Below are 72,089 nucleotides of genomic sequence, written 5' to 3'. Positions count from 1 at the left end.
ACCCCAATCGTTACAATACCCCAAAAATAATATTTAAAATAAATAATTTACATATTATTTTTTTAAATATTAATTTTCTCATACCTTATTAAATTTAATAAATCAAATTTTTTTTTTTTATTTAAAATGTGTTAAATACATCCCTGTTCGCTGTCTATGTCAAAACAGAGAATAACGGAGAACAGTTCGTCTATTCTATGGTCAAACTGTCATGTCAAATGGAGAATGGATTTTATCAGAGAATAAAATATAACCTTAATTAAAAATATAATCGATATGGTGTTCTGTTTATTTATAGACAATATTTCCATTCACAAGGCTTTCATCTATATAAATCGTAAGTTTTACACTTTCCATATTATTTTTAGAAAGACATTTATAGTATTAATTCTGTATCTAACCCCAAATTATGATTTTTTGAGGGTACAAATTAATTTCCATATATACAAAATTCAACAAGTATGATGTCAAATTGATTCAAAATAATGAAATCTACCATCTATCTATGAAATTGGATCTATCAGTAAGTTTTTTTTTAAATTCTTTTCTTTGTTTAGTTGACATATTGGGCATTGGTTAGTAATTTCTTTTGCTATACTTATGTCATTCTTTGCAAAATAATTGTCCCTAAATAGCATCCATAGCTTTCTTGAACCAATATGCATATAATTGTTATGTAAATTTTTCAATATTTTCTTTGCTAAAGTTCTAGTTATTACATATACTTCTATGCCATTTATTATTTTATAATATACCCCATCTTTCCTAAGGACTTTTTGTTTTTCACTCAAATTGATCTGATCTCTTATAATTTCTTCTTTAGAATATAATCCAGTACTTTCTACTAATTGATTTAATCCAATTTTTATTGTGCGCTGCCCTTTTTGTGGTGTATTTTCTAACCTTGATAAAGCATCTGCCACTATATTGGATTTTCCAGAAATGTATTTGATTTCAAAGCAGTATTCACTAAGTATTAGACTCCACCGATGTATTCTACTGTTTCCATATTTGTTATTTAATATAGACGTTAAAGCTTGGTGATCTGTTTCTATTGTAAATTCATTACCCAACAAATAAAATCTTAATTTTGTGACACAGTGTATTATACTTGCTAGTTCTAATTCTGAAACTGAGTAACCCTTTTCATGTGGCTTTGTGATTCTTGAAATGAATTGTATTGGGTATTCGACCCCATCATGTATTTGTAATAATACCCCTGATAATCTCTCTATTGATACATCTGTTCTTAGTATGAATGGCTGTGTATAGTCAGGATAGTAAATTTTCAAATTTGACAGAAAAATGTTTTTAATTTCTTGGAATGCTAGTTCTCTTCTCTGATCCCATCTCCATTTTACACCTTTTCTCAGTAGTTCAAGTAATGGAATTTCTTTTATACTTAGATCTGGTATCATCCTTTTATAATAATTAATTATTCCAATAAATCCTCTTAAAGTTCTTAAATTGTGTGGTGTTTTATATTCCTAAATGACTTGTGTCCGTTCTGGATCCATTTCGATTCCCTTAGTGTTAAGTTTATAACCTAGATATATGACTTCTTTTTGAAAAAATGTACATTTTTCTTGATTTATTTTTAGTCCAACTTTGTCTAATCTATTTATTATAGTTTTTAGGTGTTTCTCATGATCTTCAGCCGTTTTAGAAAAAATTAATATATCATCAATGTAGTGAATTACAAAATGTTCATATTGATCCAAAATATCATGAAGACATCTACATAGAGCACTGCAAGATGATTGAAGTCCAAATGGTACTACTTTGAATTGATATACTACTCCATCTATCTGAAATCCTGTATACTGTCTACTTTTTCTTTCTAGAGGTATTAACCAGAAACTATGCTGTAAATCGATTTTAGTGAAAAATGACATTCCTGTAATTCTTCCTAATATTCCATCTATACTCATTGGTGCTTCAAATTGCTTTTCAGTAATCTTGTTAATATTCCTTGCATCCAAACATAACCTGATTTCACCTGATCTTTTTCGTACTACTACTATGGGGTTAATAAAACGTGTGTCTGCCTTCTCAATGAACCCATCTTCTAACATATTATTAATTGTTTTGTTTACTTCTTCTCTGTATTTATATGGTATTGGGTATGATTTTGTTTTAAAATCTTTTTCTTCTTTAACTTTTATACTATGGATATAATTTTGTGCAATTCTATTTTCTTTATTGACAAGTCCCTTGTGTTGCTGCAATATGGAAATGACTATTGATTTATATTCTTCAGGGCAATTTAAAACTTTCATTATATCTTCTTCTTTACAAATAAAATTATTCTTCATTATGTACTCATTATTCCTTGCTTCCAATTTTACGCACTCCGCCTCGTAGGCATCCATCTGCTTAAAATTTCCATTCCTTAAATATTCACTACAATAATTATTCTTTACATTCTTTTGGGACATTTCCCTATCATCAAAATACATTTCTTCTTCATAAACATCATTATTTTCTTTTAATAATATCCTATCAATTCTTATTCCTTCTTCTACCTCATCTTTCTGCATAAATTTAATTATTTGCCCTTCCAAAGTTACCATTTTTTCTTCAAAATCTATCTTTACTTTCTTCTTTTCCAATTCATCATTTCCCATTAATATATCAACACATAAATCCTTGACAATAAATCCTTGCATATTAATTTCTTTATTAAGAATATTAATTTTAAAATTGGCTAGTTTATCAATTTCACCCAACTTCTTATTATTTGCACCAATAATTTTAATTTTTGGAATCTTTATTATATCTGATAGTTTTAATGTATTAAAAATAAAATTCTCCGAGACTAAAGTACTTTCTGAACCAGTATCTATCATAATTTTAATCATTTTATTTTTGGCCAAAGCATTTATATAAATTAAATTAATAGATTCAATAATTTTCTCTTCATCTAAAGAAATAAATTCAGAAGGTTTTTCATAATAGCAATGGCCTAACTTGTAATTCAGAAAGTTTACTGCACAAAATTTTGATTATTAGAATTGTCAGATTGTATCTGACCACTTGGATCTGATGTCCTATGTCTTTCCCTACTATGACTTCTACTCACATTTTCCTGACTTGTACTACTTCGTTCCCTGTCTTCGCAGCTTCTATTCCTTCGAACACAATTTACCTGTCTGTTATAGTTAGGTCGCTCTGTATTTCTTCTATTGTTAAAATCTTGTCTATTATTATTAGTACTGTTATTAAAATGTTGTCTATTATAACTAGTATTATTATTAAAATTTTGTCTTTTATAACTAGTATTATTATTAAAGTTCTGTCTATTTGGATTACTGTTATTATTATTAAAATTTTGTAAATTATTACCATACCTAGTATTAATGTTATATGATTGTCTATATTGTTGAATATCATTTTTATTATATTGAAAGTTATTATTGTTTTTTCTGTTGTTATTATTACTTGTCATATTGCCTCTTTGTATTCTTTGAATAAAATTAATAAAACTATCTATTGTTTGAATATTTTGTACAGTTACTGTTTGGACAACATCAGCATCAAAATGTCTAGATACATTTAAGACTGTTTCATCCTCTCTAAGTGGTGGTTCTAAATATTTTGCAACTGTTATCAATTTCAATGCATAATCTACCATATTTGATTTTAAATTTTGATTATACTTTCCAAAATATAGAATTTCTCTAAACTTGGCTTGCTCTAATTCACCCCAATAATAATTTAAAAATTTATTTTCAAATGTTTGAAAATTATCTAAATCATTCTCAATACTAGCAAACCAAGTTGCTGCATTGTCATTTAATGTCACTCTAATATAATCTTTAATATCATTAATATTATTCACAAATCTTAATTTATGTTTTAAACTATTTATGTATACTCTAGGATGCAAATTTTTTATATTACCAGAGAATTTAATCCCAGTCTCATTTGTTAAATTTAAGTAAGGTCTCCCTATGTCTCTCATTTGTGAAATATCATCTATTCTCTGTTCCACATTTCTTATTTGATTACTATTTATTTGGATATTTTGTTGTATATCGTCTAATTTTTCTTCTGTGTTTCTCCTGTCTTCGTTGATTTTTACTTCTAAGTTACATTTCTGTAACTCTATTTTCTGTTCTATATCTATCTTATTATCTTGAATAATCCTCTTTACTTCTGTCCTCTCATTGTCTATCCTTTTCTTGTAGTCATTCCGTATACTTTTTATTTCATTTGCTACTTTTTTCTCTGCAGCTTCAAGTTTTTTATCCATTTGTTTTACAATTTTATTATTATTATCTTCTATTTTCTTTTCTAATTTTCTATAATTCTCTTCCAATTTCTGTTCCATTTTTTTCATGTCTTCTTTGACTTCTTTTGAATTCTCTTCCAATTTTTTTATGTCTTCTTTGATTTCTTTTGAATTCTCTTCCATTTTTTTCATATTCTCTTCCATTTTCTGTTCCATTTTTTTCATGTCTTCTTTGATTTCTTTTGAATTCTCTTCCATTGTCTTGTTCATCTGCATCATTAATGACATCAAAGCTGCCATATTGACATTTTCCTCTCTTTCTGGATTCATTTCTGCAGTATCTTGTGGAACTTGAACTAAACTCTCCTCTTGTATAGGTTGTGTTTCTACTTCCACATCTTCTTCATTCTTTTTGCTTCTTGTACTTTTCTTTCCTTGAGACATTTTGAGACTTTACTTGTTCAAATATAATTAAAATTAAAATCTATACTTTTTTCTTTCTACTGATAATTAATTTAATTATATGAGAGCACTTATCTTCCCAAACTAATTCTTTTAAATAGAGAGCCCCACGTTGGGCGCCAAATTGTTATGATGTGTTTTTTGTTTGAATGATGAGCAATGAGTATTTTTAATAATATAGGGTTTTTATCGCGGTTCTCAAAGAATTAGTTTGTAAGTACTTTTTTAAATTATCTTTATTGTAACTATTATGAAACACACATATATATATCTAACCTAGCCAATGTAAATTTAAAATAAACTATCTTTAAATTGATATTCTTACAAAACTAATTAAATTCTATAGACAATCTAAAATTTAAACAAACTATCTTCAAAATTGAAAGTGTTATGACACTAACTAAATTATATTAACAAAATTTTGTACCTTTCTTTCACTGAATGCCTAAATGAACTATTTTCCACTAAGTATATAGATTCTAATCACCACTGAATGTCTTCGTACTTCAGTTATCCTTGTTTTTTGTGAAATTACTTTTTCCAATTATCAGCTTCTACTAATTTAAGATATATTTTTCTTCACCAGCATTTATATACCACCAATCAAACCAGCAAACAGCATTTATATTTATTCTTCTTTTCAATATACCAATATCCAATTATTATAAGTTGATTTATATTAATCTCCAACCATAATATAATTTAATTTCTTCCAATATACTTTTATAATCTCCAATAATTATTTGTGTATAATTATAAATGTGCATTAATTATATGCATAATTTTTAATCTTCATTTAACTCACTATATTAAACAATTCGACTATTTGTACCTGATTCACTGACTCCAACTAACTTTCATATTTCTTACTAAACTTTTCTGACTGACTTCTTGAAAATTCTGAACAATTTACTTCAATATTCACTAACTAATTGTATCTTTCTACTAACTTTCATAATAAACTGGCCTGACTTCTGACTAAAAACTTAAAAACTGCCTGACTTTAGACTAAAAACTTCTAAAACTGCCTGACTTTAGACTAAAAACTTAAAAACTGCCCTAAACTGCCCTCTTGAATCCAAATCACGGGTATTTATATGTTTTTGGATTTCTAGAACCATCTCGTAAGAGATCATGTTCCAATTTGTTCTATTTCATACTTGTATGAATTTTCTGGAACAAACCATTTCGCCAACATGGCCATCTCCGGAGATCCAGAGAATTCCATTCTTTTCTATTAATAATTTTGTTGACATTTAGGCTTTTCAGATCAGAATATATAATTAAATTAGTAACTTACACTCTAATTTAATAAAATACACATTTCAAATAATATAACCCCACTTATATCCGTAATTATGATTCTTAATTTGACACTTGGAGTATGTATAGTTGGTTGCCTAGGCACATGGCTCACTTAAATCTATTTACAACATAAAAATTACTAAAATACAACTTTTTACAATTATTATATGCTAATTTATTAAAAATGCCCTCACATAAATATTTTTTATAAAATTCTCTAGTATATAACTTATTTAAAACAACCAAATATCTAATATTATGTAGTATATAACTTATAAATTATTTTCTATAAACCCCAATCGTTACAATACCCCAAAAATAATATTTAAAATAAATAATTTACATATTATTTTTTTAAATATTAATTTTCTCATACCTTATTAAATTTAATAAATCAAATTTTTTTTTTTTTATTTAAAATGTGTTAAATACATCCCTGTTCGCTGTCTATGTCAAAACAGAGAATAACGGAGAACAGTTCGTCTATTCTATGGTCAAACTGTCATGTCAAATGGAGAATGGATTTTATCAGAGAATAAAATATAACCTTAATTAAAAATATAATCGATATGGTGTTCTGTTTATTTATAGACAATATTTCCATTCACAAGGCTTTCATCTATATAAATCGTAAGTTTTACACTTTCCATATTATTTTTAGAAAGACATTTATAGTATTAATTCTGTATCTAACCCCAAATTATGATTTTTTGAGGGTACAAATTAATTTCCATATATACAAAATTCAACAAGTATGATGTCAAATTGATTCAAAATAATGAAATCTACCATCTATCTATGAAATTGGATCTATCAGTAAGTTTTTTTTTAAATTCTTTTCTTTGTTTAGTTGACATATTGGGCATTGGTTAGTAATTTCTTTTGCTATACTTATGTCATTCTTTGCAAAATAATTGTCCCTAAATAGCATCCATAGCTTTCTTGAACCAATATGCATATAATTGTTATGTAAATTTTTCAATATTTTCTTTGCTAAAGTTCTAGTTATTACATATACTTCTATGCCATTTATTATTTTATAATATACCCCATCTTTCCTAAGGACTTTTTGTTTTTCACTCAAATTGATCTGATCTCTTATAATTTCTTCTTTAGAATATAATCCAGTACTTTCTACTAATTGATTTAATCCAATTTTTATTGTGCGCTGCCCTTTTTGTGGTGTATTTTCTAACCTTGATAAAGCATCTGCCACTATATTGGATTTTCCAGAAATGTATTTGATTTCAAAGCAGTATTCACTAAGTATTAGACTCCACCGATGTATTCTACTGTTTCCATATTTGTTATTTATAAATTATATTCTATAAACCCCAATCATCGTTACAATATATATATATATATATATATATATATATATATATATATATATATATATATATATATATATTTATATATGTTTTGGATGGGTTGGAGTCAAGAAAAGGGGCTATTAGGTAACTACTTTTTATTTCGAGCTTTCAATTGTGTTTACAATCATTTTCAAGAGATGCTAAAAAATATAAAATATCTTACAAAGTGAAACTAGAAAAAAAAAAATTATATTAACTCACCACAAAAATTAGTTTTATTAATAAATTTATTCTGCTAAAAATATTTCAAAAAACTTTTCTAAAAATTTGCCTATCTAATAAATGTTTCTCTTAAATATTGTAATATGATTTTGAAAATTTTTTTTTAACACAAAAACAATTGAACATGCTCTGGAAACTTATACGCATGACCTTGGAACATTCCCCCATCACTTTGACTTCAGCCAGTTAATAAAGGGAAATGACAGCCTATCTCTCTCACGAAGTCTTTAACCAATCATTTATTTTAACACAATCTCGGTGTGTCACAAATAAAATAATCAAATGAAGCTTAATTCCGCAATGTTAAATCTGTCAAAAGTAATGACAGATCTTCCGTTCGTTTACAAGCTTTCAATTTTATTTTATTATCTTTAACTTTCGTTTGCATTTGTTCTTAGTAATTTTAATTTAAGTTGGTTACTTAGTTTTTAAAGTTTAGTTTTAGTTACCTATTGAATCAAAGAATTTTTGTGTTAGTAAAAAAACCAAACTTGGTAAATTATTGTATTGTTCCGTTGGGTACAAATCATGGAAAAATTACAAAAAGGATGATGATAGAAAGTTGTCATATTAATATATATATTTCACAGAATATATTTCATAGAAAGAATATTTCATCAGAAAATAATAGAATATTTTCCAGTAAATTTTAATTAGTAACGAAATAGCCCGCAAGAGGCGCTAAAGGGTATGTATGTAAGGGATGTCCATTTGAATTTCCCGCCAAAAGATGATTAGTAATGACCCCAGTCGCAAGTGGTGCTAATGAACGAAATTTATCCATTGACTTGCCTATCTATTTTTATATACTATAGTATTTATCTGTGCAATTGAATTTATAAATAAGTTAGAATAGCGACCAACCACAAATAAGCCTCAATGTCATGAATGCCAACTTAAAATTTTCATTTTTGACAATTATATTGCCAAAAACTAAAATTTTGTCTAAAAATTCTTTTTTATTTAGTAATAAAAAATAAGATTTATTCATCATTGATAGATCCCTAAAAAAATGTAACAAGTATATGGAAAATTAAATTAAAATGTGATATCTCGTTTTCATCGTTCTTGGCATGTGCCTGAAATAAGCTACTACGGAATTTTTAATATTCGTCTCTCTCTGATACACAGATGCGTAATTCAATTGTGCGAGTCACGTTCGTCATGGTAAAGTGCGATGAGAAGGGAATGAAGAGACCACTCACGTCTCCCAGTATTGCAGCAATAACACCGATGCGTTTGGCCGATACGGTGTCGGTGATAAGTTCGGCCTCTTTACGAATACAGATAGCTAGCAGTGACGTGTTTGTTTTATAAGTAAACAGTTTTTAATTAATTAATAGTTTGAGCTCTTACTGTGTGGAATTCCATTACATAAAATAATACTCTCGACACCTTAAAAATTCCAGTTTATTATAAATTAACTCTCTCTCTCTCTCTTCCGATACCCATTGCAATAATGACTTGTGGCATTGTTCTTGAATGAGCTGGCTAATAGGTTTATAATTGTAGCAATTACCATTGATATTTTATGTTGTTTTAGTCGATTTTAGTCAGTCATTGTTGGAATTTGTTCCGAACAGTTTTACTTATTATTTTTAGTTGTGAATAACTAATTGTTCTATTTAATAAAACAAATGCCGGGAAAAAACGATAACAGGAGAAATGCGACAATGTGTAGTTCATTTATTGGAGTAATTTAAAAAAGAAAAAAAAAACAACGGACCTTTGCTTTCGTTATCATCGGTACATGAACGAGTAGCGGACGCTTTGAAAATCAGTCTTTGCACAGTGACAAGAATAAAGAGTGAATACAAGCCAGGGGCAGCTCTTACTACACCAGGAGAGTCACGTAATGTACAAAAAAAAGAATAATGATGTCAGCGATACTATAAAAGGAGAGATTAGAAATGTACTGTATGGCATGAAAGCAAAAGGAGAGCACGTTACAATTATTAAAGTTCTAAATACACAATTAAGAAACAAGCATATCTATGATGGTTCTGATACAAGTTTGTGGCGTCTTATGAAAAATTGTGGGATTTCATACAAACTAGAAAATAGTAGACGAGTGCTATGTGAGAAACCATGTATTTTCTCCAAACGACTGTATTTTTTGAGTCATTATATGAGAAAGTTTTTAAGTCCAAGCCCACTTCAGTTCGTTTTTAGACGAAATATGGATATTCCTAAAAGGGGCAAATAAACGTACTTGGCAAGATGACTGTGTGAAAAGTATCAGAAAAGGACACGAAAATACAGGTAAACGCTTTGTTGTTTTACATGCCGGAAGTAGGCAAGGATTTGTTAAAGATGCTGGATTACTGTTTTCTACGAAATCGAAGAGTGCAGACTATCATGATTCTATGGATAAAGAGTCTTTTAAAAAGTGGGTCTCCGAAAAGCTGATACCAATGTTGGAGGAACCATCTCTAATTATTATGGATAATGCCTCATACCATAGCTCTTTAATAGAAAAGTTACCGTATGCCAGTTGGAAAAAATTGGACTTACAAGAATGGTTACGAGCGAAAAAAATAATTTTTGACGACGATTCGGGCAAGACAGAGCTATTGAGTCTTTGTCGCCAGAATAAACCACAAAATACCAGGTACGTTATAGACGAGCTACTCCAAGAACATGGGCATCAGGTTTTGAGATTACCTCCATATCACTGTCAATATAATCCGATTGAGTTGGTCTGGGGCATTTCTAAACAATACTATGATCGTCATATTGGAGAACATGGACGTGGAGATGAAACAGTGAAAAAAGTTTGGGGTGATGCATTAGCTGAGGCAACACCTGCAGTGTGGGCGAGTTGTGTTAACCATACTGAAAAATTAATTCAGGACGACTGGGCAAAAATGGTCAAATATGATGAAAATGAAAGTAGGATTATCATCGATTTGGCGAAAGATTCCAATGATGAAGACTGTTCCAGTGGAGACGCTGACTGATTAGCTAATTAATCAAGGTCAGTACGTTGTAACAGTTCAGAATTCGCTACAGTGCTTAAAACTTAAAAAATCTGTATCATTTTTTAATTAAAGTGGGTTAAATAATTAACACTTTTTTAGGTATATTTCAAAATCCTTTTAAAATGTACTTTTCGTTATATCCTGTCCTATTGTACTGCAAGCTAGAAAAATACTTCTTCGCAATTTATACGTATATTCCGTTATTAGAAATTTAATGAAAAATAATTTATAATTTTCTTTTCTAACTATTATTTCGTTTGACATGCTACATTTTGCTCCGCCACTGGAGGAGGTAAACGAATCGAGCTTAGACAAGGAAAGACAGATGAAACAACTTATTGCAAGTGTTTTTACACGCACACGCCAAGAACGATGAAAACGATTATATATAATAATAATAATAATATAACATATTAATATATTTTTTCCAAACGAGTAACAAGTACCTCTTTTTTCTTACTCTTTATATATATATATATATATATATATATATATATATATATATATATATATATATATATATATTTATGTGTGTATGTATAATATATAGGTTGGTTTGGAGGTAATAAACCAATTTAACCAATAAGTGGATATATAGATAAAAAAAACCTGTATCGCTATTATTAAGTTACTAATATATTCATATATACTTAGGTCACAATAGACATATTTTATTTAGTATGATCTTATGATATTTAATGTAGCTAGAAATTATAGCTCTCATCAGATATCATTAATTAATTATTATAATTGTTACGTTGTAAAGTTTAAACAAGTTAAACCTTATTATTAAGGAATGTTTTTTAAATATAAATCATCGTATTGGTTTTCCTGCTAACATTTTATATTCCGCCGACGTTTTTCCTCTTATCCATGTTTCTATTGATAATCAACTATGTCACTTTATTTGATATTACCAATGTTGTCGATATCCAATCCACTTTAATTTAATATTCGCTGTGGCGTCTCGGAAATGCCGAGGTGAATTCGTTAGCGGACTGCCGCTGTCAAATGAAAATCAAACAGGCCTCTTTCTATAAAAGTTAATATATATTTCTTTGCAGAGCTTCTTGACATTTGTATAAATTAATGTAATTTTTTTTTGGGTAGAAATGATTTGGAAATAATTGCAAATCAATTCAATAAAATATTACAACTACATTAAAATGTCATTTTTTAAACCTTAACGTGCATTTCTTACAGGACGCAATTTTATTTTTTTGATGTATTGGGAGGGTAAGTATTAGCTTAAGTTTGAGTTCGTGGAGCCATCGCTCTTGTCCCACGGCCGCCATCTTTTATAAAGGGGTAGGGTCAGGTGATGTAAATGTAAACGATTTTTGCACTTTTCAACTAAAAATTTACATATTTTGTGTTTAACAAAGAAAATTTTATATCTTTGGCAATATCTACTTAGTTTCAGTTGTTTTACCCATTTTATCGAAATTTCGTGTTCATATTGGTTATTATAAGGGCTTCAAGGGCTGTTTACAATTACTCGAACCAAATACTCAAACTACAAAAATATAGGGGTAAATGGAAACATGCAATTTGTTGTCCTATTAATTTTATATTGAATTTTTACTGGGAAATTGTGAACGACAATGCAAGTGAACATTTTAAAAACATGTAATGTACTTTACAATTATGTTCACAATTATCCCTCTATACAGTTAGTGCACACAAATGCCGACAAAAACAAGCTGAATCAAAGTTTATTTTTCGAAAACACTGACAGTGCCCGGAAAAATGTGAATTGTTTTTCTACCTTTCGTTGAAATTGTGGGCTCAGGTAGCAAAGTCTCGATCATTTCAATTTCAATTGACGAAATATCGGTTTCCTTTTCGATGAATTCAGTTCCAAATTTATCGTTGCGCCTAAATCCAATGACTGCAATGTCACCATGTTCTTCATCTACGTCGCGTACACGGCAGATATATTTATAACATGTGTTTTTTCTGGTTCCTGCAAGGAATTTCGCTAACACATATATGTTTGGCTTAATTAGGTGCCATTCTGGCAGTTTATATTCAATATCCGGAAGATTTTCTGCTGCATCGTCTTGGGCCCATTCCATTTCATTTAGCTCTTCAACCGAGTCGTCATCATAGGGAACTTCAGTTTCTTCTTCGCTTGAACTGCACTCCTTATGTTTTCCTGTTAGTGCAGTTTTCTCCACTTTTTTACGTTCTGCTTCTTTAAGTCGTTCGACAACTTCAATAGTCGTTAGCACCTCTCCATACTGGGCTTGTTTTAATCTTGGTGTAACTTTTTTGGCTTCTACAGAATTTCTGTTTGGGTCCACATTTAGTATTTTACCAATTGCTGATGAGAATGTAGCAACAATATCTGAAGCAGCAGTAATACACTTGACATCTAAAGTGACAACATCTAAAGTGGCAGATCCGGACGGACCCTGCTGTGCTCGTAGTGGTTCTGCCTTTGTGGGAATTCCGTCACTATTGTTTGTTTCTAGTTCGACTTCACCATGTTCGCCCTGTTGAATGTTCTTATCTTGAATGGCTCTCCGCTGGTAGTCTTTAAACCTTTTAAAATCAATAGGATTAAATTCATCCTCTGGAAACTTCTTAGGGTTGACTGGAAATACCCCTGTGGTTACAAATCCGCTTTTAATATTATTCTCAGTGAGAAAGCTTTATTCCACACTTGTCCTAAAAGCTCAATAAATTCTTTCTTCTGTAGGCGTCTTGCTCCGTACCGCATATGTTTCTTTTCATAAGCAATAAGCTTATTCTCCCAGCAAGTTTTTACCGGGCCGAAAACACACTTATTCAGCGGCTACAGCCTGTCTGTTAAATGGCTGAAAAACTTTAGCAACACTATTTTATTTTCAAGTGCGCACTCAATAATCCTCAAACTTATGTGACTCTTATGTCCGTCATATAACAATAACGCTTTCTGGTCAGGTAGATGTTTTATCGCTCGCATATTCTTCACCCACTTTACTTACGAAAACAAAGTGGAACCAATTGTAGAACTGGGGTTCCTCCACCCATCCATTTGCTGACCCAAAATAAACTATTCCTGGGAAAGCTCCTTCCGAGGTCCACCTTGCCTGCACTGCACATCCTTTAAAAACAATGAAGGGTGACAGAAAAGAACCATCAGCCGCAACGCAAGTCAGAACACTTGTGGACTCTCTCCCCGAACCACCAGAGACTCTTGAGAGAGTTTTTCCTCGTTCTCCAATCGCCTTTATTCTCGATGGATCGTTCCCAAAGCCACTTTCATCCGCATTGAAAACAAACGCAGCATTATCAATCTTTTCATCGATAGCCACCTTTTCCAAAGTTGTATAGAAACTATAGATGACTTCTGGTTTTCTCTAATCTTTTCTGGCCTTTTGGAGATGTTCAGGCTTTTTAAAGGTCAACGTTTTATGTCGATTCAGAAAGCTGTAATACCAGTCTAAGCCAGGACGGCCATCCTTAAATGGTGTTTGTAAATTACTTTCTTTGGCAAAAGTTGCAATTACGTCTCGAAGTTCTTCTTTATTACAGGGGTATCCCATTCGTGCTCGAGCCTTTAAACATTCTACTGTTTGTTCTTCTACTTCGTCACTTAACACAGTAGGACGTCCACCTCCCATTTTGTTTTCTGGTACTTTTCTGCCCTTGATTATATGGAAGATAACTGCCAGAGGAACATTATGTCTCTGTGAAGCCTGACGATAAGTGCAATTTTTGTTTTTTACATCACTAACTTTGCTCTTAACAAATCCTCTTGAGAGTATCTCTCCACAGTTTTCTTTTTAATATATTTTCTGGGCATTTTTACTCAACCCTGAAATATAATTAATACGATAAGTTGTTGTTTACAATTACCCCGTATTAGTGTTTACATTTTCCCCACAGACAAATTTTAAAGGGGTAAATGTAAACACTGATATATCAATGAAGCTTTTATATTTATTATATTTGATGACATTCTTTGGCTTTATAACATCAACGCATGCCTTCTCCATTGTCACTATTTCGTCAGCGAATTTAGTAATAATCATTAGCACATCTCGTTTATCCTTACACTTCTGAACAACAGTTCGTTCGTGATCATTGAATCGACCAGTCGATTTATCGAGTGCGAAGCAATTAACAACAGTGTTTAATTGTGAATAATTTTGTTAAAATTTCTAGTGTAGTAGTTCTTATAAGAAACTTAATTATTAGTGATTGTATAATATGAGTGCCAACCAGGGGGGTGGTGAAACCCCCTCAAATTGGAACTCAACCCTCATCCAAAGGTGACATAGATGTCCCAAATATTTGGGATATGGACGTAGAATCAAATCGTAATGTATTAGACAAAACAACAATAGAAAATATCAATAATCCAAATGTAAGTACAATAATTAATAATTCTAACGTAAAACATACGGAGACAACAACAGATATAAACGAAAAACCAGTACGTATTCCAAGTTTTTATAATAATGTAGATATCGCTCCTTTTTACGTGTATGTTGAAAATAGTCTAGATAAATTTGATGGTAAATTAAACGCAATTAGAATAGGAGATATTTTTTTCAAAGAACATCCAGAATTGGATTCCAAAATTAATTGCATAGATTCGATAGGGCGTAATAGGTTAAGAATTAAATTAAAAGACTATAAATCGGCAAATAATTTATTAAAATCGGTTAATTTAAAGAAATATAATTTGTTGGCATATATTCCTAAATTCATTACACATAAATTTGGCATAATACGAAATATAGATTATGAGTTTGATGAAGGGTATGTTAAAGGGAAAATAAATACAGTTGATATGCATTGTAAATTTAGTGTTGAGGCAGTTAAACGAATGAATCGCAAAGTAATTAAACCGGACGGTACTAAAGATAACAAGCCTACAAAAACCTTTTTTGTTACTTTTAAAGCATCTAAGTTACCACAATATATATGCATTAATCATGTAAGAATTCCGGTAGAACCCTACGAGCAAAAGGTCCTACTATGCTTTCATTGTTATAGATACGGTCATTTAATAAAACAATGTAAAAGTAACGTTCGCTGTTTAAAGTGTAAAGAGGGACATGAGACAAAAGACTGACTGTAAAAAAAATTTGGTAGAAAAATCATGTTTCTATTGTAGTGGAAAACATTACACAAATGAAATAAAAGAGTGTCCAGAATTCAATAGACAAAAAGCAATTAAGAAATTACTGACTGAGCAAAATTTATCTTATGCCGAAGCTAACAAAAAAACCCCTAAATTTACTTATGCACAAGTGGTTAATAAATATCCGGGACCGACCGAAATCTTAAACAATAATTATTTAGCCGACAGTAATCACAATTTAAACAGTAATTCTAATGCTTTTCAGTCACAATCTAATATATTTCCTTCTTCCCAAATGCAGCCAAGCGGGCAAAAGTCGAGTTCGGTAAACTCCCAGCATTCTGCGGTTTCTCACAAAAGACCTAGGTTGGTGAGGTCTCAAGAACATGATAATACAATGAATCTACACAAAAAAATTTTATCACCAATTCATTTACCGAGTTCATCGACAGCCGTTTTCAAAAAACAAAATTACACTTCAAACTTAACATTGAATCAGCCTCATCAAGAGACTTGTGTCACTGTTACGGAGAATGCTTTAGTAGGTTTAATTTTATCCATTATAGGAATCTTAAAACAACAAAATAAATTTGAAATTCAAGAATCAACTTTACTTAGTATTATTCAAGATAAATTTAATGCAATATCTGATAAAGAGTTGTTTTAAGATTTGCCAGTGGAATTGTAGATCAGCTACATCTAATAAAGAAAATCTTCAAAATATGTTAATAAGTGAAGATATAGATATTGCTATGCTTTCAGCATCAAAGTTTTCAGCCATAGTAAGTGGGGGGCAGACCCTAATATTTGTCTTCTATTTTATAAATCTTTTATTCAGTCAATAATCGATTATGGGTGCGTATTATATGGATCGGCCTCTGAATGTCATCTTAAAAAGATTGATCAAATCCAAAATAAATGTCTACGAATCTGTAATGGGTATCTGAAATCTACACCCATAGTTGTTATGGAGGCGGAAAGTTGCATACCTCCACTTCAGTTAAGGAGACAATTCTTAAGTAATAAAAACTTATTTAAGATATACGCAAAAAATGACAATCTTACACACACAATTCATCAGTTAACTATCGAGGTTTTAACAAATCGATATTGGAAATATAAAAAAACTCCTCTATTGATCGAAAGTTATTATAACTACCCAGAAATTAAGGACAATATATTAACTATTAACAACTTCACGTCTTTTAAACACTACGATATTCGCCCTGTATTCCATTTAATCGATGACTACCCTAGACTCCCAGAAAAATTACTAAATAAATATTTTCTTAATAGAGTTCATCATACATGGGAAAATCATGATTACATCTTTACTGACGGTTCTGTAATTAATGGAAATACCGGTTTGGCTCTTTATCATGTTAATAAAAAAATAAAGCGACTGTATAAACTGCCTAAGGGATCGTCAATATTCACTGCAGGGGTAGTCGGAATTAAAAATGCACTAATCTATGCTCAATCCCTATCCGGCACTAATATAGTAATATTCTCTGACTGCAGAAGTGCATTAGAAAAGATAAAAAATATTAACATAACCGACCAGTATGACGATTTAATTAAAGATGTATATGAAGTACTTACAAAATTGAATAAAAATGGAAAGATAATTACATTATCTTGGGTAAAAAGTCATTGTGGGATAGAATATAATGAGATAGCAGATAGAGTAGCAAAAAGGGCTACTACAGAAGGGGAGATGATTAACATGAAGCTACCTTTGAACGATCACGTAAGCCAAATGAAAATAACCATGAAAACTAAATGGCAAGAAAAATACGAAAAATCCAACTCTGGGAAAAAGATTAAATTGTTGCTTCCAAAACTAAACATAAAACCATGGTTTTTTAATGTACAAAATAGAAATTTTATAAAAACAATTTCACGAATCAGAAGTAACCATGCAATGTATCCGGAATATAAACACCGTTTAGGTATCCATAACGAAGATTATAGCGAATGCGGAAAACATGGTAGTTTAGAACATATTATATTAGAATGCCCTTCTATTCAACAAGAGATCTCTACACTACTTAGTAATCTATATAAATTAAAAATAGACACAACTTTTAACTTATCGAGCTTACTTGCAACTGAAGATATACGAGTATATGAGGTTATTTATGTACATACAGTTAAATGTAAATTTAAATTATAAGCACACTAACATAAATCCCACTCTTTTGTATCCATTCCAGGGGTCCCCTCCCCCGTGTTATAAAACCCCGCCGAGACGACCATTCGGCAAATTAGCTCCCCTTTTAAATCTCCTTTGTGAAAACTAACAAAATTAATAAAACAAAAAAAAAATAAAATAAAAAAAAAACAAAAAAAAAATAAAAAAAAAACAAATAATAAAGTAAAAAAAAATAAAAAAAAAATAAAAACAAAAAAAAATAATCAAAAACCAAACAATATAGTTAAAAAAAATACAGTTACACTATAAGAATAATCAATAATATAATATTGAGTATTATGTATAATAATATGTGTTGTTCATTAAATATAAGATAATATTAGATACGCATTAAGTGAAAATTAATACTTAACTGAAGCATTTTTCTTATAACTTTCACACATTTGCTCTGGCTAATTGGCTTAGTTCCAGTGCCATAAAACAAAACACACATACACACACACACACACACACTTCTGAACAACGATGCCCAAATTACTTTGTTTAGCTACATGTTTACCTACTTTTAATTTTTTGGAAATGACGTTTTTGGAATTACATTTTTAAATTTGCGGTTTGTACGTAGCGTACCAATTATATAAATTTTTCTGTGTAGGAGTTCATGTCCAAGTGTGAGAGAACTGTAGTAGTTATTAATCACAGGTGTTTGTCCTTTGTCAAGCAGTACATCCATAAGTTTCATGACTTCATTTGTTGGTACGGTGCTACCTTCAGTATGTTCTTTTCACAATATTCACAAGGGAACGATCTTCTGCAAATGGTCATCCGTTGTTACTGAATTATCGTTGAAATGCAGCGTCTTCCACAATAACTGGAAGCGATTCCTTGACATTACTTTTTTGTAATTATTCACATAAAGATTATTCGTTGACCTTAGTTTCTTCGACCTAAAAATAAAAAAAAAATCAAAATCAGTTGAACGAAATAAACTAAATATTAACTAACATGGATAAAAGACCATCGACTACAAAATATTCGTAGAATTAAAAGGGCGATTTGTTGTAGAAGTTTTCGTATCATTGTGTATGAAAATATGCGAAATTATAATCCTTAAATGTAAATTTCTGTAAATTTTCGATGTTGACCGCCCCCCAAACATAGCTTAATTCATTGCATTGGATACTGATGGTTCTTCTAAAATTTCCTGTTCGGAGACTTCAGAATGTTGGGGATTTTATAGCAGTATCAACATGTTCGCCGATACATCTTGTCCGAACGGCTTGGTATTTCTGGCCACACGTTTTCTTTTTTTATTCTGTTTCGGAATACTCGATTAATTTTACTGTCACTAGAATCAGTTGGTTGCTACTCGTCCGAAAGATACGTGTCGCTAAACTCATCCGATTCTTAATCTGACAGAATTTCTTGCCAATATTTTTCAAGTTTTTGTTGCTCTTTCTCGTACGACTGCATTTTACTGTTCTTATCTAAGTACTGACAAGAAAAATGCAAGCCACGGCGAAGGCACTTTCGCTTGTTAGATTTGCCGACAGTGTCAACAGGAATAGACCAGTCAAGACGTGATGCCACGCTGGACTCTCAGAGGCATTTTGTGATAAAAATCTTGTTGGCTGCGAAACTCCAACGTGGACTCACATTTTGAAAAATGAAATTTTAAACAAAATTCGAATTTTAGAATGTTAGATTTTGATTTGAAAGTCAAAGAGAGTAATAGAAATACTTTAAAAAAAGTGATTGGTCAATGAACACATTCATCTTTTCAAGATGGTGGCTCTTCTTCCTCTTCTTTTTATCTAGACATCACTGTCTGTTTTTCAATGTGCCTCCAATAAGTTGTCGTTCCATCGTTTCCGTGGTCTTCCTACTGATCGTCTTCCTATTGGGGAACCCCCTCTTGCCGTCTTTACTAATCTATTTGTTGTCATTGGGCTTATATAATCGTTTCTTTCTACTCTTGTATTTCTTACCAATTTCTTGATGTTTTCCACCTTGTACCTACGTCGTATATCTGTACTTCTAGCTTTGTCCCCTAGTGTCTTGCCATCAATTTTTCAAAGTGTTTTCATCTCTGCTGTTTCTAACATCCTTTTTGTCCTTTCTGTGATAGGTCGTGTTTTTGCCGCGTGTGTCATTATTGGTTTAATAACTGTTTTGTAAATTCTGCCGTTAATTTCTTTCCCGATATTTTTATTTCTCCATATTGTATTATTCAGGCAGCCTGCGGCTCTGTTTGCTCTATTCACATGTAATGCCTACATATTTAATCTCCATAACTTCTTCTATTATCTGACCTTCCAGCTCCAATTTACATTAGTAAATTTGCTATGGTAACTCTGTATTTTGTCTTTTTTGGAGAAATTAACATGTTCCGTTTTCTTGCGGTAATATCAAATTGGTGCAGCATACGTTGTAAATCGTCTTTACTTTGAGAGAGTAGTATTGCGTCGTCTGCATAGCAGATTATTTCAAGTTGTTTTTCTTCCATTTGGTATCCTTTTTTAGTTCTTACTTTTTTTTATTATTTTATCCATAATCAGGTTGAACAATAGAGGACTCTGGGAATCTCCTTGTCTTATCCCATTGCCAGCTTCAATAGGATAGGTTAGTTCTTCTTCTACTTTTACTTTTATTGTATTGCTTGGGTAGATATTTTCGATCGTTTTGATTATTCCTAGAGGTATCTCTCTTGCGTACAGTAAGTGGATAACCTCTTTTAATTTGACCCGGTCAAATACCTTCTTAAGGTCCACGAAACATATATATGCCAGTTTGTTGTATTCTATTGATTTCTCTTGCACTTGCCTCCTTATAAATATAGCGTCGGAGCATGATCTTCCAGACCCTAAACCTTGTTGTTCTTCTGCTAGTGTTATAATTGTAATGGTGGCACTTAACTTGTTAAATTAATTTATCATTTCCTTAACATTACTATATTATTGTTATTAATTCATTATCGACCCTTTCCGCTACCACAAAACTTACTTCACTTCGTGCTTAAATTCATCAAAATTTCAGAGAAACATCCGGAGCTGGCTAACGAACAGCATTATTTTTTAGTGCGAAAGCTGAGACAACTTTGCACATTGTCGTTGGCGAAAGTTTTTTTGTCTCTTTATGTGGTGAAAATCAAGATGATTCTCTGACAGCATGAGATACAAACGATTTGCCAAGACAAAATACAATTAACTTATCTTTGATTCCATTAACACAACATGCAGCTAGTTTTCACAATGTTTGTCACCAGGAAAAACAGCGATTATGAAGATTGGGGCTGGAAAATTTTGGATTTCAAATAAAACTTTTAATTCTGCTACAGCCCGAAATTCTGAAATAAATTTTCGGCAGATCGAAGAAAAACTGTGGAAGCGTGTGTAGTTTCTGAAAAGCAGGCCTTAAATTCACTGCATTTTGTCTAAATTTTTGTGGTTAAACTTGTAGTAACATCATGGAAATATCAAAATTAATCGAAAGATTTAAAGAATTCAAAAATTATTTACTCAAAATGACACCAGTTCTAATTCCCGCCCTTCCGTAAATATTCACCTTTGATATTAAATAAGATCCTGAACAGAGTCCTAAACCAGAAAAGAAAATAAAAATACAATAGCCTGAAAAAAACTTTTTAAATATAATATAATAATTATGCTCAATATTTTCTCGTTTCGAAATTGTCGTTGATTAGGCCTCATAGGTGGTGGGAAAAAAGGTTGATAGTAAATAAATAATAATATAGAAATGTTATTGTATGCAATAATAATATACAAAATGATAAATTATATGAATAAAAAAATATGTAATAGAAAGTTAAGCCTAACGGTTCGTTCTTATCGTGGTCTTGCGAGTATTCACGAACCTGGTCAACTTCGAAGTGATGTAAAACCCAGATAAATTAATGAAATTAAACAACTTTGTAGTAAAAATTATACTTTGAGAAATATACACCACTATAATATTGTTTTAATGTCTTTTTATTGTTAAATGGCTATACAAAAAGTTACAAGGCCCAAAAGAAAATGTGTTCAAAACTTTTTAATTATTTAATTTTTTTATTTATAATTTTCATACAAAAAAGACAATTAGTTTTTTATAAATAATATCAGAAACAGTTTTCTCTAGGATTGCTAGTTTACAAGATATAGCGCGAAAACCCTTTGCATCCCTTATTCCAATATGGCTAGTATTCAACAAGCCGATCAAAACGCTGTAAAATCCAGAAAAATTAATTAAATTAAACAAATTTGTAGTAAGTACTTTTTCTTTAAAACCCCTAAATAATATAGTTTTGATGTCAATTTACTGCAAAATTATAAGAAAAAAAAAACGGGTGTGGCAGTCCAGTGGGACTGCCGGTAGAAGTTATACTTCTATACACGCGTTAGTCTTTACAAATTTACATGGAAGTCAATCTGCACAATCATTACATATGTAATGGTATAGGTAAGAGAGAGCAGAAAGAGAAAAAGAATTAGGTATACAGGTATATGGTGCATTGTTTGCTGTATATAAACATTTGACCTGTAATGGGAGTATAGTAAGTAAATGAAGGATTGAATCAATATTTTTATGAAAATATATATTTTTATTTTTATATAAAATATGTATAAAAGGAGTTGAATGCAAAACAAATTTTTTACACATACTCTGCTGTAAAATTAATTGTAAATTTTGTTATTAATATAAAAATACAATACAATACACTGCCACATAATTCAATATTATAATACAATACAAATTAAAATGCAATATTCATAAGTATTTAAAAATGACAATATACATAACTTACGCATATGTTTAATTTACCATGATAATAATATTAATAAAAAAATTAATAATATTAATGAATATTAAATATGTTTACAAAAGGAACATTTTTATTCTAGAGAGAGAAAGAGAGAGAAAATATATCTTCTGTCTCTCCCTTACCTATATCATACATATGTAATGATTTTGCCGATTCACTCAACATACGAATACACACAAATTTCCAACGTCGAACGTGCGTATAGAAGTATAACTAGAAGTATAACTTCAAAAAACGTTTATGGAAGATAAAAATAAAAAACCAACAACTCGGATTATGTTGTAAATTTTCATTTTATTTTAAAATTTAGCATTTTTGCGTTTATTACATATATTTAATACAATTAACATGAGGTTTTTAAATATTTCAAAAATAAAAAAGGAAATCCATATTGGGATTCGAACTCACATACACCAGCGTATGAACCAAACACGTAAAATATTTGCCAATTAGACATGACATAAACGTATTTCAAAATTGACAGTTCTCGGTCATACAGTGATTTATTGAGATTATTCTTTTGAAATACAAAAGACTAAAATAATTATGAACATTTAATAAATAATACAAAACAAATCACATAACATCATATATAGGGAGGGAGGAAGAGAGAGAAAATATATCTTCTGTCTCTCTCTTACTTATTATCTTACATATGTAATGATTTCACCGATTCACTCCAGTACAAATTTCTAACGTGGACCGCGCGTATAGAAGTATAACTTCAAAAAGTTATGAGGTCAAAAAAGAATGTGTCTTAAAAATATTTAGTTATTTTTGCTTATTACTTTTTATTTTTCAATTTGCGATTAAAAGTAATAGTAATAAAGTTGTAGATAATTTAATTTGTTACAAATAATTTTCATGTACCCTTAAGATCAATGAACTATCCAAATGGAAAAAATACTTAACAGTCAAAAAGTATTGTCACAGAGGATAAAGTCTAGAAAAGTTTTAAATCATGCTAGTGCTGTGTTTACTTCAACGAACTTTATTAAAAATTGATCAAAGCAATTGGACGTTCGAACTCTAAATCCCCTTAAGTATATCCACAATTGGAACCATTCGATTACGAAACGGTGGGTAATAATTTAAGTGCACAATACACGAATATTGAAACAACAATAATCGTTATCAAGTATTCCTTAACAATTATCCTTCCATAATGGCTCATTGAACTAATTAGTCTGTATATAATATACATCTGAACTTTGCATGGTCATTGTAATGTAATGGAAAGTTTAATATGTTTTTTATATATTTTTAAACTTAGATAATTTTGTGAAATTTAGACTCGAATAAACTAAAAAAATAAGACGCTTAAGACAGTATGTTGTCGAAAAATGATTTTTTTACACAGTATTATTATAACGTCAGCTAGGGTTTCATGTTTCCATCTTTCTTTTCTAAAGAATGAACAGCCAAGCAGGATGTGTATTACTGTAAGTGAAATTTAAAGGTTGTGCATGTTACTAGTAGATCTTTTTTTAATTTAGAAATTACACCTGCATCCACCATAATGATTATTAGCGGCGGCTACAGAATTACAAAATTAAAGTTTTTAAAATATTCCTATAGATTTTAAGAAATTTACAATATTACTAGCTGAAAAATTAGTGCCTAATAAATTACTTAAACTGTTAGGTATGGGAAACTTAACACGAAAATTTGCAAATCTATGGCATTCAATTAATAAATGGTTAACGGTAACGTGTACATTACATGTTTCACAAATAGGTGGATCACTTTTGGACAATAAATATGAATGAGTAAGTCTCGTGTGTCCAATTCGTAATCTCGTTATCACCAGTTGTTCTCTCCTGTTCCTGGTTGAGGGTTCCCAAGCTGTAACGTCATTTTTAATTTGCTTCAGTGATGTTTGAGAAGACTGCCATTCGTTTTTCCACTTGCACAAAACTCGATTATTTATAAAAGCTTTTATATCACTCACCGTATTTCGATACTCGGCTTTTTCTATATCGGCACATTTAGCAATTTCACTCGCGCACTGGTCCGCACTTTCGTTGCAATGCCAATGTGGGATGGAATCCTTATAAATCTGATACTCCTAGAATTTTCTTCTCTAATTGGGAATTCGATATTAAGACATCTGAGGTTTGGTAATATTGGTAAAGAGATTTATATATTTATTAGTGAATGTATTATTAAATAGAGGTTTGTTTACATTTAAGGCTATTGATGTTGCGTGTGATAGTGTTAAGGAAATTCAGTGGTGATATAATGAAGACTCCCCACTTTCAGAATATAATTTTTCCACCGGTGACGTTCGAAATGCGCCAAGAGAGAGTCGTAGTGTTGTGTTGTGAATAGCGTCTAGCTGTTTTAACAATATGGGGAAAGCAGAGGCGTAAGCGATTGATCCATAATCAATTTTTGGTCTAATTAGAGTTCTGTAGATTGTAAGTAGGGTAGAGAGATTAGAGCCCCAATATCTATTTGACAGTGTTCTCATTAGGTTAAGTTTCGTATTCTTACACGAAAAGATCTATTTTCTAAAAAGTTCCTAATAAAATGAAGGCAATTTCCACGAATGTTCCACGACTGTAACTTTTTTAAAATGTTGAATCTCCAACACGTATTAAATGCTTTTCTTAGTTTAAAAAATAATGCGATACAATGCTGTTTTGTTGCCAGAGATTTATGAATATCACTTTCTAGGTCTAATATGTTATATATCCCGGATCGGTTTTGTCGAAAACAATTATGTTCGTTTATAAGTAAGTTCCAATTTTTTAGATGCCAAGTTAGCCTTGAGTTAATAATCTTTTCTAGTCCCATTGCACAAGTTAGGCTTATCGGTCTATAGGAATCAGGGTCTAGACGAGATTTTTGGCTTTTGAGAAGTGGGAGAATGATAGATTTTGACCAAACAGATGGGTACTGGTGTCGCTGCCAGATGAAGTTAAATAATTAAAGCATGTAATTTTTAGCAGATTTGGGTAGGTGTTTTAAGAAAGTAGTTGGGATATCGTCAGGCCCAGGACTTGTTTCTTTTTGATCGTTCAGTGAATTGTTTAGTTCTTGTAACGTGAGAGGAGCGAGTAATGAAATGTTGTAGTTTTCTAGAGAAAGGTTAGACCTTTCGGCTTCTAGTTTATTTTCCAGAAATACAGGGTCAACATTTTCATCGAAGACATTTTTCTGTAGGTTTATGCTAATGTGTTAACAATTTCAATAAGAGTGGTGACAATTTGATTACCTATTTTGAGACTAGATATTGGGGATAACTCCTTTATACCAGAAATTTTACGTATTTTTCTCTATACTTCTCTCGTAGGGGTGGAGCTGTTAATGCTAGAGACATATTGGGCCCAACTGGATTTTTTGTTTAATTTATTAAACGTTGAGCACTAGCCTGTATTTTTTTGTAGTTAATTTCATTTTTGGGTGTTTTATGATTCTTAAATCTATTAAAAGCTGTTCTGCTGACACGTACTGCTTCGTTACACTCTGAATTCCACCAAGGCACAGAAATATGATTTTTAATGGGCTTTGTTTTGCCGATGAAGAGCTCCACACTCTGCAAGATGACACTATTAAAAGTACCTCGTAAAAAAATCGTTTATATTATCATTCAATATAAGACGTTCGAAAGCCTTATCTATGTAATTTTCAAAATCGATCCACTTAACCGAATTTATATTCCATTTGGGCAAGAAAGATATTGGGCAAGGCTGACCTGAGAGATTCTCAATGGTAATAGGGTGATGGTCGCTACCATAAGTATACTCGAGAGCAGTCCAAGAGAGACGTGGAGCTAGACCTGGATCACAGAAGCTTAAATCTATCACGGAGGATTCTTCAGTGCAGATGTTAAATCTTGTAGATGACCGATAATTTAGGAAATTTAATTAAAGATTCTGTATTACCTTTTCTAGAAGTTTTACTCTGTGATCGGTACGCTTAGAACCCCAAATAAAGTTATAACCGTTGAAATCACCTACGATGATTTGAGGAGAGGAGACCTGTTCGATAAGGCTTTTTAAATCTTCATATGTAGCGGAGGAACTAGGTGAAAGGTAAATGTTACATATAAAATTTTTATTTAGTTTAGTTTATTTAGAACGTTAACTTTAATTTTCGTACCAGGTCTTTTTGGATTATTTGTTACGCAGTGCTTCAACACAAACATGTCTTGTTAGGATTTCGATGATTTGCTATAAAAGCTTTTGTTGAATTTTCTGATAACGGTCATTGTCAACGAGAAACATTGATGAACTTTAGTGTTTTGAGCGCACCTGGGAAATTCAGGAAGGCATTAACGAGAATACCTAAAGAAGTTAAATGATATAATCCGATCAGTTGTTAAACAATTTTCAATGTGATCATACCGTTTTTTTTTTGCTATTTTCATTGATCCTTATTTACCACTGGTTTTCGCCCTTTACCAGCTGGACTTGGTTCAATAATAATGTTATTCGTATTTACAATCTTTAATTATTGTTTATTTTCATAAGCACTAATTCATAACGTATGTTCACTACGTTTGGTCTTAATGTGAGTACAAAGTATGAACGAAATACGAGTTTAATAACAAATAGCGCAAACACGACAGCACGTGACTAAAAAGTCGCAATCGGATTGGTTTAAGGGCAAATGTCTGCCTTTGCACGTAACAAGTGGACACAAATGTCTGCTTTTGCATCTAAGGCTAAATTTCAACTGTGAATAATGCTATTCAAATGTCTGCTTATAAACATAAGGGTCAGAAAAACGGATTCCTATCAATGTTTACATATGAAATCCATATATAACTCATTTTTTTTTTAAATGTCAAATGTCTGGCTTTTGTTTTATACGCTTCAAATTATGTTTTGTAAAATTTATTGGTAAAACATATTATTTATAACTATAATACATAAATATTTAAGCGTCTTAATATTTTAAAACCTTTTCTACAAATAATAATAAGAGAAAAGTAAAATAAATATTGATTTCAAATTGTTTAAATAAATTACTTGGGTAAATAACCAATTCACAAATTAAGTAAATGTATTTTTATGATCTATGCTACGAGGTAAACCAAATTAAAAAAAACATCAATTTTCGTTGACTAAAACCGGACATATTGCGACTTTGCAATCGAAGTATAAATTTATGAATTCAGTTTTTGAAATGGTAAAATTGTTTGGCTTTTAGACCTTTTATCTTTGAAGCTTCACGGATGGCTTATTTTTAAATCACAAATTTTTTTGTCTAAATTTGAACTTTTAATCTTTCAAATGGTTTTTTTTTTAAATTGGTTATTGTGTACAAACAAAGCTCCCGTGATTTTTTGAAAAATAAGGGCTTTTAAAAACTCGGGTTTTAAGGGTCTCAGGACAATATGTGTAAATTCGTGTAAAAATGTTATTTTAACTGTTTATAAGCTTAAAATCATAGTACTTTTGCAAATCTATTTCACAATATTGTGCAAAAGCTTTTTAATCGTTATATAATTAAACTTGATAGAATAAGCCTTTTTCTTCAATTTGGTGCTTTTGGTATTCATGTAGACCCAATAGGTTACGCATAATAACGTTGTAGATAAAAGCTATTTTCGATAAACAATTTCAATTTTGCAATAACTATTAAGTGAAAATTTACTGGTCTTCACCTTTATTATTTTAAATTAAATAGCGATCTTATATTCTTTATATATTGTTCATAAATAAAAAATGACTTTCAATCTTTTGCATATTTTCTTTATTACTTTAATATTATGTTATCACCAAAATTCTAATCAAGAGCAATTTTTAGATACCTGTATCAACGAATGTCACGGGAAAATCCTTACTTCTCTTTTCTATATATTATCAGTAACAGAAACTATTACCATTTTGTAAGAATAAAAGCAAAACAAACTAAATTTGTTTCAAATTGTTGTTTCATACCTATGATGAAAAATGTGTACATTACATCATTTAAAATGGAACTTACGACAAAAATTGGCAACCTCGCAGTACAGACGCTCTGCCTAAAGAGAGCAAAATATTTATTAGCAGAATTGATTATTTTGGTGAATATTAATCACTATTTCATTATAATCCAGTGTTCTAATAAAATATTGATATGATCATGTATAAAATGTTGATGAAAATGATAAGTGCGGAATCAAATATTCCGCACTTATCATTATTATCAACCCGGTATACGTCCACTACAGGACATAGGCCTCCAGACAAAGTGCACGGTCTTGTACAGTATGGATCCAATTTTTCGGTAGATCATCTTGCCATCGTACCATGGTTTAGAGAGAAATTGAAGACAAAATGTGAAGAATGGAAGAAAGCCTTTTTACAATACAGAACACAACAAACACAACAGGCATATAACCACTATAAACGAATCAGAAATGAAACGAATAGGTACTTTAGCTAGACAAATAAAAAGGGAATACTGGCAGGGCTTCTCGAAACACATGGAACCCGACGTCTACAGAACACAAAAATACGGAACACAGAAATACGGAGACCGATCAGATGACAAAGAAAAGAGATGAGTGAACTAATAACAAAAAAACACATTCAGAAGGAAACATGGGTAGATTACTTTCGATCCATATTTGCTAAAGTTGACGATAATGAACCACAAACACCAAGTTGAAGATTTTCAACTAATTGATGAGAGTTCTTCTTTTTAAAGTGCCTATCCGTTCCGGATGTTGGCGATCATCACGGCTATCTTTACTTTGTTTATTGCAGCGCGGAATAGTTCAGTGGTAGTCGTTTTATACCACTTTCGTAAATTTTGAAGCCAGGAAAACCCATATTTTTCTACAAGAATAAGAAAAAAAAAGTACTTGTGACTCGTTTGGAACAAATATATAACTGTTTTGGATGGGTTGGAGTCAATAATAGGGCTATTGGTTAACTATTTTATTATTCTCGAGCTTTCAATTGTGTTTACAATTATTATCAAGAGCTAAAAAAGACAAAATACTTACAAAGTTGAACTAAAAAGAAAAAACAATTTTTGTTAACTTACCAAATAAAAATTAGTTTGGTAAGTAAAAATCACTGCTTACATCTTCAAAATATTTAATACAAAAACGTTTTTATCTAATAAATGTTTCTCTGAAAAATTTTTATAATTTTGAAAACATTTTTTTAATATAAGAATAATTGAATTTATAAATAAGTTCAAATAGCAACCAATTACAAATAGCCTCAATGTCATAAATGCCAACATAAAATTTTTATTTTTGACAATTATATTGCCAAAAGTAAAACTTCGTTTAAACATTCTTTTTTGTTTAGTAACAAAAAGAATAAGATTTATTCACCGTTGACAGATGTCTGAAAGAATGTGACAGATATATGGAGAATTAAATATGACATTTTACAAGTTTTATATATAAATCATAAAGAAAGAATATAATTATAAATTTTGCTTAAATTTTGAATTTCAGATCTTTTGTTTAAACTCTTATCATTTTTGCTAATACAAACCATTTCCAAAAAAGTCCTTTTAAATTTATTACTTTCACTACATAAAATTTTAATGTTATCAAAATCCATAATATGGTCTTTATCGATTACATGTTCTGCCAAAGCACAAGATGGTTTTTTAATTCTGCAATCACTTTTGTGAGAAATAATGCGATTTGAAAGATTTCTTCCGGTCTCACCAACATATTCAGCCTCACACTGAGTACAACTAATGCTGTATACTAAATTCGTTTTTTCAAATTTGTCTATAGGATATTTAGTTTTAGAATATAAAGATGAAATAGTTTTGATGTTCTTTGTTGCTATTTTTATATTGTCAATAACCTTTAGTGTTTGTATTAATTTAGGTGTTAATGATGGTATAAAAGGTAGTGAATGATAATAGATGTTCTGATTGTTAGATACAATGTTTTGAGATTGAGCAAAAAATGGTGTTAAATTATTTATATTACCAATATTAGAAAAAAGCATCCTATGTAGCATATCTGGAGGATAAGAGTTTTCAATTAGAATATTTTTTAATAATTGAAGATCTTCCTGTAGATAATCTGGATGAGAAAGTTTTAAAACACGTTCTTTTAATCCTGTTATAAGGTTCATTTTCATCTTATTTGGATGGTGAGAGTAATAGCTTATAAATCTATTACTACATATGGGTTTTCTGAACCATCTGGTTTTCAACATATTGTCTGTATTTCTTACAATTCTCATGTCAAGGAATGGTAGAGAATTATCTACCTCTTCCTCAACTGTGAATTGTATATGTTAATTATGACTGTTGAAAATGTTGACTGTTTCATGAATTTTGTGTTTAGGAAGTGCCAAAACTAAATCATCTACATATCTCTTAATAAAAGGAATGAAAAAAGTGCAATTACTGATACAATCACTGATAACATCATCCATGACATAGCTACTTAGAATGGGTGAAAGACTAGATCCCATAGGACTACCAAAAATTTGTTTATAAAATACACCATTAAATATAAAAATATTAGAATCAAAAACAAAGTTGATAAGTGTTTTGAAATGTAATAAGTCAATATTAGTGTGTTGTGAAATCTCATTCCAATGTTTTTCAACACTACTTATGATTAAATCTAAAGGCAAATTAGTAAAAAGAGATGTTACATCAAAACTAACTAAAACATAATTTTGTGGTAATTGGAAATTATTAATGAAAGAACTAAAATCAAATGAATCTTTAATGTAAAAATTGTTGTTTAAATTATAAGCATTAGTTAAGATGTCAGTGAGGAGCTGTGCTATTGGTCCATTAGGAGGGCATAAAGATGAAACAATTGGTCTCATAGATAAAGTTGGTTTATGTATTTTTGGCAGAGCATAGAAAAACTAACTAAAACATAATTTTGTGGTAATTGAAAATTATTAATGAAAGAACTAAAATCAAATGAATCTTTAATGTAAAAATTGTTGTTTAAATTATAAGCATTAGTTAAGATGTCAGTGAGGAGCTGTGCTATTGGTCCATTAGGAGGGCATAAAGATGAAACAATTGGTCTCATAGATAAAGTTGGTTTATGTATTTTTGGCAGAGCATAGAACCGTGGAGCAATAGAATTATAAATGTTGAGCTCTTTTGCTTTTTTATTATCAATAAATTTCTTTATGTTTAATTTAGATACTAGACAATTTGCTTTTTGTTGCAAAGTACAAACAGGACTCCTTCCAAGTGTAGTGTAATACTTAGTATCATTTAAGAGTTCTCCAGTTTTTTGTAGATAATCCTCTTTGTACATTACAACAGTTACGTTACCTTTATCGCTTTTAACAATATAAATTTCAGGATGGTTTTTAAGAAAAAGTTTAGTTTGCATATAGTATTTATTTAAAAAATGATCTTTGACTTCTTTATGCAAAAAGTTTGTAATAACGTTTGTACATTTAGATCTAACAACATCCTTTTGACTATCATTAAGTGGTCTGATTATTGATTCAATATCAGAAAGTAAATTAGGAACTCTAATATCAGATTTGGAAGGACATAAAGAAAATTTAGGTCCTAATGCTAAAAATTTTTTAATTTCAAAAGGAAAATGAATAGATGTTAGATTTTTAAACCATTTTTCTTGAAATTTTATCTTATCAAAAGCTTCTATTTTTAATTTATTGAACTTATTAATTTGTATTTTTTTGATTTTATGAAATTCTGTGTTGTATTTAATTCTTTGTCTACGATTAAATTCACTAAATGTGTGGAAATTTAAGATATTGTAGGCCTTGGTACGTAATTCATGTAATTTTCTTTCAAAAAAGTTTATATCAGCAAAAGCGATTTTAATTTCTAAATTAATAATATTTCTTCCAAACCTGTCACATAATTTCCAAGCATCATGGTGAATATTCCCAGTCCGATGATGTAAAAGGGAATTTACATTAACTAGGCCATTTGTAACATGTCCAGGGAAACATCTATTAGATCTTCACTTCAACAAAAAGGTCTTTTGATTGTGTAAAGCAGCAAGTTTGATGGTAATTCTAGTCCAATCCTTCAGAATTCTGACTGTAGATTGCCCATAATCGTTTCGGATGTCATCGAAAAAACCCATATTTTTCTACAAGAATAAGAAAAAAGAAGTACTTGTGACTCGTTTGGAACAAATATATAACTGTTTTGGATGGGTTGGAGTCAATAATAGGGCTATTGGTTAACTATTTTTGTATTCTCGAGCTTTCAATTGTGTTTACAATTATTATCAAGAGCTAAAAAAGACAAAATACTTACAAGGTTGAACTAAAAAGAAAAAACAATTTTTGTTAACTTACCAAATAAAAATTAGTTTGGTAAGTAAAAATCACTGCTTACATCTTCAAAATATTTAATACAAAAATATTTTTATCTAATAAATGTTTCTCTGAAAAATTTTTATAATTTTGAAAACATTTTTTTAATATAAGAATAATTAAATTTATAAATAAGTTCAAATAGCAACCAATTACAAATAGCCTCAATGTCATAAATGCCAACATAAAATTTTTATTTTTGACAATTATATTGCCAAAAGTAAAACTTCGTTTAAACATTCTTTTTTGTTTAGTAACAAAAAGAAGAAGATTTATTCACCGTTGACAGATGTCTGAAAGAATGTGACAGATATATGGAGAATTAAATATGACATTTTACAAGTTTTATATATAAATCATAAAGAAAGAATATAATTATAAATTTTGCTTAAATTTTGAATTTCAGATCTTTTGTTTAAACTCTTACCATTTTTGCTAATACAAACCATTTCCAAAAAAGTCCTTTTAAATTTATTACTTTCACTACATAAAATTTTAATGTTATCAAAATCCATAATATGGTCTTTATCGATTACATGTTCTGCCAAAGCACAAGATGGTTTTTTAATTCTGCAATCACTTTTGTGAGAAATAATGCGATTTGAAAGATTTCTTCCGGTCTCACCAACATATTCAGCCTCACACTGAGTACAACTAATGCTGTATACTAAATTCGTTTTTTCAAATTTGTCTATAGGATATTTAGTTTTAGAATATAAAGATGAAATAGTTTTGATGTTCTTTGTTGCTATTTTTATATTGTCAATAACCTTTAGTGTTTGTATTAATTTAGGTGTTAATGATGGTATAAAAGGTAGTGAATGATAATAGATGTTCTGATTGTTAGATACAATATTTTGAGATTGAGCAAAAAATGGTGTTAAATTATTTATATTACCAATATTAGAAAAAAGCATCCTATGTAGCATATCTGGAGGATAAGAGTTTTCAATTAGAATATTTTTTAATAATTGAAGATCTTCCTGTAGATAATCTGGATGAGAAAGTTTTAAAACACGTTCTTTTAATCCTGTTATAAGGTTCATTTTCATCTTATTTGGATGGTGAGAGTAATAGCTTATAAATCTATTACTACATATGGGTTTTCTAAACCATCTGGTTTTCAACATATTGTCTGTATTTCTTACAATTCTCATGTCAAGGAATGGTAGAGAATTATCTACCTCTTCCTCAACTGTGAATTGTATATGTTGATTATGACTGTTGAAAATGTTGACTGTTTCATGAATTTTGTGTTTAGGAAGTGCCAAAACTAAATCATCTACATATCTCTTAATAAAAGGAATGAAAAAAGTGCAATTACTGATACAATCACTGATAACATCATCCATGACATAGCTACTTAGAATGGGTGAAAGACTCCCCATAGGACTACCAAAAATTTGTTTATAAAATACACCATTAAATATAAAAATATTAGAATCAAAAACAAAGTTGATAAGTGTTTTGAAATGTAATAAGTCAATATTAGTGTGTTGTGAAATCTCATTCCAATGTTTTTCAACACTACTTATGATTAAATCTAAAGGCAAATTAGTAAAAAGAGATGTTACATCAAAACTAACTAAAACATAATTTTGTGGTAATTGGAAATTATTAATGAAAGAACTAAAATCAAATGAATCTTTAATGTAAAAATTGTTGTTTAAATTATAAGCATTAGTTAAGATGTCAGTGAGGAGCTGTGCTATTGGTCCATTAGGAGGGCATAAAGATGAAACAATTGGTCTCATAGATAAAGTTGGTTTATGTATTTTTGGCAGAGCATAGAAAAACTAACTAAAACATAATTTTGTGGTAATTGGAAATTATTAATGAAAGAACTAAAATCAAATGAATCTTTAATGTAAAAAATTGTTGTTTAAATTATAAGCATGAGTTAAGATGTCAGTGAGGAGCTGTGCTATTGGTCCATTAGGAGGGCATAAAGATGAAACAATTGGTCTCATAGATAAAGTTGGTTTATGTATTTTTGGCAGAGCATAGAACCGTGGAGCAATAGAATTATAAATTTTGAGCTCTTTTTCTTTTTTATTATCAATAAATTTCTTTATGTTTAATTTAGATACTAGACAATTTGCTTTTTGTTGCAAAGTACAAACAGGACTCCTTCCAAGTGTAGTGTAATACTTAGTATCATTTAAGAGTTCTCCAGTTTTTTGTAGATAATCCTCTTTGTACATTACAACAGTTACGTTACCTTTATCGCTTTTAACAATATAAATTTCAGGATGGTTTTTAAGAAAAAGTTTAGTTTGCATATAGTATTTATTTAAAAAATGATCTTTGACTTCTTTATGCAAAAAGTTTGTAATAACGTTTGTACATTTAGATCTAACAACATCCTTTTGACTATCATTAAGTGGTCTGATTATTGATTCAATATCAGAAAGTAAATTAGGAACTCTAATATCAGATTTGGAAGGACATAAAGAAAATTTAGGTCCTAATGCTAAAAATTTTTTAATTTCAAAAGGAAAATGAATAGATGTTAGATTTTTAAACCATTTTTCTTGAAATTTTATCTTATCAAAAGCTTCTATTTTTAATTTATTGAACTTATTAATTTGTATTTTTTTGATTTTATGAAATTCTGTGTTGTATTTAATTCTTTGTCTACGATTAAATTCACTAAATGTGTGGAAATTTAAGATATTGTAGGCCTTGGTACGTAACTCATGTAATTTTCTTTCAAAAAAGTTTATATCAGCAAAAGCGATTTTAATTTCTAAATTAATAATATTTCTTTCAAACCTGTCACATAATTTCCAAGCATCATGGTGAATATTCCCAGTCCGATGATGTAAAAGGGAATTTACATTAACTAGGCCATTTGTAACATGTCCAGAGAAACATCCATTAGATCTACACTTCAACAAAAAGGTCTTTTGATTGTGTAAAGCAGCAAGTTTGATGGTAATTCTAGTCCAATCCTTCAGAATTCTGACTGTAGATTGCCCATAATCGTTTCGGATGTCATCGAAAAAACCCATATTTTTCTACAAGAATAAGAAAAAAGAAGTACTTGTGACTCGTTTGGAACAAATATATAACTGTTTTGGATGGGTTGGAGTCAATAATAGGGCTATTGGTTAACTATTTTTTTATTCTCGAGCTTTCAATTGTGTTTACAATTATTATCAAGAGCTAAAAAAGACAAAATACTTACAAGGTTGAACTAAAAAGAAAAAACAATTTTTGTGTGTGTGTGTGTCATCGAATTTCCTGACTGTGGACTTAATCCATTAGCCGAACTTATTTTTGCTCTACAGATATTTATGTCACATATTACTATTAAAATAAGATTTTGTATTTTAAAGATATACCTAGATTCTATAACAATAAATGGATAATTTAATCTTCAGCTACAATCATACAATATTACACATTTATATAGATATATCTATATCATAAAATATATTCTAGTATTATTCAACATTATTCTTTATTGTGTGTTTTTTATTATTATTTTCTTTTTTTTTTTTATTTGTATTTTTTTTATTAATTTCTTTTTTTTTTTTTTTTATTTTTTTTTATTTATTTATTTATTCATTTATTCATTTATTCATTTTTTTTTTTTTTTTTTTTTTTTTTTTTTTTAAATTACATTATAAGGAATGTCAACAAGGAGTACTTCTGCTCAGGGGTCTTTCAGAGCAATGCACAAACACAAGACTAGACCACGGAAAGATAGGTAAACAAATGGGATAAACACAGGTATTAATAGTTCACAATTTTAATTTTATATTAAGTATGTGTTTAATTAGGATCTCATATACACGTTCGTCTAAACTAGATAATATTGTTTTTAGATTAAAAGGTCTTGTAATATTGGTTTCTCTATATACTTGATTCATGAATTGATTTATTTCTATTATCTTTAGTCTACAGTTTAGTATCATGTGTTCTGCAGATCCTAACTCACCACATTCACAAAGATTACTATCACTAAGACCTATTTTAAATTTGTGTTCTGGAACTAGGCAGTGTCCAAATCTAAGTCTGCATATGTATGAAACAACGATTTTTTCGCTGTGGTAATGATTAAACCATGATTTAGCTGGAATATTTAATTGTATGTTTTTGTAGAATAGCCCTTTAGTTGAGTTGTTATACCATTGTTGCCAGGTTTTGGTTTTATTGCTGGTAATATTAGCGTAAACATCATTTAATGTTAATTTATATTTACTTTCATTTTCTTGTTCGGTGGCCTTCTTAGCTAGAGTATCTACTATTTCATTGTGTTTAAGATTAGAGTGAGCTTTTACCCAACAAAATGATATTTGTTTGCCCTTAGCCCTAAGTGCGATATATGCTTTAATAATGTCAATATATATGTAGTTTGATATGTCCTTCAAACTTTCCAGTTTAAGTAAAGCACTTTTGCTGTCTGTAAGGATTAGAAATTTCTCTTCGTTATTGTTTATACTGCTTATATACTGCATTGCTCTCAGTATTGCAATAAGTTCTGCTGAAAATGTTGTAAAATTTTCATTAAGTCGTATACCCTCTTTATACCTTGTCCTAGGGTCCCACACGGCAGCGGCCACTCTCGAATTCATTTTTGAGGCATCGGTATAAATTTGGTAATGTTCCGGAAATAAAGTTTCTATATCCACATTAAACATGGCATTCCTTAAGTAAACTGGAAATTTCGAGTAATCTCTCATGTAGGTTGGTTGTATGTTTGGTATATTGTTTAGATTTATCTGAAACATGGATGGCAGAGTTGATGTGTATAGCTTATTTTTAAATTGTCTTATTCTATTGTAACTTTCGGCAAGAAGTAATGTTGGCTTTTTCCTCCAGTATTCAGTGGTTAGGTCATTTATATAAAGTTTGTGGCAGTTGTTACATATTATGCTCTCTTTAGTTATCATTTTAGTTATAAATTTTTCACACATAGTTTTCCTTCTTAACCATAGTGGTGGTTCATTACATTCTACGCTTAGGTTTGATATTGGAGTACTCATCAAAGCTCCTATACATAATCTGAGGCATTTATTTGAAAGGATGTCTATTTTTTGAAGATGGGTTTTGGCGGCTTGATTGTAAAAGTAACATCCGTAATCTAATATTGATCTTATGTATGATCTATACATTAGTAATGCTATGTTGGGATCTGCTCCCCAGGTTGTATAGTTTACTGCTCGTAACGCATTGTACCCTTTGTCAGCTCTTGCTACGATGTACTCAATATGATCTTTCCAAATCATTTTCCTATCCAGTATAATACCCAAATATTTAACTTTAGGTTGAACTTTAAACGAGACATTTTGCAACTCCACTACTTCTGGAATGTTTCGTTTTCGGGAGAATATGCAAGCTTGTGTTTTTTTGGTAGATATGTTTAATGCTATTTGATCTAGGTCTTCTTGTAGATGTTTAAATACTGTATTTATTTTACTACTGCCTTGTTCTATTTCCAATTGATCTACATATATGCATATATCATCTGCGAATTGTAATATTTTACCTTGTTTGCTAGTAATTATGCTTTGACCTATATGAGCTGTGTAAATAGTGTATAATATTGGACTTAAGATGCTCCCTTGAGGTAACCCGATGTTTGAAACTCTCGGTCCTATTAGTTTGTTATTAATTTGAAGATAAAGAGTTCTATTGATGTAAAGTTGGTGAAGTTTCCAGCAGAGTATATCTGGCAGTCCGATTTCTTTCATTTTGTGGTATAGAAGTTGTAGGTTCACATTGTCATATGCATTTTCTATGTCTATGAATGTAGCAAATACCGACTTGTTGACGGAAAATGAGTTATATATATCCAGTATTAAGTGCGTTAAATTTTCCATCGTAGAACATGATTTTCTAAAGCCGAATTGTGTTGCAGGTATTTTAGAATTTTTTTCTAACCAGAATTCTAGTCTACATTTAATCATTCTTTCCATTGTTTTTAACACACATGATGATAGAGAAATGCCTCTATACGAATCCGGACAGTTTGGTGATTTGTGTGGCTTAAGAATTGGAACTATAATGTACTCTTTCCATGCACGTGGTATATCCATACTCATCCAGATATTGTTTATTACATTTAGTAGTTGAACTTTCTTATGTATGGGTAAATTATACAACATACTATAGTGTATACCATCTAATCCTGGAGCTGAATTATTATGTCTTTTTAGGCAGTTCTTTAATTCTTCCAGACTAAATGCTTGTGTGAGAAATATGTTGTCTGTGTTTGCTTCGTCATTTTCATGTCTATTATCCGTAGGGTTCCTGTGATTAATTTCTCCTTCTATAACCCAAGGTCTAGCAATTTTATTAAAAAATATATCTGTCCACTCATTTACAACTATCGGATTATTGGGAGGGTTATAAACGTTTTTTAATTTTCTTATTTCCTTCCATATTTTGCTAATGGGTGTATTTTTATTTAAACTATTACAAAAGTTTTTCCAAGAAGCTCTTTTGCTGCCTAAAATAATTCTTTTTTTATAAGCTTCTGCTTGTTGGTATTTTAAATAATTATCGTAATTAGATAGTCTTTTAAACTGCAAAAAAGCTTCTTTTTGTTGTCTTATAGCGTTCCTACAATCATCATTCCACCATGGTTTATTAAATTTTGCATTGGGCCCCCTTTTCCTCTCTGGAATAGAGCATTTACTAGCTAAATTGATTGAGTCACAAAATGTGGAATATTCTTGCTCTGAACCATCTGATATATTATTATTCTTTTCATTGTTTAAGAGATAGGTAAAGAAAGCCCAGTCTGCCTTTTTAATATCCCATGTAATTCTAGATCTAGATATATCATTAGTTTCAATGACATCATTACTATTAGTAACGTTATTATCAGTATTATGGTTAAATTCTATTACTATTGGGTAGTGATCAGAACCCAGACTCAAAGTTTCTGTGTGCCAATTAAATTTGTAATAAATATCCCTAGAGCAAATTGTTAAGTCTATAGCAGATCTATTTAAATTCATAGGTCTACGAATTAATGTTTCTGACCCATCATTTAGGAAATTAAGTCCACATTCCTCCATAGCCTCAAAAAGATAAAGACCTTCTTGATCGGTGACATCACAGCCCCACATTTTATTATGGCAGTTGAAATCTCCCCCTATTAAAAAAGGTTTTTGTAAACTAATAAAAAATTTAACCCATTCGTTTTTTGACACACATAACTTGGGTTTTGCATAAATGGAATATAAATTTAAGATTTTATTATTTATTTTAATCTGTACTGCAACGCACATGACATTATTTATTTTATAAAAATTTAAATTGTTCTGAAAATTGATATTTTTTCTTAATAATATCGCTACTCCTGCATAACCATCTGATCTATCTTCACGGAAGATGTTATATTGGGAAAAACTTATCTTTGAATTCGGTTTTAACCAAGTTTCACTTAAAAGAATAGCTAAGAATTTATTTTCGAAAATGTACTTTTCAAAATGGCCTTTATTGTTCACTATTGATCGTGAATTCCATTGTAAAATCTTATTATTTACTAGGGCCATTTAAAACTTTTTCTATATTACTTTTAATGTCGTCTAAAATTTGTTTGTTTGCTATTGGAATTAAGTTTTTGTCTAAGAAATTTTTAAATATTGTTACTATATTATCAGTAATTTGTTTACTAGTTAGTGAGTTTTGTTGGACTATTTTTGTTTGATTTTGATATAATGGGTTGTTTATAATTGGTAGCGACGGGTAAGCAGAGGCGCTTGCAGTGTCCAGTATATTTTCGTGTTCTTTTGAATAAGGATAAACTGATTTATTTTGAGCTCCTTCGCTCCATTTTCTTTTGGTTGTCACTGTGTACCTATTTCCTGTGTTTGTTGAATTCAGGACTGTCCTATAGCTACTGCTGTATTTTAATTTTGCTTCTTCAAAAGGTAAATTTTCATTTGCCATTATATATTTAATGCCCTTTTGTTTTTCAAACTCAGCGCACTTGTTTCGATCTAATGCTGAATGGTTTCCGAAACATAATATACAAGTGGGATCTGTTAAATCGCATACATCTGAATCATGTTCCTGTCCGCACTTGCTGCATCTTTTCTTACCTCGACATTGTGACGTAACGTGTCCGTATCTAATGCAATTAAGGCATTGTATTACTCTCGGAACGTAAGGTTCCACTTGGTATATCATTCGTTCAATCATTACTTGTTTTGGAATCATTTGGCCTCTGAAAGACACCACTATCGTACCCGTCTCCACCAGTTGATCATTTTCTTTTCGCTTTATTCTTTTAACGTTTATTACTTTAAAATTGCCGTATCTTGGAACAATAATATCTTTTAATTCGTTTTCTGAAATATTTTTGTCTACCCCTTTAATTACCCCACTCTTTTGAGTAAAAAAATTTGGAATATATAAATCGTAATTTCTTTCTATTAATTTTTTACATTCCACTAAAATATTAGCGCTTTTATATGTGTTACATTCAATTTTAATTTTATTTTTTCCTATAATATTAATATTAACAATATTATCTTTAATTGCAGGTACTGCACCTAAAATTAATCGTGCTGTCGCTATGCGATGCAATCGGCCAATGTTACCTTCCTTATTCTGCATAAAAACAAAATAAGGACCTTGGTCACCTTGACTGTATTTATTTTTCACCTCTGGCATTATGGACTGGCCTATATTAATATTTGTTTTATTGCTTACCTGATAATCTGGTAAAAAGTTTTTTGAATTTGTTATCGGTACCTGTTTTGATTGTGTATTAATATCAATATTTATAATTTCCTCAAACTGCTTTTGTTTTTCATTAACTTCATAATCCATATTACTAGCAACATCGTCAATCCTTCCTCTGTCAGGTGGATTTCCTCTGCCATCTGAATTTAATTCCATTTTTTGGTAAAAACAACAACAACTCTATTAATTAGCACTTCGATACCACAGAGAACTATTCGCTTCCGCTGCTACAATCGAACTGAAAACAATTTTTGTTAACTTACCAAATAAAAATTAGTTTGGTAAGTAAAAATCACTGCTTACATCTTCAAAATATTTAATACAAAAATGTTTTTATCTAATAAATGTTTCTCTGAAAAATTTTTATAATTTTGAAAACATTTTTTTAATATAAGAATAATTAAATTTATAAATATATTCAAATAGCAACCAATTACAAATAGCCTCAATGTCATAAATGCCAACATAAAATTTTTATTTTTGACAATTATATTGCCAAAAGTAAAACTTCGTTTAAACATTCTTTTTTGTTTAGTAACAAAAAGAAGAAGATTTATTCACCGTTGACAGATGTCTGAAAGAATGTGACAGATATATGGAGAATTAAATATGACATTTTACAAGTTTTATATATAAATCATAAAGAAAGAATGTAATTATAAATTTTGCTTAAATTTTGAATTTCAGATCTTTTGTTTAAACTCTTACCATTTTTGCTAATACAAACCATTTCCAAAAAAGTCCTTTTAAATTTATTACTTTCACTACATAAAATTTTAATGTTATCAAAATCCATAATATGGTCTTTATCGATTACATGTTCTGCCAAAGCACAAGATGGTTTTTTAATTCTGCAATCACTTTTGTGAGAAATAATGCGATTTGAAAGATTTCTTCCGGTCTCACCAACATATTCGGCCTCACACTGAGTACAACTAATGCTGTATACTAAATTCGTTTTTTCAAATTTGTCTATAGGATATTTAGTTTTAGAATATAAAGATGAAATAGTTTTAATGTTCTTTGTTGCTATTTTTATATTGTCAATAACCTTTAGTGTTTGTATTAATTTAGGTGTTAATGATGGTATAAAAGGTAGTGAATGATAATAGATGTTCTGATTGTTAGATACAATGTTTTGAGATTGAGCAAAAAATGGTGTTAAATTATTTATATTACAAATATTAGAAAAAAGCATCCTATGTAGCATATCTGGAGGATAAGAGTTTCAATTAGAATATTTTTTAATAATTGAAGATCTTCCTGTAGATAATCTGGATGAGAAAGTTTTAAAACACGTTCTTTTAATCCTGTTATAAGGTTCATTTTCATCTTATTTGGATGGTGAGAGTAATAGCTTATAAATCTATTACTACATATGGGTTTTCTGAACCATCTGGTTTTCAACATATTGTCTGTATTTCTTACAATTCTCATGTCAAGGAATGGTAGAGAATTATCTACCTCTTCCTCAACTGTGAATTGTATATGTTGATTATGACTGTTGAAAATGTTGACTGTTTCATGAATTTTGTGTTTAGGAAGTGCCAAAACTAAATCATCTACATATCTCTTAATAAAAGGAATGAAAAAAGTGCAATTACTGATACAATCACTGATAACATCATCCATGACATAGCTACTTAGAATGGGTGAAAGACTAGATCCCATAGGACTACCAAAAATTTGTTTATAAAATACACCATTAAATATAAAAATATTAGAATCAAAAACAAAGTTGATAAGTGTTTTGAAATGTAATAAGTCAATATTAGTGTGTTGTGAAATCTCATTCCAATGTTTTTCAACACTACTTATGATTAAATCTAAAGGCAAATTAGTAAAAAGAGATGTTACATCAAAACTAACTTAAACATAATTTTGTGGTAATTGGAAATTATTAATGAAAGAACTAAAATCAAATGAATCTTTAATGTAAAAATTGTTGTTTAAATTATAAGCATTAGTTAAGATGTCAGTGAGAAGCTGTGCTATTGGTCCATTAGGAGGGCATAAAGATGAAACAATTGGTCTCATAGATAAAGTTGGTTTATGTATTTTTGGCAGAGCATAGAACCGTGGAGCAATAGAATTATAAATTTTGAGCTCTTTTGCTTTTTTATTATCAATAAATTTCTTTATGTTTAATTTAGATACTAGACAATTTGCTTTTTGTTGCAAAGTACAAACAGGACTCCTTCCAAGTGTAGTGTAATACTTAGTATCATTTAAGAGTTCTCCAGTTTTTTGTAGATAATCCTCTTTGTACATTACAACAGTTACGTTACCTTTATCGCTTTTAACAATATAAATTTCAGGATGGTTTTTAAGAAAAAGTTTAGTTTGCATATAGTATTTATTTAAAAAATGATCTTTGACTTCTTTATGCAAAAAGTTTGTAATAACGTTTGTACATTTAGATCTAACAACATCCTTTTGACTATCATTAAGTGGTCTGATTATTGATTCAATATCAGAAAGTAAATTAGGAACTCTAATATCAGATTTGGAAGGACATAAAGAAAATTTAGGTCCTAATGCTGAAAATTTTTTAATTTCAAAAGGAAAATGAATAGATGTTAGATTTTTAAACCATTTTTCTTGAAATTTTATCTTATCAAAAGCTTCTATTTTTAATTTATTGAACTTATTAATTTGTATTTTTTTGATTTTATGAAATTCTGTGTTGTATTTAATTCTTTGTCTACGATTAAATTCACTAAATGTGTGGAAATTTAAGATATTGTAGGCCTTGGTACGTAACTCATGTAATTTTCTTTCAAAAAAGTTTATATCAGCAAAAGCGATTTTAATTTCTAAATTAATAATATTTCTTCCAAACCTGTCACATAATTTCCAAGCATCATGGTGAATATTCCCAGTCCGATGATGTAAAAGGGAATTTACATTAACTAGGCCATTTGTAACATGTCCAGGGAAACATCCATTAGATCTACACTTCAACAAAAAGGTCTTTTGATTGTGTAAAGCAGCAAGTTTGATGGTAATTCTAGTCCAATCCTTCAGAATTCTGACTGTAGATTGCCCATAATCGTTTCGGATGTCATCGAAAAAACCCATATTTTTCTACAAGAATAAGAAAAAAGAAGTACTTGTGACTCGTTTGGAACAAATATATAACTGTTTTGGATGGGTTGGAGTCAATAATAGGGCTATTGGTTAACTAGTTTTTTATTCTCGAGCTTTCAATTGTGTTTACAATTATTATCAAGAGCTTAAAAAGACAAAATACTTACAAGGTTGAACTAAAAAGAAAAAACAATTTTTGTTAACTTACCAAATAAAAATTAGTTTGGTAAGTAAAAATCACTGCTTACATCTTCAAAATATTTAATACAAAAATGTTTTTATCTAATAAATGTTTCTCTGAAAAATTTTTATAATTTTGAAAACATTTTTTTAATATAAGAATAATTAAATTCATAAATAAGTTCAAATAGCAACCAATTACAAATAGCCTCAATGTCATAAATGCCAACATAAAATTTTTATTTTTGACAATTATATTGCCAAAAGTAAAACTTCGTTTAAACATTCTTTTTTGTTTAGTAACAAAAAGAAGAAGATTTATTCACCGTTGACAGATGTCTGAAAGAATGTGACAGATATATGGAGAATTAAATATGACATTTTACAAGTTTTATATATAAATCATAAAGAAAGAATATAATTATAAATTTTGCTTAAATTTTGAATTTCAGATCTTTTGTTTAAACTCTTACCATTTTTGCTAATACAAACCATTTCCAAAAAAGTCCTTTTAAATTTATTACTTTCACTACATAAAATTTTAATGTTATCAAAATCCATAATATGGTCTTTATCGATTACATGTTCTGCTAAAGCACAAGATGGTTTTTTAATTCTGCAATCACTTTTGTGAGAAATAATGCGATTTGAAAGATTTCTTTCGGTCTCACCAACATATTCAGCCTCACACTGAGTACAACTAATGCTGTATACTAAATTCGTTTTTTCAAATTTGTCTATAGGATATTTAGTTTTAGAATATAAAGATGAAATAGTTTTAATGTTCTTTGTTGCTATTTTTATATTGTCAATAACCTTTAGTGTTTGTATTAATTTAGGTGTTAATGATGGTATAAAAGGTAGTGAATGATAATAGATGTTCTGATTGTTAGATACAATGTTTTGAGATTGAGCAAAAAATGGTGTTAAGTTATTTATATTACCAATATTAGAAAAAAGCATCCTATGTAGCATATCTGGAGGATAAGAGTTTTCAATTAGAATATTTTTTAATAATTGAAGATCTTCCTGTAGATAATCTGGATGAGAAAGTTTTAAAACACGTTCTTTTAATCCTGTTATAAGGTTCATTTTCATCTTATTTGGATGGTGAGAGTAATAGCTTATAAATCTATTACTACATATGGGTTTTCTGAACCATCTGGTTTTCAACATATTGTCTGTATTTCTTACAATTCTCATGTCAAGGAATGGTAGAGAATTATCTACCTCTTCCTCAACTGTGAATTGTATATGTTGATTATGACTGTTGAAAATGTTGACTGTTTCATGAATTTTGTGTTTAGGAAGTGCCAAAACTAAATCATCTACATATCTCTTAATAAAAGGAATGAAAAAAGTGCAATTACTGATACAATCACTGATAACATCATCCATGACATAGCTACTTAGAATGGGTGAAAGACTAGATCCCATAGGACTACCAAAAATTTGTTTATAAAATACACCATTAAATATAAAAATATTAGAATCAAAAACAAAGTTGATAAGTGTTTTGAAATGTAATAAGTCAATATTAGTGTGTTGTGAAATCTCATTCCAATGTTTTTCAACACTACTTATGATTAAATCTAAAGGCAAATTAGTAAAAAGAGATGTTACATCAAAACTAACTAAAACATAATTTTGTGGTAATTGGAAATTATTAATGAAAGAACTAAAATCAAATGAATCTTTAATGTAAAAATTATTGCTTAAATTATAGGCATTAGTTAAGATGTCAGTGAGGAGCTGTGCTATTGGTCCATTAGGAGGGCATAAAGATGAAACAATTGGTCTCATAGATAAAGTTGGTTTATGTATTTTTGGCAGAGCATAGAAAAACTAACTAAAACATAATTTTGTGGTAATTGGAAATTATTAATGAAAGAACTAAAATCAAATGAATCTTTAATGTAAAAATTGTTGTTTAAATTATAAGCATTAGTTAAGATGTCAGTGAGGAGCTGTGCTATTGGTCCATTAGGAGGGCATAAAGATGAAACAATTGGTCTCATAGATAAAGTTGGTTTATGTATTTTTGGCAGAGCATAGAACCGTGGAGCAATAGAATTATAAATTTTGAGCTCTTTTGCTTTTTTATTATCAATAAATTTCTTTATGTTTAATTTAGATACTAGACAATTTGCTTTTTGTTGCAAAGTACAAACAGGACTCCTTCCAAGTGTAGTGTAATACTTAGTATCATTTAAGAGTTCTCCAGTTTTTTGTAGATAATCCTCTTTGTACATTACAACAGTTACGTTACCTTTATCGCTTTTAACAATATAAATTTCAGGATGGTTTTTAAGAAAAAGTTTTGTTTGCATATAGTATTTATTTAAAAAATGATCTTTGACTTCTTTATGCAAAAAGTTTGTAATAACGTTTGTACATTTAGATCTAACAACATCCTTTTGACTATCATTAAGTGGTCTGATTATTGATTCAATATCAGAAAGTAAATTAGGAACTCTAATATCAGATTTGGAAGGACATAAAGAAAATTTAGGTCCTAATGCTAAAAATTTTTTAATTTCAAAAGGAAAATGAATAGATGTTAGATTTTTAAACCATTTTTCTTGAAATTTTATCTTATCAAAAGCTTCTATTTTTAATTTATTGAACTTATTAATTTGTATTTTTTTGATTTTATGAAATTCTGTGTTGTATTTAAGTCTTTGTCTACGATTAAATTCATTAAATGTGTGGAAATTTAAGATATTGTAGGCCTTGGTACGTAACTCATGTAATTTTCTTTCAAAAAAGTTTATATCAGCAAAAGCGATTTTAATTTCTAAATTAATAATATTTCTTCCAAACCTGTCACATAATTTCCAAGCATCATGGTGAATATTCCCAGTCCGATGATGTAAAAGGGAATTTACATTAACTAGGCCATTTGTAACATGTCCAGGGAAACATCCATTAGATCTACACTTCAACAAAAAGGTCTTTTGATTGTGTAAAGCAGCAAGTTTGATGGTAATTCTAGTCCAATCCTTCAGAATTCTGACTGTAGATTGCCCATAATCGTTTCGGATGTCATCGAAAAAACCCATATTTTTCTACAAGAATAAGAAAAAAGAAGTACTTGTGACTCGTTTGGAACAAATATATAACTGTTTTGGATGGGTTGGAGTCAATAATAGGGCTATTGGTTAACTGTTTTTTTATTCTCGAGCTTTCAATTGTGTTTTCAATTATTATTGTTACGTAAAAATATGAGTCATAGTTTTAACCTTTAAAACATGTTTTTATTCACTAATAATTCTGTTCTATTGTAGAAATTTTGGCGAAGGAGCTAGATTCAAATTATGGTGAATCATCCAACTGGATGCTTCTCGATTTTTCGATGCAAGACAATGCGATCTTTCGATGCTGTTCTAGTATATCAGGATTTCGTATATAAATACAACATTTTTATATGGAGGGCCAGTTAATTCTCAAGACCCGCGCTCGCGAATTTGTTACGTACGGATATAATAAATTATTGTCAGATAAGTTAATATAAATAAAGAAATAAATTAAATCCGTAAGTGTTATAAATATTGAACCTTTTAATAAATTCACAACAAATGGTGGCAGAAGTGAGATCGAACATAAATTAGACTTATAATAATAATACAAGTGAATATAAAATAAATTGTGAAAATGACGACGATTTATGAGCTGACAGTGACTAATTTAAGAAGACATCTAGAAGACAGAGAATTAGCTTCTACCGGAAAAAAGGCTGAGTTAGTCCAACGACTAAAGAACGCTTTGCTAGAAGAAGGACTAGATCCAGAGACTTATATATTTGAAGACAAACATGATGCTGTCCTCTCGTCGATTTCGAAAATTTCTGGTGACATCGCATCATTAGAGAACAAAGTTTCTGACGATATTTCGAAAGTTTCTTCTGATGTAGCCAAAGTTTCTGGTGATGTAGCCAAAGTTTCCGGCGACATCGCTTCGTTGGAAGACAAAGTTTCTAACGAGATTTCTTCGCTGGAAAGCAAAGTCTCTGCTAACATCTCTTCGGAAATCTCTAAAGTCACTTCTGAGATGTCTGCCCTGGACGATAGAATATCTTCATTAAAAAACCAAGTTGCTGCCGATATGTTAGCCTTCGAAGAAAAGATATGGAAAGAGATGGAAAAGAAGATGGAGGAAACAGGGACAGCAGAGAGAGGTAACAATCCGATTACAGTGGAGATAAAAGAAGACGAGACGAAATTTAAGTTGGAGACACGGCCGAAATTTGAAGGAAGTGGAGGTTCTATTCATGTTAAAGTCCCAACTTTCGACGGAAAATCATCATGGAACAACTACATGAAACAGTTCGAATCAGCCGCAAGAGCGAATGGATGGTCTGAAAAAGAAAAGGCTGTAAACCTGACTTTCGCCCTTCGAGGAGATGCCTTAGATGTGCTTCAGACCATAGCCGTAGAGGAGACCGATGATTTCGAACAACTGAAGAAGAGGTTAAATATGCGATATGGCCACGAACATTTGGAGCATGTATATCAGTCACAGCTTAAAAATCGTAGACAGAAGAAAGATGAGGCTCTTCAAGAATATGAAGTAGATATTGCCAGATTAGTACGATATGCTTATCCAACAGCTCCCGAAGACATGATGGAAAAGTTGGCCGTTCAAACGTTTATTGATGGTCTTCGTGATCATGAAATGCAGAGAACACTACGATTAGCTCGTCACAAGACGCTGGTTGATGTCCTATCCGCCGCCCTCGAATACGAGTCAGCTACGCAGGCCTCTGGCGGGTACAGTAAAGTTAGGACTGTAAAAGAGGAAGGAGATGAAGATAAACTTGACCAGCTCGTTATAATGATGAAAATTATTACATGCAAGAAAACGAAGACCATAAAATCAAGAAACTCACCACCAGGAAAACCAGAACGAGTCGGCTTTAAGGGAGCAGCTTCGACCCGGAACTTTTCCAAAGACCCTCTCATACTAATAGCTTCTTTGAAATGTCGTGAAGATAGTGTATATGTAGATGGAGAAATAAATGGTAAAAGACATACGTTGTTGGTGGATACCGGAGCGACCAGAACCATTATACGTCCAACAGTTATAAACAGCCGTAAGAAACTGTTATCAACGAGGTTGCGACTTCGGACCGCTACAGGTGAAAATGCCAACATTCATGGAGAAATCCAGGTACAATTGGGAATTGGAGCAGAAAAGTTCGTCCATACTGTTATAGTTGCTGACATCGAAGAGGATGTTATATTAGGAATGGACGTAATGAATATGCATGGATTCCAATTGGATTTTAAGAATAAGGTAATCAAAGTTGGCAACGAGGAGGTATTTCTCCATCCACATAATGACAACACTGTGCAAGCAGCCATTACAGAAGATACAGTCGTGCCTGCGAGAAGCGAAACGATCATAGTAGCGCGGCTACGGGGAATTGTGGACGAAGGGAGACCTGTTATGATGGAGCCTTGGAACCACGACGATGAGGTTGGCCGTGGAATCATAATTGGAAAGGAATTGGTGACTTCGGCTAAAGAAATTCCTGTGAGACTTATCAATGTCAACGACTACCCAGTGACCATAAAGAAAGAGACAAAAGTAGGAACTTGTGTACCTGTGACATCCATAATCCGTCAGGCGACAACATCTGATAATTCCAACGACAAATTCGACCAAATGGTTGCGGTTGCAGGACAGTCTCTAAATCAGATGGAGAAAAGGAAATTAAGGGAATTTCTTCGGCAGTATCGTGATATTTTCGTACCGAAAGGAGGAAAGACGGGAAGAACTACCGTTGTTAAGCATAAAATTGATACTGGTAATGCTAAGCCAATTCGTCAAACAGCTCGACGATTACCACAGGCGAAGAGAGAGGAAGCTGAAACGATTGTTCAGGAAATGAAGAAAGACGGGGTGATAGAACCTTCTACGAGTCCATGGGTCTCTCCGGTGGTCCTGGTTAAGAAGAAAGACGGAACGACGAGGTTCTGTGTGGATTACCGTTTGCTGAACAACGTTACCAAGAAAGATAGTTATCCTCTGCCTCGGATCGATGACACATTGGACACATTGGCTGGAAGTAAATTGTTTTCTACTTTAGATTTGAAGTCTGGATACTGGCAGGTAGAAATGGACCCAGTCGATAAAGAAAAGACAGCCTTCACCACAGGATCTGGATTGTGGCAATTCAACGTTATGCCATTTGGACTTTGTAATGCTCCTGCGACATTTGAGAGGCTTATGGAAAATGTGTTGAGAGGGTTATCTTGGAAAACATGCCTGGTTTATTTAGATGACATAATCGTCTTGGGGGAGACATTCGAAGATCATTTGAGGAATTTAGAAAACGTTTTTAATCGACTTAAAGCTGCCCAATTGATGCTAAACCCCAAGAAGTGCCAGCTATTTCAAGGTAAAGTCAATTATCTGGGTCATATAGTCAGTAAAGAAGGAGTGGCCGTGGATAAGGGAAAAATCGATTCCATTAAGGAATGGCCAAAACCAACTGACAAACATCAAGTGAGAAGTTTTCTTGGACTATGTACTTACTACCGGAGGTTTATTAAGAAGTTTGCAGATATCGCTAAGCCATTAACGCGACTTACAGAGGAAGCAAGAGAATACCGCTGGGATATAGACTGCCAAAATGCCTTTGAAACGTTGAAAAAGCATTTAATAACAGCACCAATTTTGGGGTATCCACTGCCAGAAGGAGAGTTCATCTTAGATACGGATGCAAGTAACGTGGGAATTGGAGGAGTGCTGTCTCAGATTCAAGGAGGACAGGAACGAGTCCTCGGATATTTTAGTAAAGTCCTTTCAAAACCTGAGCGGAATTATTGCGTCACGAGAAGAGAACTTCTAGCAGTAGTTAAATCAGTAGAGCACTTCTACCAATACCTCTATGGCAGAAAGTTTCTAATCCGAACCGACCATGCCGCCCTTAAGTGGTTGATGCAGTTTAAGAATCCAGAGGGTCAGATAGCCAGGTGGATCGAACGACTCCAAGAATACGATTTTAAGATTGAGCACCGGGCCGGAGTTAGCCACAGAAACGCTGATTCTCTTTCCAGAAGGCCATGCCCAGCAGAGTGTTCCCACTGCAACAAAACGGAATCCAAGGAAGCAGCAGTGCTAAGAACGACGATTGTCAACGACGACTGGACACCTACTAAGATAAGGGAAGAACAAGAGAGAGATCCAGTTATACAGAAAATCCGAAAATGGAAAGAGGAAAACCGTCGACCACCTTGGCAGGAAATATCAAACCTATGCTCAGTAGTTAAGACGTATTGGGCCCAGTGGGACTCATTTATCATCGAAGATGGCTTGCTCAAACGAGTCCTGGAAAATGATGACGGTTCAGAGAAGAGAAGACAGTTGGTGATCCCAAAGAGCAGAATAGCCGAAGTACTTCGTCAGTTACACGACAGTCCATCGGGAGGGCATTTTGGTGTAAGGAAAACCCTTCAGCGAATTCGGGAACGGTTTTATTGGATGAACAGTTCCGACGATGTAAAAGACTGGTGTAAGAAATGTACTATTTGTGCCACGAGTAACGGGCCTTACCGAAAAAGGAGAGCTCCTATGAGACAATATAATGTTGGAAGCCCGTTTGAAAGAATAGCTTTGGACATCGCTGGGCCATTTCCAGAAAGTGAAAAGGGAGGCAAGTACATGCTGGTAGTAATGGATTACTTCACTAAGTGGGTCGAGATTTACGCACTTCCAGACCAGAAGGCCGCCACCGTTGCAGATAAGTTGATCCAAGAATATATCAGCCGCTTTGGAGTGCCTTTGGAGATCCATAGTGACCAAGGCAGGAACTTCGAAAGCGATCTATTCCAAGGAATATGTGATAGACTAGGCATGAAGAAAACAAGAACTACCGCGTATCATCCGCAATCGGATGGTATGGTAGAACGAATGAATAGGACGGTTGGCAAGTATTTGACAAAGATGGTGTCCGATCATCAGCGAGACTGGGACCAATACCTTCCGTTCTTCACAATGGCCTACAGATCTGCTGTTAACGAATCAACAGGCCAGACACCAGCCAAAGTCCTATTCGGACGCGAAATGCGACTACCTTGTGATCTAGAGTTTGGGTGTCGACCTGGAGAAGATGTAGCAGGTGAAGATTATGTGATCGAATTACGAAGAAGAATGGACGATGTACATGAGTTGGTCCGTTCCCACCTTCAGATCGCTAGCGACCGATTGAAGAAACGGTACGATACACAAGCCGAAAAGGGTTGCTTTAAGAAGAACGACAAAGTCTGGCTGTATAATCCCAAGAAGCGGAAAGGTTGTTCTCCCAAATTGCAGCAGTTTTGGGAAGGTCCATACCTCATCATGGAGAAGATCAACGATGTCATCTACCGAATAAACAAGATTCCGAGGGGAAAGCCGATGATAGTACACCATAACCGGCTGGCGTCTTTCGAAGGTGACCACGACGTAGATGAAGAAGTGGAAGTAAACCAAGTCCAAGACCTGTCTGACCTCACGTTTGAGGAATTCATGGGTGCCTATGGAGGTACCGGTAAAGCAAGACATGGTGTTACCACTGAAGAAAAGCAAGATCTACTCGCGCTCCCCGATGACTACTCGCTGGCCCTTACCATCCCGGCCAGTATCAAAGACGCACCAGGGTTGGCATCCGTCTTTCGAAGGAAGTTTGGTCGACTTGCAGAACTGCAATGCCAGGTGCCAGCTCCCGGTAAAACCTTGAAACTCCAAGATGCATCACGTTACCTTTTCTACCTGGTAACAAAAGACACTGCCCGTGACCAACCTACCTACCGAGATGTATGGGAAGCCTTACTTCAATTGAGAGAGCACGTACTAGAGTCCGACGTGCAAAAGTTAGCCATGCCAAAGTTGGAGTGCCGCCAATTAGATTGGAGGGTTATCCGAAATATGGTGGAAGAGATCTTTAAAGACACCGAAGTCCAGGTGTTAGTCTGTTGCAATCCGCATAGTTACTGGTGCGGAGAGAAAACCGTCCCTTGTCATTTTTATACAACTGGAAGTTGTAAAAGAGGGTCCAGTTGCCGATACCAGCATACCGTTCCAGTTCTAGTCCCAACAAGGTTCCAGGAGGAACCATCTTTTGAGAGGGGGGCAATGTTACGTAAAAATATGAGTCATAGTTTTAACCTTTAAAACATGTTTTTATTCACTAATAATTCTGTTCTATTGTAGAAATTTTGGCGAAGGAGCTAGATTCAAATTATGGTGAATCATCCAACTAGATGCTTCTCGATTTTTCGATGCAAGACAATGCGATCTTTCGATGCTGTTCTAGTATATCAGGATTTCGTATATAAATACAACATTTTTATATGGAGGGCCAGTTAATTCTCAAGACCCGCGCTCGCGAATTTGTTACGTACGGATATAATAAATTATTGTCAGATAAGTTAATATAAATAAAGAAATAAATTAAATCCGTAAGTGTTATAAATATTGAACCTTTTAATAAATTCACAACATTATCAAGAGCTAAAAAAGACAAAATACTTACAAGGTTGAACTAAAAAGAAAAAACAATTTTTGTTAACTTACCAAATAAAAATTAGTTTGGTAAGTAAAAATCACTGCTTACATCTTCAAAATATTTAATACAAAAATATTTTTATCTAATAAATGTTTCTCTGAAAAATTTTTATAATTTTGAAAACATTTTTTTAATATAAGAATAATTGAATTTATAAATAAGTTCAAATAGCAACCAATTACAAATAGCCTCAATGTCATAAATGCCAACATAAAATTTTTATTTTTGACAATTATATTGCCAAAAGTAAAACTTCGTTTAAACATTCTTTTTTGTTTAGTAACAAAAAGAAGAAGATTTATTCACCGTTGACAGATGTCTGAAAGAATGTGACAGATATATGGAGAATTAAATATGACATTTTACAAGTTTTATATATAAATCATAAAGAAAGAATATAATTATAAATTTTGCTTAAATTTTGAATTTAAGATCTTTTGTTTAAACTCTTATCATTTTTGCTAATACAAACCATTTCCAAAAAAGTCCTTTTAAATTTATTACTTTCACTACATAAAATTTTAATGTTATCAAAACCCATAATATGGTCTTTATCGATTACATGTTCTGCCAAAGCACAAGATGGTTTTTTAATTCTGCAATCACTTTTGTGAGAAATAATGCGATTTGAAAGATTTCTTCCGGTCTCACCAACATATTCAGCCTCACACTGAGTACAACTAATGCTGTATACTAAATTCGTTTTTTCAAATTTGTCTATAGGATATTTAGTTTTAGAATATAAAGATGAAATAGTTTTGATGTTCTTTGTTGCTATTTTTATATTGTCAATAACCTTTAGTGTTTGTATTAATTTAGGTGTTAATGATGGTATAAAAGGTAGTGAATGATAATAGATGTTCTGATTGTTAGATACAATGTTTTGAGATTGAGCAAAAAATGGTGTTAAATTATTTATATTACCAATATTAGAAAAAAGCATCCTATGTAGCATATCTGGAAGATAAGAGTTTTCAATTAGAATATTTTTTAATAATTGAAGATCTTCCTGTAGATAATCTGGATGAGAAAGTTTTAAAACACGTTCTTTTAATCCTGTTATAAGGTTCATTTTTATCTTATTTGGATGGTGAGAGTAATAGCTTATAAATCTATTACTACATATGGGTTTTCTGAACCATCTGGTTTTCAACATATTGTCTGTATTTCTTACAATTCTCATGTCAAGGAATGGTAGAGAATTATCTACCTCTTCCTCAACTGTGAATTGTATATGTTGATTATGACTGTGTTATTTTGTGTTTAGGAAGTGCCAAAACTAAATCATCTACATATCTCTTAATAAAAGGAATGAAAAAAGTGCAATTACTGATACAATCACTGATAACATCATCCATGACATAGCTACTTAGAATGGGTGAAAGACTAGATCCCATAGGACTACCAAAAATTTGTTTATAAAATACACCATTAAATATAAAAATATTAGAATCAAAAACAAAGTTGATAAGTGTTTTGAAATGTAATAAGTCAATATTAGTGTGTTGTGAAATCTCATTCCAATGTTTTTCAACACTACTTATGATTAAATCTAAAGGCAAATTAGTAAAAAGAGATGTTACATCAAAACTAACTAAAACATAATTTTGTGGTAATTGGAAATTATTAATGAAAGAACTAAAATCAAATGAATCTTTAATGTAAAAATTGTTGTTTAAATTATAGGCATTAGTTAAGATGTCAGTGAGGAGCTGTGCTATTGGTCCATTAGGAGGGCATAAAGATGAAACAATTGGTCTCATAGATAAAGTTGGTTTATGTATTTTTGGCAGAGCATAGAAAAACTAACTAAAACATAATTTTGTGGTAATTGGAAATTATTAATGAAAGAACTAAAATCAAATGAATCTTTAATGTAAAAATTGTTGTTTAAATTATAAGCATTAGTTAAGATGTCAGTGAGGAGCTGTGCTATTGGTCCATTAGGAGGGCATAAAGATGAAACAATTGGTCTCATAGATAAAGTTGGTTTATGTATTTTTGGCAGAGCATAGAACCGTGGAGCAATAGAATTATAAATTTTGAGCTCTTTTGCTTTTTTATTATCAATAAATTTCTTTATGTTTAATTTAGATACTAGACAATTTGCTTTTTGTTGCAAAGTACAAACAGGACTCCTTCCAAGTGTAGTGTAATACTTAGTATCATTTAAGAGTTCTCCAGTTTTTTGTAGATAATCCTCTTTGTACATTACAACAGTTACGTTACCTTTATCGCTTTTAACAATATAAATTTCAGGATGGTTTTTAAGAAAAAGTTTTGTTTGCATATAGTATTTATTTAAAAAATGATCTTTGACTTCTTTATGCAAAAAGTTTGTAATAACGTTTGTACATTTAGATCTAACAACATCCTTTTGACTATCATTAAGTGGTCTGATTATTGATTCAATATCAGAAAGTAAATTAGGAACTCTAATATCAGATTTGGAAGGACATAAAGAAAATTTAGGTCCTAATGCTAAAAATTTTTTAATTTCAAAAGGAAAATGAATAGATGTTAGATTTTTAAACCATTTTTCTTGAAATTTTATCTTATCAAAAGCTTCTATTTTTAATTTATTGAACTTATTAATTTGTATTTTTTTGATTTTATGAAATTCTGTGTTGTATTTAATTCTTTGTCTACGATTAAATTCACTAAATGTGTGGAAATTTAAGATATTGTAGGCCTTGGTACGTAACTCATGTAATTTTCTTTCAAAAAAGTTTATATCAGCAAAAGCGATTTTAATTTCTAAATTAATAATATTTCTTCCAAACCTGTCACATAATTTCCAAGCATCATGGTGAATATTCCCAGTCCGATGATGTAAAAGGGAATTTACATTAACTAGGCCATTTGTAACATGTCCAGGGAAACATCCATTAGATCTACACTTCAACAAAAAGGTCTTTTGATTGTGTAAAGCAGTACTCATCTTTTTTCTTATTCTTATATATATATATATATATATATATATATATATATATATATATATATATATATATATATATATTGTTATGCTATTTAAATTGTATTATATTGCTTACTTAGGAAAAATCCTGTCTATATTTATTAAATGATCTAATCTCCAATTAATCACAATAAATCAGCATTGATTAATTACAATCTCAGGCTATTTAAATTGTACTATTTACCTTTGAGCGTGGATTCAAAATATTTTCCAATTGGCTTCCTAATCGTGATAGGTAATATGACCTGAATAAAATACATAGAATTTCAACTGAACTATATGTGAGATGTCCTTTATTTTAATGAAATTTTATATAATAATCAATCCTGTAATATTTGCAATATACTAACTTTAAATATATGAGAAGTTGTTTTCTATCATGGACCCAAATGTTATTTTACATTGATTTTTAATATGTGTTATAACTAAGCTCTTTTTATAATTCTTTTTTTTTTAAGTGATCGCAAAATTAACTGTCTCTATTATTTATTCAGTTTATTTAATTAATAAATGAAAATCACACTCCGGCTCTAATGAAAATTGACTGACCTTTCCTTCTCTGCCGTTGCAATTCTATGGCCACGCCACAACAAAAAAATCCTTTCTCTGCTTCTGCTCCTATTGTGGTCCAGATGACGTACACCTTTCTCCTATCTGTCACTGTATCTGCAACCCAACAACTCGTGTTAGTCTATGCAGCCTCCTTTTGAGCCAATCTCCGCGCCTGTTTACAACTCCAAATGTTTCCGGCTTCGTCTGCTATTAATATTCTTATACCCTTTGGTTTTCTATCTCTCTGTACCCCGTTCCTCACACTGGTCAGCTTTTACACAGCAAATAAACACACCCGGTAAATTACGTCTTCGGAACTTCAAACAAACACAAATCACAAAGCTCCTTCCTTCTTGGACGACTAAAACTGACTAACCAACCTTTTTTTCTCTCTCCTATCTCATAGCCAAAACCAACCTCCTTGCATTCAAAAATTGACCAATAAAAATCATCCACCTCTGTGACGTATATCGTTACCAACCAACTCTCTCTATAAAACGTCATTCGGGTAATTCCAGAAAATAACCTTCTTTAATTATTCTAACTAAATCTATCTGCTTTACAAATATTTCTTACTAATAGCTACAAACGATACCTGTTTCTCAATTCAATGTCTTTTGTTAATAAACTTTTACCGATATAATCTTTCGGGGAGAAAAACCACCGCAAATCCCGGTCTATTGTTTCAACACTTTCTATATACACTTTTATTCCGGGTAAATCCATTCCACAATAACCGACTTATTTAAATTTCTTATCGATAATATTTGAAAGTCTTGTCTCTGAGGCCTAATGAACAATTCTTCGAACAACTTAAAATACAAATTTTGTCTTATACAGGATGTTTAAAAATTTATATGCCCGTGTCTTTAGGAACTATCAATAATTTTAATTTTTATTTAAGTAATAAAAGTTGTATATCGGTTTTTTATTGCTTATGGACATTCAAAAGTACAACAAATCCCCGCCTTTGTAATCGATAAAATTTATCAATTTATGCAACTAAATTTTCTCGAGGCAAACTAAACGCACTTTCTGTATGCTAGCTGTACTTATGCTACATATTATCCTATCCTACTATCTACTTTATACAAATTTAAATCTTCATTCGTGATATTTATATACATCATGGATATTATAAATACCTCTGATCTTTTCAGAATCCATATGTTTCAACTCATAGCTGTTTACTCCATCTTCGTTGTTTACTATGTATGGCCCTTCGAAAACAGGCATCAATTTTGCGCAAATACCGGTCTGAAGATTTGACACTCTTAATGCTCTTACCATTACTTTGTCACCCTTTTGGAAAGTTACTGGTCTTCGTTTCCTATTATGACCCTGTCTCTGGATGTATTTCTCATTGCTTCTTCTTAATCTCCTCTGAACGGTTTCTATAACCTGTCGATACTCTCTTTGTTCTGGATCTTTCCACGGTCTTATCGGCATGACGCCTTTCATGATGTATTCTGGTGTTTCTTTTGTTACTGTACTTGGCATGGAATTTAGGTACATCTCTATTTCTCCCAATTTTCTGTCCCATCGCCGATGTTGACCATCCGTTGCAATGCGAAGAAATTTCGTTACCTCTTGTATAAATCGCTCAGAAGGATTACTTTGGGGATGCCTGATGCTTACAAAGTTCGTCTCGATTCCCCGTTCTCTAAGCTGTCCCTTGAAACGATCATTTCGGAAGTACGTTGCATTGTCCAGTAAACTTTTTCTTGGGGTTCCTACCGTAGCGATGAAATTGTCTATTTTTCTCAATATTTCTTCCCCTTTTGTGGTGCGGCAACTATATAATTTTACGTATTTTGAGAACACATCCACCATCACCAGAATATGCTTGTTCCTTTGCGTGGTCACAATTAGATCGCTTAACATGTCGATGGCTATAATGTCCAGGTTGTTCCGGGATACAATGCTCTTTGCAATATTTTCGTTTTTAAAATTCCTGCTCTTGTATTTCTGGCATACTTCGCATTTCTGTGTGATCTCTTTTGCAATGCGGTAATCTTGTTGACTGATGTAGTTTTCCCTAAATACAAGCCATACCTTTCTACTGCCAATATGTCCATTTTCCTCGTGTAGTTTCTTGTCTCTGAGGCCTAATGAACAATTCTTCGAACAACTTAAAATACATATTTAGGAAATATCAATAATTTTAATTTTTATTTAAGTAATAAAAGTTGTATATCGGTTTTTTATTGCTTATGGACATTCAAAAGTACAACAATATATATATATATATATATATATATATATATATATATATATATATATATATATATATATATAGTACAAAAATAAAGTTTTGATGAGGTGCTTGTGACTGTTATTTAAAATTTATTCAGTTCCCTTCACATATAAGCTTACATTTCTGTAATTATATGTACGATGAAATAAAATAAAAACAGGATTTAAAAATATCTGACATACATATTTTTACATCCAAGATATAACTACCATAGAAAATATATAAATAAAACTTTGGTTGAGGTTAGACAACACATTTTTTACTACTGACTATTCCCGATTTCAATTAATTGCAAACAGAAATAACAACTAACAACTTACGGGAATATATTTACGTTAGCATAGCAGAACTGAAATGAAATCCAGTTTCATATTTATCAAACACGGAAAGCGACATTTTAGTAAAATTTGGGTTTTGTTGATTTAGTCCCAATTTCGGTATTAAAAAAGTAATTATCATGCTATTCTAGAGGCTGCTGCATATTATAAGCATTGCCAAAAACGTTATGGTAATAAATTAGAAGATAATTTAGAGTAGTAGGTTAGGTTATATGGCATTTGGTTCTTCTGTTCCTTGAGAACCAAGAGCTAATCTTACTAGATGTCTTGATCTACTACTCATGGCGATAATCTGAAATAAAAGAATATTTTATCTTGTTTGTCGACTTTAAAATATTACTTATAAAAGTTATATTATTTTGAATTATAAGTGCGCCAAATGTGGCCTCTATTCTTCTTGTCTTTTATTTTCGCCAGGTGTGATTAACGGTGTGGCCGTCCGATAGCACGATCGGTACGGGATTTATCTTCTATTATTCAATCTTACTCAATGTTGCGTAATGTTACGCAGCATTGCATCATGTACTATCAGTATTGAGTAAATCTTGTATTATTCAACCTTACGCAATATTACGCGTAAGATGAAACATCCTATATTTCCAAAAAATGTGTCAACCGAGGTAAGACACCTTGTACATAAAATATGGAACTTGAAGTACCTTATAATACTCACTACAAAATAATACAAAAAAAGGATTATGATTCACTTGAGACGAAATAAATCTAGAACAACCATTACCTATCACACCAATACAATTACTAAGAAACCTCTATAATTTTAAAAAACCTACGTTATGTTGAGGAAATTTTGATTTTGAACTACATTTTTTACATTGTTTCCTACAAATCTCAACGAAAGCAAAAGTAAAAAACATAAATAATTACCGAAAAAATGATTTTGTGTTACTTACGTTCTGACTCTGCGGCTATACACACTGCATTAATAGATCGTAATTTTGTACCACGTGACTTGCACCTTACGATGTTTTGGTGACCATGCGATGTTTTCTCAACTACAAAATAGATTTGTCCACATTTTCATGTGACTTACGTTACAGCAAATTCGGTTTTTTCTCCAAGACTTTGCTATCATACCTTACGATAATTTTGCTGGGAGGTGCCTGGCGGCTTGATAGATACGATGCTTCAATAAAACTGTTTTCCCTAAATTTGTCACTTACGATGTGTTATGGCAAAAAGGTATCGATATATGTATATATATATATATATATATATATATATATATATATATATATATATTATTGTGATATTTAAAGTCTTGGTGCGCCAAGCAATAATTAGCTAATTAATTTTTTTTTTGATTAATTAAAATTATTTAAATGATATGATTATGACTCTATCACAATTTTTAATTCTTTTATCTCAGGGTTAAATTCGTGCTTCAATATCTATGCTATTACATGTGAAAGGTAAGGTCCAGAGAATACCGGAATAATAAAAAACACATATGATCTAACACTATATATTGAAATAAAAATAATGAAATAATTCACACTCAAAAGTTTTCAATAAACAAATCTCATATAAGGATTCTCAAAATTTTGTTCTCCGTACGTGAACAATCAAAATTTATGGTACAAACAATATTAATTGAAAACTCAAAATCCCAAACTATTCTAACTCTCCTAATCAAAATATTTATATCCTTTCTAAATTACGTGTAAAAATTGTGTTATCAATAAAAGAAAAAAAACTGCAGAAAACAAAAATATCTCTCTCTGATGATGAGTGGTCCAAATCCTTGTTCCTTGTAGACTGTATTATCTCCTCTCAACCGCTCCCTATGTAATCAGCAATCTTACAACAGATTGTTGCAAGTATATCGTCCTTAATGATCTCCTTCAAAAGCAACAATCATTCAAATTATGATAGCCTTTCTCCTCTCGAAAAACTGAAGCTCTCGTTGGTCCGAGTGAAAAATGACTCTTGGAATATCTTCTCTTTACGATAAACTGAATCTCTCGTTGGCCTGAACAGTGACTCTTGGAATATAAGTAGGAAAATATGACTTACAATATTTTGCTGCTTCAGCTTCTGTCAGATACACTAACTCCACAAAAACTCACTAACATTCAACACTACTGCTTGCTACTTCTTTGGAACCACCAGAGAACAATCCTGTTCCTCTTACAGACTTGGAAAATCAACTGATTGTCTTTTCTCTCTCCTCAATCTCGCTAAACTTTTTCCTACATACTTATCCCACCTTTTTCAATCTCCGCCAATCAAAACTCGTCACAATTCCCCCATTTTTTCATTTCGATAACAAACAAATTTTTACCTATAATTATAAAATTTCCTAAAACTTATTTACAAATAATATTTTCTATAATTCTTAAAAACTGACAAAAAACCTCTTTCTAAAATCTCTTCTATTTGTCTCTAATCACTGCATTAATGTATTTTGGAAAACCCCGTTCAATTGTCTTTTTGTTTTCACTTAAAATTATGCGGGTCACTCAAGTATAACAAAGAAATAATTTATGCAAAGCTTACATTTTGTTTAGTACAGGTAATTCAAGAAATTAATAACTCTCCTTCTTCGAAATGTTTGTTGGATATTATCCTACTTATCTGAATTATTTTAATGTTATTGAATTTTGAAATATTTTTAAACAAACCAATATTTTTCTCGATTTTACATATCATAACAAATCCCCGCCATTTGATCTGCCGAAAACTCTTTGTTAAATTTTAAAAATGACAAAAGTTTTCTAGGATCAAATTATTTCACTATGTTATTAAAATCTACTTATGATACTAACAAATGTCGTGAATGTTAAAATACCCCGTATATTGCCTGTCTTTATACGGGATTGGATATATTTTCGTTTTAAATTTTTCCAAGTATTTTCCCTTAAAAGAAAGTTCATAATTTTTAACCACTTGATTTACTTTATTAACAAAATCTCCATGGTTTCCTAAAATCTTCTCTATTTCCTTCTCCATGTTTTTTCCACAATTTATTCTTCTTTCATCCACCTTTTGTTCACATGTGTTCACTGTCCATAATACTTCTTCACAAAATTCTGGATTCTCGTCCATCAGTGCCATTTTTTCTTCTGTTTTCTTTTTATCCTCTAATTCCCTTTGGTATTCCGAGCACCATGTTTCTATTCCTTTCATTTCTCTGATGATACCTTCTTTTTCTTCCTGTTTCCATTCTGTTTTATCGTCGGTTGCCAACAATTCTTCTGTACCTTCTATTTCCTGTTTTTCTCTGGTCTCCATCTTATTTTCCTGCTTTCTTTTCGAACTCTTCTTCTTTTTCTTCCTTCTCTTTTTCTTTTCTGTTAGATCTTGTTCTTGTACTTTCGGTTTATCCTCTACAGTCATATCGATTTCTTTGCGTTTTTCCTGTGCATTGATCCTTCCAGAATTTGTTTTCCTATCTGTTTGCTTTTCTTCTCCTGTGTTGTCTGGTTCTGCTCTGATTTCCAGTTTATTTTCCGAAAAATTTATGGTGATATCTTTTTTCCTCAATTCATCAATTCCCGCTATCATATCATGATTTAAATCTTCAATCACCACACATTTCATAATATGGAATTTGTTTCCCACTCTTATCTGTACTCCCAAGCCTTCGTTTACTGTCGTCAAATTTTTATTGTTTGCACCCACTAAATCAACCCTAGGAATCTTATACACAAATCTGTCCAAATTTAATTCTTTTACTAGTTTTTTATTGATTAGCGATATCTCCGATCCAGAATCAATCACAATTTTCATCGCTTTATGTTTTATAAATGCATCTAAAAATATTAGATTAGAATTAGAAATTTGTCTGTCGTTTCCTATTGCTACATGATTCATCTCCCTTCTATTTTGTTGTTGGAAGCTCTGGTTATTTCTATCGTCCCTTTGTTCGTTAGTATTCCTATTCGGAGGATTTTGTGCATCTCTATTCCTGTTGTGATTTTCATATGTTCTCTGTTGTGTGTCATTCCTGTTATCGTAATTTTGTTGTCTATTGTAATTATTGTAATTTCTCGGCCTATATTCGTTTGTTGATCTGGGATGTCGGTTTCTCTGGTCATAATTTGATGAATACCTTCTTTCCGCTCCATTATATTGATCATGTTGTCTTCTATTTCTCATTTCTTTTCTTTTCGCTTCTTTTAATTGAAGGACTTGGCACAAACTATCAATATCTTGATAGTTTCTCAAAATCACGTGATCTTCCAACGTTTCCTCAAAATGTCTGCTGATCATTTCTACCAGCTGTTCGGTAGAATATTTGTATTCTAGATATTTTGAATTGTTATATATCTGCAAAGCATATCTTTCTTCAGATATTCCCATTTTTTCGTGATATTTTCCATTCTGTAGCTCTTGGTTGATTTCTCTCTGTTTATTTTTCCCCCAGAAATAGTTGAGAAATTTATTTTCAAAATCTGTCCAATTTTCAAACTCATCTTCCTTGCTTTCATACCATAACGCTGCTCCTTCTTTCAAATGGTTTCTAATTGTTTCTTTGCAATCGTCAAAATATCTAATATGTTGTAATTTGGTTTTCAAATTTTTAACAAACGGTACTGGGTGTGTTTTCCAAATATCCCCGCCAAATTGTATTTTCGACTCGCTTGTTCCATGGATGATAACTTCTTTTCTCTCTACCCCTCTTAGTTCAATTTCTGCCATTTGTTTTTCATTTTGCTTTAATCTTCTTTCTATTTCCTTCCTGTCTTCTTGTAGCGCCATTTCAAATTTTTCTTCTAACTGTTCTAATTCTTTTTTCTGTACAGTCTTAATATCTTTCATTTTAGTTTCTATTTCTTCTCTCTGCATCTCTAGTTTCCTCTCTGTTTCTTCTCTGACTTTTTCTAAACAGACTTTTACCTCATTTTCATATTTGTCAAAACGCTTTTCCATTTTTCTATCATTTTCTTCTAATTTTTGTTCTATTGCTAGCCTTGTTTCCCGTTGGTTTTCTTCCATTGTCTGTTTTGTTTCTTGTTGATTTCTATCAATTGTTTGTTTTGTTTCCAGTTGATTTTTATCCATTTTTTGTGACTGGAGTTGCATTAGTTGTAATATTTTATCTATTCCTGATAGTTCTTTTCTCTCCTCAACTATTGTCACATTTCCTTTATTATCCGATACTTCTTCCAAAATTGTTTCATCTTCTCTGTTATCCTCCTTCCTTTCTTGCATTTTGCTTTGACTCCTTGTGGTCGACATGTTGTTTCTTTTCGTTACTGTTTTTGTCCCCGCCAACTGTGAAATTTTACAACACTCTATATGTTTCAGAACACGACAATATTTCTCCCCAAATGTATTAAATTTTCACGACAAATATCAAATATGCAGTCAGTAAAATTCAAATAATTCAAAATAAATATCAAATGTACGATTGGTAAAGAAAATAAAATCAAATAATTCAATAGCAGTAAATATCCACTAACTACGATCAATCAATAAATCAAATTTATATTCCCTGGAAAAATTGTCAAAATACTTTCAAATTCAAATTCCCTCAATGTTATATGTTTTTATCTCTGGATCACCTGTACTTATTCCAGATCTCTTTCCCTTCCTTCAAATGTAAAGCTGCGATATTTTCAAGCCCCACGTTTCGGAAGCCAGTTATTGTGATATTTAAAGTCTTGGTGCGCCAAGCAATAATTAGCTAATTAATTTTTTTTTGATTAATTAAAATTATTTAAATGATATGATTATGACTCTATCACAATTTTTAACTCTTTTATCTCAGGGTTAAATTCGTGCTTCAATATCTATGCTATTACATGTGAAAGGTAAGGTCCAGAGAATACCGGAATAATAAAAAACACCTATGATCTAACACTATATATTGAAATAAAAATAATGAAATAATTCACACTCAAAAGTTTTCAATAAACAAATCTCATATAAGGATTCTCAAAATTTTGTTCTCCGTACGTGAACAATCAAAATTTATGGTACAAACAATATTAATTGAAAACTCAAAATCCCAAACTATTCTAACTCTCCTAATCAAAATATTTATATCCTTTCTAAATTACGTGTAAAAATTGTGTTATCAATAAAAGAAAAAAAAACTGCAGAAAACAAAAATATCTCTCTCTGATGATGAGTGGTCCAAATCCTTGTTCCTTGTAGACTGTATTATCTCCTCTCAACCGCTCCCTATGTAATCAGCAATCTTACAACAGATTGTTGCAAGTATATCGTCCTTAATGATCTCCTTCAAAAGCAACAATCATTCAAATTATGATAGCCTTTCTTCTCTCGATAAACTGAAGCTCTCGTTGGCCCGAGTGAAAAATGACTCTTGGAATATCTTCTCTTTACGATAAACTGAATCTCTCGTTGGCCTGAACAGTGACTCTTGGAATATAAGTAGGAAAATATGACTTACAATATTTTGCTGCTTCAGCTGCTGTCAGATACACTAACTCCACAAAAACTCACTAACATTCAACACTACTGCTTGCTACTTCTTTGGAACCACCAGAGAACAATCCTGTTCCTCTTACAGACTTGGAAAATCAACTGATTGTCTTTTCTCTCTCCTCAATCTCGCTAAACTTTTTCCTACATACTTATCCCACCTTTTTCAATCTCCGCCAATCAAAACTCGTCACAATTCCCCCATTTTTTCATTTCGATAACAAACAAATTTTTACCTATAATTATAAAATTTCCTAAAACTTATTCACAAATAATATTTTCTATAATTCTTAAAAACTAACAAAAAACCTCTTTCTAAAATCTCTTCTATTTGTCTCTAATCACTGCATTCATGTATTTTGGAAAACCCCGTTCAATTGTCTTTTTGTTTTCACTTAAAATTATGCGGGTCACTCAAGTATAACAAAGAAATAATTTATGCAAAGCTTACATTTTGTTTAGTACAGGTAATTCAAGAAATTAATAACTCTCCTTCTTCGAAATGTTTGTTGGATATTATCCTACTTATCTGAATTATTTTAATGTTATTGAATTTTGAAATATTTTTAAACAAACCAATATTTTTCTCGATTTTACATATCATAACAATATATATATATATATATATATATATATATATATATATATATATATATATATGTATATATATATATATATGTATATATATCCCCGTAAGGTGTATTTAAAGCTTTCTGTAAGTGTTGTTTGAGACACACAAGGTACTTGTATTTTTCTTATGCTTTTTTCGATCTAGCGTTATTTTCGAAACCAACACACTTAACATATTTTTCTTTCTTGGGAATTTACTTTCCGATATTAAACTCTTTCGTAAATATTTTTTTAAATAACCCCTCTGACACAACATCTATACCTCTTTCTATTTCTTTTTTGTTATATAGATTATAAAGATTTGTTATATTCTTAAACTTATTGGGCAAATAAAGTTTGGTCGAGTTTTTTCTTGCATAGTGTGACGACACTGCTGGCAAACTTGTAATGACGTTTCCTACAGAGTTCAAGACTTCATCCTTTATTTTATTTGGAAGGATAGTTTTCCTCGCATATCCTCTTTTTCCAAACTATTACATGCTTTTTAGAGTGAGTAATAAACATATGTTTGTGATACATTTAATGTAATAGAAATTTCCGACAAGCTTGACGTTGTCCTTCACCTTCATCAATAAAATAGAGAAATGTAGTGGACTTTCTGCTTTCATTTTTTACACCCCTTCTCTTAACAGATTCTTTCCGTGACATCGTAACAAGCCAATCGCGACGTTCCTGTAAAGATAGTGACCGGAAGTAATTTAATATATTCAATCTTCTTTTCTTAGATATATCGTCGCAGCGATTAGTGCATTTCTTTGGTTGACATAAATTTGATGCTATTTCTTTTTCTGAAACTGCTATATCATATTTCTTCTTATATGTTTTGCCACCTCGATATAATTGTTGCCTTTCGGTCGCTTCATCAGGCTGTTTCTTTATAAAAATAAAACAACAGCCAAAAAATATCTTTTTGGCTCTGTTACATTTGAACTATCTTCTTCTCTAGACGAGCCTTTCCAAGAACTTGAATTACGTCGTACCCTAAAATTCTGTCTTCTTTATCCAAAAATCTGTATAGGCAGTTTTTAAAACACCTTTAGCTATCTTGCTATGTTCAGATGTGGTATTATTAGCTGAAACTTCTCCGACATTACCCCTACATAAGTCTATAACCACGGTTTCTTTAAGAACTGGTGAATTTTGAACATCTTGCAACAAACTTTACTTTGTATTAAAGTAATTGTGTAGGTCAACCAGGAGGTCAATATCCAAACAATGATTATTATTTGAATGAATCTGAATTTCTTGGGAAATTATTGGTAAGCATTCATTAGTCAATAGTGAATTTTCAGGAGAAACTTCAGACTCAATAGCAGGAGCAACTACTGGAAATTCATTGTTTTACCCCCATATCATTGTCAACTTAACTCTATAGAGCTAATGGGCACACGTAAAGAGTGACGTAGCGATAAACAACAGTTTATTCAAATTAGTTAATGTGAAAAAACTTTTACAGGAAGCTTTGTCGAAAGTCACTCCAGAAAATTGGAAACTATGTATACAGCATACAATAAAGGAATAAGAAAAGATATGAAACTTGGATTTCATAGTTATCGAATGCTTATTAGAACCAATTGTCATTGAACCAAACAACTTAACTTCAGATTTAGATGATGATGATAAACGCGATATGATATTAATTAGCTAACTGTGATATTTATTTATTCGTACATACCTTCATGTTCTTTAGTTATTTGTATAGTAATAAATTGCTTTAAACAGGCATTTAATTTTTAAATATTGTATATATTGTTCATTTTAATATAGGTCAATTCAGTTAGGTTTTCACTCTCTAAAAAAAGCTTGGCTACTATAATAGTTGTAGGACTTTTTTTTGACCAGCTTTCCAAATATTGTTTAGCCATCTAATTTAAACTAAAAGCTCCGGAGGTATTGTAAATGTTTATAAGCTTAAAAGATGCTTTTTAGTATACGTGCTAACTAAAAAAATATATCACAAAAGAACCGCACTCGAAGAGCATGTTTCATTACTTCAAGAGCTAGGCTCTATATTTTTAGGTCACACAGTACCCATTTCTAGATCGGCTCTAAGCGGTTGTCAAAGTATGGTAAACTTTTTAGAGAGTTAAAGATATAATCTAAAAGAACTAGTGGTAGTAGACTGTGACGGAACTGTGGTAAATACGGGAAGAAAAAATGGTGTAATTTCTCAACTAGTGGTAAAGTGAGGACGCCTTTTACAAAGATTTGTCTGTCAGCTTCACGCTAATAAATTACCTTTTCCAGGCATCTTTTCCAAAATATTGACAGTCAAACTCAAGGTCCAAGAGCTTTTGCAGGAACTATAGGAAATCAAATAATGCAGTGAAAAAATATGCCAGTTATAAATTATAACATTATTGACTATGAATTACCAGAATTAGATTTAATTGCCTCGAGTGTCGATCAAAAATATTTGTTTCAAATTTATGTCGCAATTTCTACAGGACAACGTTCTGTAGATTTATCAAACCGAAGCCCTGGAAAGTTGAGTCATTCTTGATGGTTTATGTTGGCGAATCGCATTCTACGTCTTTATGTTACTGAAAATCCAACATCAGCATTAAAGAAACTAACCAAATTTATTTTCACGGTTGATGCTCCTTTATGGCTTTAGAATAAATGCAACTTATCATGTGTAAATGGTGCAAAGCATGTTTTACAAACAATAAAACGTAGTCAATACCTGGTGCAAAATTAAAAAAGTATTGTACACCCTGTAATTCAAAGAATAATCTTTTGCTATGTATGCTGCACGACACTCGCTAGCATATAAGATAGCTTGCACTTCGTCGAATTCTCAATGCAAAAACTAGGGCTAATGATGATTCATCTAAAATCCGCCCTTTGATTATTCCACAAATTAATTTTGACGTAGATGACTATATTATTCTGACTGATTGGAAAAACAATAAAATAACTTGCCCTTCATTGCTTCAATGTTTGAAAGTAGAGAATTAAAAAAATATTATTTCCGGTTCTCCTGAAAAAATCATCGACATCGCTATATTTCCCTGTCACACCCAATTTGTAGAAAGATTCGTTAAGCTCGTAACTGAATCATCTTCATCGGTTGTTGGGGCACAAAAAAGAGACAGTTTTATCAAGGCAAAAATTGATTCGCGCAAAGATATGCCAAAATTTGATTAAAAAAAGACTACAAACAATAAATAATCAAAATTATGAGGGAGGGTAGGGAGTGGTTATAGGAATAAAAATGATATATTTCCAAGATATTTCAATTGGTTATCATTTTTATAATAATACGTACTTATTACTTAACTTTTTAATTAAAATCGTGAGTTCGTATTTTTAATTTTTTTAATACCAGTAAAGGGCAGAAGATAAACATATTTTGAAAAATCGCAAATAAAGGGTGTCTTATAATTTCACTTTAGATGTCTGTTAACTGTAATATAGTCAATAATTAATTTTAATTGTCTTGTATCCCAATGCCAAGTGTATTTAGGTATATTTTTGTGGGGATCATATTGATTCATAATTTTCAGGTCAAATTGTGTATATAGGTTTATAAATTTATTTCCGTAATTATTTGTCACTTCTTCGCCAAAGAAACCAATTCCTTGATTATATATTTCATCACTTTTTTTGTTAATAAAGTTTACTTAGTACTTTTACTTAGCTAACATAAACCTTAATTACTTTGATTTAGTTAACATTATTTAGTAATAAAGTGTTGTCTAGTACCACCTTATTTTATTTTAACTAATGCGTGAAAACCATATATGTATATAGTTCAGCTCAACAGGTCTCAAAGGCCTAAGGCTTCAACGGTTTTCTTCCATTTCTTTCTATCTTGTGCTAAGTTTTTCCAATCTTGTACCCGCAGCGACTTCAGATCTTCTTTTGCCGACTCCAGCCATTTTCTTCTGGGGCGGCCTCTTTTTCTTTTTGTACCAGCCTCCGTGTTTATTAATTCATTGGGAACTCTTCCTTCCTTCATTCTTGCTATATGCCCGAGTCGTGTTAATCTTTGAATTTTAGCGAGTCTTGTTATTTTTGGTTGCCCATATATTTGCATTATTTCTTCATTCGTTCTTCTTCGCCAGATGTTCCCCTCTTTTACACCTCCGTATATTCTTCTAAGAATTTTTCGTTCCCATCTATCTAATTTTACTTCCATATCTTTATTTAGTGTCCAGGTCTCGCTAGCATAGAGTACTGTAGGTCGGATCTTAAATGTTCTGGATATTATCTTCGACCTTAATATCTTAGTCAGGCTCCCAGCACTCTTTCTACCTTTGGCCATTCTTTTTATGATTTCTTGGTTCTCTTCGTTCCTATTTGTTAGTGTCACTCCCAAGTAATCGAATTGGCTAACAACTTCAAAGTTATATTCTTTACTTGGGCTTTGTATCTTAAAAGACTGTCCTAGATGATTTTCGTTTTCCCTCATCACCATATAATTTGTTTTTTCTTCGTTTATTTCTAAACCATATTCCCTGACTATGCTCTCTATTCTAGTAAAGATTTCTCTT

General features: G+C 31.1%; 1 protein-coding gene across 1 annotated transcript; it reads right to left on the bottom strand.

The window, feature by feature from the left end:
* Positions 1–36,639: 36,639 nt before the first annotated feature.
* Positions 36,640–41,755, bottom strand: LOC140442205 (uncharacterized). The gene is made up of 4 exons (XM_072533283.1): positions 41,567–41,755; positions 40,525–41,239; positions 39,468–40,001; positions 36,640–39,227 (listed from the first exon to the last, which is right to left on the bottom strand). Exons 1-4 carry the CDS (start codon positions 41,753–41,755, stop codon positions 36,640–36,642), a joined length of 4,026 nt encoding a protein of 1,341 aa, XP_072389384.1.
* Positions 41,756–72,089: the final 30,334 nt, after the last annotated feature.

Source organism: Diabrotica undecimpunctata, chromosome 5 (genome assembly GCF_040954645.1).
Source record: "Diabrotica undecimpunctata isolate CICGRU chromosome 5, icDiaUnde3, whole genome shotgun sequence".
In the NCBI taxonomy this organism is placed as follows: Eukaryota; Metazoa; Arthropoda; class Insecta; order Coleoptera; family Chrysomelidae; genus Diabrotica; species Diabrotica undecimpunctata.
The sequence above is the reverse complement of the archived record's forward strand: the minus strand, read 5'-3'. Positions and strand labels throughout refer to the sequence as shown.

Coding starts and splice junctions, on each gene's coding strand:
- LOC140442205 (XM_072533283.1), bottom strand. CDS start 41,755: ATGGAATTAAATTCAGATGGCAGAGGAAATCCACCTGACAGAGGAAGG. Junction 40,002..40,524: donor CCAACAAAACTCACTAACTA/GTAAACAAATTA, acceptor CTTTTTTAATAG/GGGGAGATTTCAACTGCCAT. Junction 39,228..39,467: donor ACCATGGTGGAATGATGATT/GTAGGAACGCTA, acceptor ATAATCCGATAG/TTGTAAATGAGTGGACAGAT.